Here is a 70,210-nt window from a genome sequence, read left to right as displayed (position 1 = left end):
CCCAGATCTCCCTCTAAAGAAGTCCTTTTGACAAAATCTCTCTCCTCCTCTCTAGCCACCTGACCCATTTACACCCTCAACATGGCATGTCGAAAACCTGTTTTCTGCCCAAGTTCCGGTTCATCATGACCCCTTATCTGTTCCCAGTCATGCCCCTCCTCCAGGTTCCCAAGCTTGTAAATGTCCCTTCGTCATATTCAGTTGCCCAAGTTGGAACCTGGGAACCTTCTCTGAACCTCTCTAACCCCAATCGGCCCCCTTGTTCTGGGGACTCACCCATCCTGGAGTGACCAACACACCCCGTTTGCCTGGGACTTTCCAGGTTTTAGCATTGACAATCCCACATCCCGGAGAATCCCTCAGTCCCAGGCAGACCAGGATGGCTGGTCACCCTCCTCCATCTCCCCTGCTCCAAATTGTTCCAGGCTGCCGACACCTCTTATTTGGACTACTGGTCTCCCTGCCCCTACTCAAGCCCTTCCAACCTGCTTTCCACACAGCAACCAGAGTTATTCTCCAAGGTACAAATAGGATCATGGCTCCCTCCTCTGACACCCGCCCAAATCCTCAATCACTTGGTCCTCACTCACCTCTCCTCCCTCCTCTCTCTCCTCTCCCTAGCTCTGTACCTTCTGCCCCAACCGTGGGGCCTGGAAATTTCCATCTCTAAGAAGAGACTCAGGTGATCGTTAAATCAGGCAAGTATGGGGCACTGCTCAAAGGATCGTTGCCTGAGTTCTTTTCTGCATCACCCTATTTCATTCTGGCATGGAAATTACATTATATCCATTCATTCAACAAATATGCATCAAATGCCTGTCTGTGCCAGGCATTGTGTTCCAAGCTGGGGGCACGGCAAAGAACAAGCCAGAAGCCCCCTGCCCTCTAAGAACTTAGAGTTCAACAGAAGATACAAACTTTAACCAGCAATTACAATTTACTGTCACCAGAGCTCCAATGGGGAAACAGTGCCCGTATCCGGCGCTGGGAGTCTGCTCCTTGTTGGGCAGCAGTTCTATGCCTGCACATGTGCTAACTCACTCAGTCCTTCCAGCAACCCTTTGAGGTGGGACTATTATTAAGCTCATTTTTCAGAGGAAGAAACAGAAGGTTAACCCACTCACTGAGGGTCACACAGCTCGGGAGGGCAGGGTCTGGATTTGAACCCGTGGCCCATGTGTGGGCAGCCAGGAGGCCGTGCTATCTAGCCTTGGGAGGAGAGGGCTGTGGGCGAGCAGAGCAAGGCCACCAATGTCATTAGGGGGTGTGGTCAGGGAAGCTCCCTGAAGGCTGACCTGAAGGAGGAGCAGGGCTCCACAGGAGACCAGAGGGAGATTGTTTCAGGCGAAGCGGACTCGTTTCTGAGCGCGCTAGCACAACAGAGGAATTCAGGACGCTCAGGGAGTACAGGGTCAGCAACAGTCCAGAGCACCAGGCAAGTAAGTGTGGGAGGGCCACCTGCGCAGCAGCTGATGAATCTGGCAGGGTGTCCACGCATTTGCAAATGGTACCTCCCCCAGAAGGGAGGCCAGCGGCCATGAGGCCGAGCCCCTGTGCTGGAAATTGGGGTGGCTCAGTTCAAATGCCCTGTGGCCACCCATTTGCCAGCTGTGTGACTCTGGGCAAGCTACTTAACCTCGCCAAGCCTCCTCAGTTTTCTCACCCGTAAATGGGGAGGATGCTAAGAATTTTTCGGTCTTAGGGTTGTTTGGAAAAATAAGATACTGTGCGTGAAGTTCTGAGCACTCGCTAAACTTTGGTTTTAGCTTCTGTGTGTATGCGGCTCTGAGCGCTCTCTGTCCAGTTTAAAGATGAAGAGATGGAGGACCAGAGATACAGAGTGACTTGTCGACGGTCTCTCAGCCAGTGGGGGCCCCTAGTGCAGGGATCTTCCCGGCACCCAAGTTGAGCCAGGGGAAGAGAGCCACGTGTAGTTGGGGGGTATGAAATCCCCGCCATCGCCGAGAAGACCCTCAGGCCTCCTAGCCTAGTATCTCTGTACCCTTCCTGCTCCTGCAGACACACCTGGGCCACGCGAAGGCTCCTTGCAGCTAGACTCTGATCGACCAGGGCAGCTAGGTGAGGCCTGCTGCCAGCCTGGAGGAGACAGCCTTGGTGGGAACAGGGCTCTGGCAAACTTTGAAGGCCTACGGCTAAGCCCCCAGCCTGGGGGCGTAATCACCCTGGGAGGAGGAGACAGCCTGGACCGTCCCTGAATTCCCTGTTTGTAAACAGTTCAGCCAGGAGGAACAGGGCACTGGGCCCCGTGCCTGGTGCTGGAAGATGGCTGCGGTCCAGCAGCTAAGCAGAGGGGAGGGGCTGGTGGGCGGGAGATGAAGGAGGGCTGGGACTTGTCAGCTGTGGACACAGGGGAGCAAGATGGAGGCTGTGGTTGTCTCTCCACCCCACCAGCACATGCTCCCTCCTTCCTGGCCTGCTACCGCTCACAGGGTTACCTGGGCCTGAGCATTGTGGCAGGGTGCCTGGCAGCTCTTGGAGTTAGGGAACATTTTCCAGCACCCCACTATGCTTTCTTTCTCGTCTCAGCCTCCCAGTCCCCTATCTGCCATACTCAGAGCCCAGGGTAAATTTCAAAAAAAGTCTTTTTTAAAAAAGCCACAGCTATGGTGATAGAGTAAGAAGAGGACCATCCTGAACTCAGCCAAATCTGGAATAAAATCATGTCCCAGCCACTTACTAGTTAGGTGGCCTCAGGGTGGCCACTTTACTTCTCTGGAGCCTCAGCTTTCCCATCTGTAAAGTGGGGATGACCTTAACTACCCCAGTGTTGCTGTAAGGATTACATATACTAAGTGAGGGCCTGCCACACAATAGGGGTCCAGGAAATGTCATGAGAAAAAGAATGCTATGGAAATAGGCACATGACAGACCCTCAATAAATATTTTCTGATTAAATAGGAGGTTGAATAAAAAAGAAATAAATGACCCCAACATCTGTGCCTTTGTCTTTCTAAAACACATGGGAATTAGAGGCATTGGCTGGGGTGAGAGAGGAGCAGGGTGAGACATGGCATAATTCTGGGGGAATGGAAGGCTGAGAACATTCTTAATGATGTCAGCTCCTGTGTGCAGAATACATTACGGTCTCAAGGGCTACTGGCTTGCTCTGACACTGAGGTTCGTCTAGGAAGGAGATTCAGAACTGAGTCCATGAAAACAGACTTTAGGTTCCAATCTTGCTTCTGCCACCGGCCGTTCAGGCAGGCTTGGATGAGGCCCATGTCTTCCCCGAGTCTCAGTTTTCTTGTCTGTAAAGCAAAGATCTGAATACCAATGCTCAGAGTTGCTAGGAGGATTAAATGAGGTGATCTATGTTGAGAGCTTGGTACTGGGCCTGGTGTACAGTAGGCTCAACAAACGGAAGCCATCATTATTATTACCTAAGCTCGTCACTGTATCAGTTAGCTATTGCCGTGTAATAACTACCCCCAAATTTAGGGGCCTAAAACAACCACTATTTAGTTAGCTCACGATTCTGTTTAGCACGTTAACAATTTAGGTGGGCTCAGCTGGGTGATTCTTTGGCTCTCCTCTTGCGTCTGTGGCTGACCAGAGGTGAGCTGGGCAGCTCTGCTTCCAAGGGGATGCTGGCTACCAGCTGGGGTTATGAGGTGACTGAGAGGATGCTTCTCATCCTCCAGCAGGCCAACCTGGGCTTCTTCACTGGGCAGTGGCAGGGTTTTGAGAGAGACAGAGTGGCAGTGTACAAAACTTCTTGAGGCTTGGGCTCAGATCTGGCCTGCTGTCCCTTCCCCAGCATCCCATTCACCATAGCAATTCTCAAGGCCAGTCAAGATTCGGGGGCAGGGCAGGGGGGGAGCTAGCTGCACGGTCATGGTGCAAAGGGCATTGACACAGGAAGGGGGAGAGCGTGACCATTTCTGGAAACAACTGACCACACAGTGCAGCCTATGAGGGGACCTCTGGGACAGGAACCAGGTCTCTTGATTCGCAGCGCAGTGACCCCACCTCAGCTACCTGCTCTGCCCTGTGACACCAGCAGCAAAGTCTGGTGCTTTCTCAGATGGCTCCACTGCTCCATGCCCCAGCCCCGGTCAGAGCCAGGTTGCCACCTTCAAATGCCTGCACCCTTAGGAGGTGGAGCCCAGGCTCTGCACAGGGCCAACCACATGCATCCCATTCATGGAGTCACGGGAACCTGATGACCTGCATCCCCCATGGAAACTCTACGGAGTCCCTGTCCCCTCAGTCCTCAGGGGAAGGAAATATACACAGCACACCTGGACATGCATGTGTCCTCTGTCCCTCCCCACAGGGCAGCCCCAGCTGTATGCTAAATAAACTCATTGAACTTATCTCTGACGAGGTGTTTTAGACCATCGTAAGCTACAGATAGCTCCTCCTGCCCACGTTGCCAGGACAGGAGGGCATGTCAGTTCCCCTTGGGGGTAGGTGGTACCTGGTTCTCATTTGCATTCACATTTTGATTGGTTCCTGTGCATCCTCTCGGGTCGGCCAGCCTCCTGGTAGAGTGGCAGCCCTGCAGTGCTCCAGGCAATGAGGACGTCAGGTCAGATGGGCAGTCTGGGGACAGGCTTCTTCTATCCTCTGTGCATTTACTGGCAGGCAGAGACAGTGTCTTGGTCATATGTCCCCAATAGGGGGCACATTTTCCAGTTTATGTTTGTATTTATGGCCTGTGCCCCACCCTAGACTGTAAGCTCCACCATGTCAGGGATGATGGCGAACCCCAATTCCTTCCACAGAGCCTAGCACATAGTGGGTGCCCAATAGTTATTGCACAGATGGATGGATGAAAAGTTGGATTTAATTGCATTGAGCCTTCTCACAGAAGGCTTACCTCCTCTACTCCTTTTCTGAACCAGGGGTCTTTATTCCCATTGGCCTTGAGGCCTAGTAGAAAGAGCCACGAACACAGAGCCACAGGCCTGGGGGCCAATCCCTGCTCCTCCGCTTACCGTGGACACGAGGTGGTCACGTGCAGTGGTACTGGTTGTCCACTGCCACCTCCAGGGGGAGCCATTTATTTAGACTACAATGTGAATGACTCCTCCTGGATTCGTGCAGTGGGGCAGGCCTGCAGCAAGCGACTTAGATTGTCCACGTCTCAGTTTCCACAACCGTAGGGCACGTCTACTGTGCTGGGGTGTGAAGGGTAAAGGTTGACACTAAGTACATGGCGGCTGCTGTGACGGTGATGTTGACTGGGAAGAAAGCAGGTGCCAGGGAGATGCGCCTGGCCCGCACACCTGCTGGCTGCCCGCCCTCTCTCCTCTTGCCTCCCCGCCTGCCCCCTGTCAAGTCATGCCTTGCCCTGCAGAGTTGGCCCAGCTCTTATTCCCAGCTCCGCCGCCGGCCGGGGTCCTGTTCACAGCATCCTTCTCACCCTCGCCCTCCCGACCTCCTCTCTGCGGCTCCCTGGGTGAGCCTGGCCCTGTCCTCTCATCCTAGCAGACCCCAGGACAGGGACACCTCCGGGCCCCCAAGACCCTGAGTCCCCCAGGGACCATCACCAAGAGGGTTGCTGTCCCTCTGGAGGCCCCAGAGTGGGCTCACCCAGGTGTGTGATGCAGGGCAGAGGCCAGACCGCTCCACTACTGTCAGCTGCCATCAGCCCCTTCCCGCCCCCGCTCCCCCCGAAACCCCGGAGGCTGCTGGGGCCTCTCCAGCTCCCACCTTGCATCCTTCCCTCGCGCCAGCCCCTCTGTACTTGCAGCTGTTCCTGCCGATGCCCCTACACCCCCAGCATCCTGCAGGAAGCCCACTCTTGTTCCCAAAGGGCGCTGCTTGAGGCATCCGAGGTAACGTTAGTGAGCGAGCAGGGAGCTTGGCTCTGGGCCTGACGTTCCCCCAGCCCAGAAGGCAGGTGCTGGGGAAGTGACTTCAGAGGGGGCAGCTGGGGTGGGGGGGCGCTCATAGCTCGCTGCCCTCTAGTGGCCCCTCCTACCCCCTGCACCTTCCCCAGAAGCTGGGAGGTTCCGCCCCACCGGGCAGGGGCCTGGACACAGATTCCTTCCTGCCGGCAGCAGCCTCTTGGACCAACCAGCAGTTCCTGGGCCGGAGGCTCCAACCTGCCCGTTCCAGTCCAAGGAGGCCCACCCCAAGGGGATGAGGAATCCCACTGAGGCCAAGGACAGTCATGGGAATAGGCGGCATGGGAAGTAGCTCATTATGTACCTTACATCATTTGATTCCCATGATAACCCTGGGAGTTAGGAATTATAGTCCCCATTTCACAGATGAGACTAAGAGAGGTGAAGTCACTGGGCCCATCACCCCCCACGACCAGGAGGTGTTTTGCTTTTATTTGGTTTCGGCTGGAAAGGGGGCTGCCAGGGGAATGGCTGACTCCTGTGAAGTGTGACTGGAGCGGAGGGGGCTGAGTGATGAGCCTTCCACCCCCTTTCCTGTTTGTTCCACTCGCTGTTCATTATTCTACTTCCTTCCACAGGATGCCAGAGGCCTTGGATGGGCCCCAGGGGTCCCAAGCAACACTCAGCAGGGACCGTGCTGTCAGCAGCTGGCGGTTGTGTGCATGCACATGTAGGTGTGTGCAGGTGAGTGTACAAGACTCCCTACATTCACCAGAACACAAGTGCCATGTAGGTGTCTTCACAGCCGTGTTCTCAAGAGCCTAGAACAGTGCCTGGCACATAGCAGGTGGCCATTAAGTATTCATGGCATGAATAAATGAATGAATGAATGAGCCTTAGCCCACAGGTTCCAAAGACCCCGGGGAGCAGCGGGATATTTTCCCTGAGGCAGTGTGGTAACTTAGGTCTCTGTCCCTCTGCAGGGGAAGGAGGTGGTGGCAGTCCTGGCCCACAAGAAGGGCTGGTGTCTGGCCGCTCCAGTGTCACAGTGACCCCCTTCACTGCTCCTTGGCCTGGGGGACTTGCCCACCTGGAAGACCCCAGGGCAGGGCCTGGAGGAGGCTCTGCCCTGAAACAGGCAGGATTGGGGTCGGCGGTGGGTTGCTCTGCCTGTCCTGGAATGTTCCAGGCTGGCAGACATTTGGTCTTTCCTGCTTACCACTGGCTGGCCACCCACAGCTTAGTCTGAGCAGAGAAGAGCTGGGAGTCTTCCCAGCCGGGAATGGACTGAGCTCAGGGGGTTTCAGGGCCCGTGTGTGTGTGTGTGTGTGTGTGTGTGTGCGTGTGCGTGCGCGCGCACGCACGCGCACACAGGGGTGACGTCCAGCAGTACTCACCCATACAGCCATGCCAGTTATTAAAACACTGAAATAGTTCTCTACTGGTGGATGACAATCCCCGGGGGCCAGCCCCTAGGTGGCCCTGCACCGCCCACCAATCCACACAGAAGGACCCTATTCCAGCTCAAGTCGGGCTTCCGTTCCCATTGGTCAGTGTCCCTGCCACACAGCTCCAGCCTCCTGGACACTTCCTGGGCACTGCCATTGGCTCCCCCAAAACCCAGAGAGCAAGCTGGCGCCCACCTAGGCCTCCTGCCTGGCCCCAGGGGCTCAGCAGCCAGGCACCGTGGAACCCTTGGCCAGTCCTCAGAATGGCATGTGCCCTGGCCTGGACCTTGGTGGGAGAGACAGCGGCCCGGGGGTGGCCCCGCCCCACAGAAGGCCTGGCAGCAGCTCAGCTGGCCCAGCCGCCAGGGAGGGAGTTCAGAGGCTGGAAGCCCTAGGCCGCTGTGGACACATGACCAGCTCTCGGGGCCAGCTGGGAATTAGAGAAGCCGGTCCACAGCACCTCCCTGTGGAATTTCACGGGCCTGGGGCAGAAGCGGGTGGAGAAACTCGGTCCTCCCAGGAGGTAGGAGTGAGTGGCCAGCAGGCTCAGGGCGATGGTGACCAGGTTTCACAACACAACCCTGGGGTCATGCCAGGAAATCTGGGGCAGAGGGAGGCTGTGGAGGCAGGAGGAGGTCCTTAGACTCCGCTCCATGCTGTTCCAGGCCTGGTTCTGGCACTTCCCAGCTGCCAGGCCAGCATGTGCCTCAGGAGGTGGGCATGCCAGAGGAAGCCGGCTGCGGGATTTAGCCCACCCCCTAATCACTTATGACATCTTCTCTGTCTTCTCTAAAATATTTTCAGGCACAGTTTTGAACCCACTCCTACTCTCTGTGGCACAGGGCCCGTGAGGAGAGGCCAGGTAGAACCTTCTATACTCCCCCATCCCTCCCCTTCACCCACTCGAGAGGGAGGTAGCCAAGGTCCCATTTAGGTCAGAGGTCAGCAGGTGGCCGGGACAGGAGTTACCTCAGGTCTCGCTTACCCCCCACCTTCTTGAGACTCCCCGCCTCAGCCCCAGAGCCCCAGGCATCGGGGCCTGACCCGCCCAGATGTCACGCTGTGTTCTCAGCCAGCTAACATCTGCTGTGGCTCTTTGGGGAAGGGGCTCTGGGCTTCCTGGACCAGCCTGGCTCCCCGATTCTTCCACCCAGGATGAGGAGGGTGGAGGAGAGTTGTGCATGGGGAAGAAAGGGGCCCGAGGTTTCCTTGTGCTCATCTGATTGCTAGCCCCACCCTGGTGTCGTCCCCAACTCCTGGGTCCTGATGGATCCTGAGAAAGCGCCCGGGCAGAGACCCCTGTCTGCAACACCCAACACCCTCACGCCTACTTTTCCAGGTGTCCCACTAGGGGCCCCATCCACAGGCGTCACTGAAGGGCAGGGAAGCGCTGTTGTCTGGCCACCTAGACTCTCCCGCCACTGCCTACAGGGACCCGGGCTCCTTAGCGCCCACCTCCTGCAGCCCCTCACTGTGCGTTTGCCATCAACAGGTTGGGCAAATCAAATAAACTTGTGTTTATTTCACCCAAGTCCATACTTCTTCATAAATCTATTTTTCTCTAAGTTTTTATATTTTATTAGATGTACTTCCTTTGTGGAATGAGGCAGATCATAAATAAAATAAGCTGGAACAGCTTCACTCAGAGCCCTCAGCCCTCTTGAGCTTGGTAAGAGCTCCAGGGAGAGTCCCTGACTGCGGTGAACAGCCCCTTGGAGTTTAAGGTTTTTTTCAGCCCAGGGCTGTGCCCGGCACCTCCCACAGGCCAGAAAGCGGGTTTGCCCTGGATTTTAGCCGCAGAAAGCCTCTTGCAAGAAGTTAATTGGGTTCAGATCAAGAATTAGACTGTTTCTAAGGTGTACCCCCTCCCTCCTTCCTGTATAGACAAGGGCTATCTTTCCCAGGTCCACCCTCCAGCCCATCTCTCTTTGGGGAGCATCTGTAGCTACATCTTTTCAGAGCCTGAGAAACTAAAGCAACTTGATTCAGGAATTGCCTTGGAGGGCTGCTAAAGATGCAGTTTCCTTCTCCCCAGCCCAGACCTGTTGAGCCCTGGAATCTGCACTTTCACCAACCCACCCGACTGAGAGACCCACAGGCCTGGAGCTGGTGAGGCACCTGGAGTGACCTGGCAACAACTCTGGGTTCCACCAGCTCCAAGGCTGGGGCAGCAGCGCCACCTGGTGGGTCCCGCTGAAACACCTCCACCACACTTCTCGCCCCGCTTCAGGGAGACAAGTCCCCCACCGGCCCCTTCCTCTGCCTCCAGGGCCCCGGAGAAGTCGGAGATGGCAGAACAAGTGCCACCCTAGACTGGCCGTTCTGCCAGCCTTCCTTACCCACCACACATCCCCCCTCCCCACCCCAGGGAACTTCCTCCGTCGTACGTCCTAAAGCCGCCGTGATGGCAGAGCATCTGAACACCTCCTCTGGGCTTCGTGATGCCGGGCAGGGGGTGTGCTGGGGCTCACCCCTGTGCACAAGTAAGAGCTTCCTTTAAAGTCTCATCTTGCATCTTTAAAAATCCCCTGAATTCTGCACATCTTACTCCATCACATTTCTTTAATATGAAAATGTTTCCTTCCTTTGTGAAAAACAGATGCTCTAGAAAGAGGCGGAGTTTATTCTGTGGCTTCACTGATCCACCCCCGCGGCCAGCCCAGGGGCACCTGTACCCTGGTCTCGGAGGCCGGAACCTAGGGGTACCATCTACACCTGTCTGAACACACAAATCAAACCCCAGCCACGCCGGCAGCCAGGCAAATGGACAAGAGCCAGGCGTCACACTTCTCATGGTCCCAGCTTGAACAGGGGACCAGAGATGCCCCAAAAGGGCCCCCGGCCCTGGAGACAGCAGTGAGGCACCCACAACTCTCTCCTGCAGACCCAGCCGCCACTCTGTTAACATTACCTCTCCCCTTTGGTCCTCCCCCAACCCAGGGAAGCAGCATCCCCACCATGGCAGGCTGGATCGTTACAAATCCTCTTTAATAATCAGTCATCTCTGTTTTACAGAACTGTACACAGGGCCCCTCCCCACTCCCCTACAAGGCACAGCCTTACCCACCCATTCCCCGGGGGACAGAGGACAGGAAAAAGCATCCTCTAGCTTCCCTGGACAGCTCAGGGTCCTGGAGAATGCAGGGCCAGCTCTGCGCCACGCCCGGAGGGTCCACCCCTCTGATTCCCTAAGCGGCCCAGGGCCAGTCCAGACCCTCTGGCCCAGGCAGCCCCGCTCCAGCCCAGCTCACCTAGGCACTGCTCGCACAGCACGGCCCAGACTGATCTGAGCTGCCTGGGCGGGGCTGGCTCAGGCTGGGGAAGGGGTGCCGCTCCTCATGTCAGCTAAAGCCCCCCTCTCCCGCTACCTCAACGAAACGGTGAAAAGCGAGGACAGAAGCATCGCAGTGGAAACAACGTTGACCCACGCAGTGGGCAGTCACCTGACAGCCCGGGGTGCCTTATCCACCCCACCCCCGAGTTTTTAATACACTTTCTCCCGTACAACGTACACAGCCCCCGAGGCAGGTAGAAGCCCAGCCCACCTGTGCAGGGAGCAAACTTTCTCGGAGTTGCTAAGACGACCCTGGCGGACAGTGAGTGGAGGAGCCACAGAAGAGCTGGGGCTTAAGGCTGGCGGCAGAGAAGCAAAGGAGAGGGGTCCAGGCCCCAGGACGCGCCCCACTTCCAGCCAGCACAGGACGGACAAGGGGTCTTGGCAGTGAGGTGGGAGGCAGGCCTGGAGGGGGAGCCAGGGAGACCCCTAGGAGCCCTGAGGTTGGGGGACAGGCAGGGAGGTGGGGACAGCGGCCGCTTCAGTACTTGGGGACCTTGCTGTAGTCTTCGGAATGGACGTGCCGGCACAAGAATATGGAGAGGAGCATCCCCAGGAGCTGTCGAGGGAGAGGGCGAGAGTCAGAGTCAGGCAGGGCTGCCCAGGTCCCCAGAGGCCCCAGAGCAGCATCCCGCTGCCCAGGTCAACACACGGGACTTGACCTGGATGAAGCTGATCCTCAACTAGAGCCTCGGGACCAGCCTGTGGTTCAGGCGGCAGAGGGGCCGGCGAGGGGCAGTGGTCAGGCCAGGCTAGCCGCAGGGCATCTAGAAGCTGATGCGCCTCAACCCGCCCCTCCCCGCACCGGGCGTCTGCAGAGCAGGGACGATCTGGGAGGGCAGCATGGGGAGGGTTGGAGGGGATGGGACCCAGACCTCGATGACAGCAATGCCCACACACACGCCAAGGATGATGCCCAGGTTCTCCTGCAGCCAGGCCTGCACCTTCTCCATGCAGCCCTACAAGTGGACAACACAGCCACGTCACCCCACGATGGGCCGCTTCACCCCATCACTCAGAATCACCAGGAGGGGCCACCCCCAGCCTGGAGGGCCGGCGGAGAGGGGTCTGGGTGTTCCGTGAATGGATACGTTGATGAAAACATAGATGCAGGTGCAAATGACAAGCAAATGAATCAAAGGCAGGTACAGCTCAGTGAAGAAAGGTCGATGGAGCAATAGCCCTGGCGAGCAGGGGGGACCGAGGGTCTGAACCCACTGCGCCCCGAGCCCAGCCCTACCCGAAGGCCATGCACGCACCTCCTTGTACACAGGCCAGTCATCGGGGTTGTTGCTGCTCTGGGTCCCATTGCCAACGGGGGCCTCGCAGAAGCCCGTCTGCGGCAAGAGGCTGCTGTCGTCCTCCTTGCTCTTGTTCTTGCAGGAACAGGGGTAGGTGATGTTGATGCGATTCATGAGCTCGGCGTTTTCTGTCCAGTTGTAGAAGCTGACCCAGCCGCAGCACTGCACCTGGGCAGAGAAGGGGACAGGCTGTTCGAGCCCATCGCCCACTCAGCTGGGGTCTCCCCAGACAGGGGCTCAGATCTGCCCCTTCTAGCTCCCCCCAACCCCGGTCTCAGCCAAACCACCAGGATTAGAGTTTAGGTTTCACTTTGGCATTTGTGAGCCACAAGGAATTTAAAGGGGCTCTCAGGATATACCATACACTATGAAAACAGTAGGAAACAAAATCAGCAAAACTATAAAGCAGAGCAGGAGGGATGGTCAAGTTGAAAGAAGATGGTCAAGGTATACGGGACGTGAGGAGGGCAGATGGCATACGGCTAAGAGTTTGGGGGCTGGAGCCAGGCTACCGGGTTCAAATCCCATTTCTGCCACCTACCAGCTACTCAACTCTGATCAAAGTGCTGACCTCAACTTCCCCATCTGCAAAATGGAGGGAACAAAGGTTCCTAACTCTGTCTGTTATAAGGACTAAATGAGACGAGGCAGGCAAGGCATCCAGCCCAGGTTGGAGAGCACAGTAATTGCCCAGGTAAGGCCAGTTCCACTTTTAGGCTCTGTGAACATGCTGGAGCTGAGGTTTGGCTCTGAGCCTCCTGGTTGCCAGAGTGAAAGGGGAGACACAGTACATCTGCCTTTTTAGAGGAGAAAATGCTCAGAAAGCCTTTCTGGGCTCCATGGGGCTCATGAAGAGGACCCTGAGAGGCTTCAGATCACACGTGGGCTTGAATTCCCGACAGGACTGGGACCTCAGGGACTAAGCCTGTGCCGGGAAATGCCCAGGAAGGCAGAGCAGAGTCGGGGGAGGGCCCTTTCAATTTCTGGCCCTGCCCTGTGCACAGGCAAGCCGCTGCACTTCTCTGAGCCCCGGTTTCCTCACCGGAGAATGGGGTGATGAGAGCCACTCTGCTAGGGCCCCCGGGAGGCTGAAGGGCTAGCATGGGAGACCTGTGTGCCACCTTGCCCAGCACGAGGTCACTTCCCCACCTGCTTCCTTCCTATCTCAGCTGGGAAGTCCCTGACCAGCAGCCCGGTGGCCAGCAGGGGGCGTGCCAGGCACGCTCAGGCGTTCTCCGGCTCCAGGCAGTTTCTAGTCTAGGATTTATTTTTTATGTTGCAGGTGCCTGGCTGCCTCCTCTCCAGCAAGAAAGGTTGGCACCTCAAACCTCTGAGGGGCACCCACAGGCCCTCCCACACCCAATCCAAATGAGGCAGCTCTCCTCGGTCCTTCGACTGCACCAGGCAGAGCCCCGCTCGCCAGGACCCCCCGCACTGACGCCCCCGGTGCCCCAGTGGTTGTGCCTGATGATTAAACATCACCACCCACATGCCACATGATAAGTGCCTCGGGCTTTATAAGCTCATCTCACGTGAGCGTGGGTCAACAGTCCCATTTTATACATGAGGAAACTGAGGCTCAGAGAAGGCCTGGCCAGGAAGTAGCTGAGTTTTGTATTTCAGCCCTGGGAGCCTGACTCACTGTCTGTTTTCTTACCACCATCCCAAGCAGCATCTGACAGACATCAAATCACCTAGAGGCCCTGCGTACTGCAGGAATCCCCAAGTCAGTCCACCACCTCCCATGACGGGGTGCTCATCACCTCCCCAGGGACCCGCCTCTGCCCCCAGGCTCCTTGAAGGGTGACACTTGTTCATCCTGGGACATCCCATTCCCTCTAATCTTAGCAAAGGGTCTCAGCCACTGCGGATCAAACCAAAGGTGGCACGAAAAAAGTCTTCCTGTGCGCCTGGAGCCCTCCAGATGACACAGGCCCCCTGTGTCACCAAAACTCTGTGAAGCACGCAGGCCAGAAAGTGTCACCCTCCCTTCTTCACAGCTCAGACGATGGACATGCCCATGTTGCCGGGACAGAGACCCATCTCTAGTCTCCACGCTCTCCTGGTGTCAGGCTTTCTGGTGCTGTCCTGTCCCCGCCCCTCACATCCCACAGGCCTCCCCAAAGGCAGCCGGCAGGCAGTGCCGGCAGGTCCTAAGTGATTGTTGTGTGCAGGGCCCTCTTGTGACAGAGCGGGAGGCTGCAGCCTGGAGAGGGCGGCTCCTGGCCAAGGGCACATAACATCTGCGACCACCAAAGGGGGGCAGCCAGGATCCCATCACTGAGGGCGCTTTGTGTGTGTGCTGATTGGTTCATCATCGAGGCAGGCTGGGAACCCAGTCAGTCAGTCAGTCAGTCAGTCAGTCGTCAGTTGTTTCATCCATCAGTCTGTCATTCATTCATTTAGATAAATCAGTCAGTCATTCTGTCAGCCGGTTTGTCAGTCATTCTGTCAGTCAGTCTGCTTGTTGGTCAGCCAGCCAATCAGTCATTCTGTTAGTCAGTCATTCTATCAACCAGTCAGTCTGTTATTTTGTCAGTCAGTCAGTCAGTCAGTCAGTCAGTCAGTCAGTCAGTCAGTCAGTCAGTCAGTCTCTCTCTTTCGCTTTAATTGAGGTGGAATACACACACACACCAAAGTGGACAAATTCAGCTTGATGAACTTTTCCACCCATATTTTGGCATAACCACCACCTGGATCAAGATTTGAATAGAACATCCCTTTCACCCCTGAAGGTTCCCACGGCTCCTCCCCAAAGGCAGCCTCCACTCAGACCTGCGTCAGCATCTCAGCTCTGGCACCCAGCTTCTTAACCTCCAGGGGGAGCTGCCAGCACGCCCCAGTCCGGCTTGAGAGCAGAGGGTCGAGGGCTACCCCTGCTTCTGGCCACGTGGGGAGTACTGTGAGCCCTGGAGCAGCCTCCAGGGTCCGGGGCCCCTGGGCGAGGAACTGCTGGGGGTGGCAGGAAGCGGCGCTGCTCAGGAGCCCTGCCCCCAACAGATACACACTGACACTCGAACCGCTAACATCTTCTGTCTGTCAGGCACACCCAGGCCCACAGACGACCAGCCACAGACACACAGACACACAGAGGCCAGTCTCCCACGTCCCCTCACCTGAGCTTGCACGTAGTCCCAGGCCTCCTGAAGGCTGTCCTCGTGACCATCCGTGTAGTTCTGGATGAGCTTGGTCACGATGCTGCCCATCTCCTGCTTCAGCTGCAGAGGGGAGAGTGAGGACCGAGGTCAGATTCCCTGAAACCCGCACCCCACCTCTGGTCACAAGCGCTTAAGCTGCCTCTCCCCCGCTCCCCCCAAACACTGGGGACACGCTCACAGCTCAAAAGCGTTTCGTCGCCCATTCCAACCAACTTCCACTTTCCTGGTACTTCCTGGGTACCTCCTCCCCCGGTCACCATGCTAAGCCCAGTGTGGTCAGGGTCAACCACTCCCACCTGACCGTCTCCTCAGCACTCAGCAGCACATGACCCTTTAGATGGGAATCTGTCCACGTCACCGCTAAAACCCATCCAGGGGCCCCTCACCACGCTCTGGAGAAACACCACCGCCTTCTCAACAGCCCACAGGGCCCTACACCATCTGGCCCTGCTCTTCCCAGACCTCGTTTCCTCTGCTCATCCTCCCTCTATTTCAGTTACACAGGTCTTGCTGTCTTTGTGCGAGGCATACTCCTGCCTCAGGGCCTTTGCACTTGCTGTCCCCTCCGCCTAGGATGCTCTTTCCCCAGATATGAATGTAGCTCACTCTTCCACTTTCTTTAGAGCTCTACTCAGATGGCACCTCCTCAGAAAGGCCTTCCTGGACCACCCAGAAAATGTCAGCCCTTCTCTATCTCCTCCAAGACCCTCCTTATCCTACAAGGGGAAGCATGATATATTTTTCTTCATAGTCTCGTCATTACCTGCTCCTCTGTTTCCAGGATTTATGGTCTCTCTCCCCCACTGGAACATCAGCTCTGTGGGGGCAGGGACGGGGTCTGACCCAGACTGGCCAGAGTAAGTGTGTGGCGAGCACGGATAAGGAACGCGTGCGTAACCCCGCCACCTGCCCCGCACCAGGGCCCCACAAAGTTCGCCTGTGCTGGGACTCCAGGGACCCCATGGAGGAAGAGAGAAGCACCTGCTTTCCACTAACCCCACAGAGAAAACAGTCATTTACAGTGAAGGCAGGCGAGGGGTGCAGGGATCAAAGGGCTTCGGCCCCCAAGGCCTCTTACTGGGGCTCTGAATAGAGGATCTCACCACGGCAGCTTTTCAGGAACAAGTCAGCTGTGCAAGGGAGGCAAACCTGAAACCAGCCTAAGAGCTGCGGACACGCTTCCCTCGGCCCAGAGGCTGGGCCCCACCTGCCGACTTTGCCCAGGGGCCTCCCCGGGTGCCCCAGCAGGGATAGGCTGGTCGTGGTCACCTGCTGTCCCTGCAGAACCCCGGGGCGAGGTGCCCGAGAGGGGTAGGGGCACCGAGGGGACAGCCCCGCACCTGGTCCTCTGCTGCTGAGAAAGAGGAATTGGGGAGATGGGACGGGTGCCTCCAGGCGGGGGCCTTCAGAGCCTGGCTCAGAAGCCCGTGAACAGGGCTTCCACCAGCTCCTCGCGAATGCAGCGCTCAGAGAACCCACATCCTCCAGACCGACCTTCGAGCTGCGGGCCTGGCTCCCCGCCCCCACTCCCTTCACCAACCCTGCGAGACCAACCCCACCCCCAGGCAGCCCCACCCTTTGGAACTGCTCTCTGCCCCTCTCCCTTTCCATAAAACTCTTAGCGAGGCATCAATACTTCTTTGATATCACTCACACGGAGCTCTACAATTTGCAAAGCTTGCCTGTCAGTAACTAATCACAACAGCAGTAGCAGCTAACTTTGATCAAATGCTTACTATTGCCAGCACCATGCTAAGGACTTTTAATGCAGTATTTCACTTGAATCCTCTGAGCAGACCTATGGTCTAGGTACTGACCTCGTTCCCTCATTATGGAGATGCCGAAAACGAGGCCCAGAGAGGTTAATTAACTTGCCCAAGGACTCACAGCCAACATGTGAAGAGCTGGGGTTTGGACCCAGGCTTGTCTGATTCCGGAACCCAAGTTTTTACCCATTAAGCTCTATCGGCATTTAAACCACATGGCCGTACCTTGCAGCAGGTCAGAGCAGTTTTAAGGAGGGCCCAGAGAAGCTCTGTGGTTTGCCCATGTCACACAGCGGGGGCTGTCTGCCTGCAGAATCTCAGTCTTTTTGCCCCGACTGTCTCTGCTCCACCTCCACTCCCCGGTGAGCAGATGATCCCTGAGGCGTGGAAAGGAGGGGGTCCCCAGAGGCATGTGCATAGACAGCCATCTCCCCACATCCTCCCACCCACCCTCCCCCACCGACCTGGGCTCTATTTATACCCGGCATGGTTGCCACAGCAGCACAGACTTCCCTGTTACAGGCCCCAGAAATGAGAAGGTCATGGAAGCTGGGTGGTTTCCACTGAGGCTGGGTGGTTTCCATGGAAACACCACATCCATCCTCCAGCCCAGAATGGGGCTGAGAGACACAACTGGGCCACGATGGGGACCATGGCTGCAGGGGCTGGTTCAGCTTGGAGCTGAAGCAAATGCCCAAGAGGCGGTGTCAGGAGCCCAGGGAAGTTACCCTGGCAACCAGGCCATTCCTGAAACAAGAAGGAGCAGGGAGGGAGAGTGAGAAGGCACTCACCATCTCACTTCAGCCCTGCGGCGGCCTCTCTGTGGTTTCTGCCTGCCCCACAGCTACTCTCCCTTCTTGAAACAGCAGCTCCCTTGCTTAGCAGTAAGCACCCCTCAATCCCTCCATGTGGCTGGGAAGCCCTGTCCCCTTGCTGCCATGGACAAAGACCCAGGCTGCCACTTAGTGCCTTCCACACCCTGACCACAGCAAGCGGTCCAGGGATGGGCATGTGACCCGAGGTCACACACATGGGCCCTCTATTTCTGCTAACCTGGTGGGATGAGGACCTGAGCTGTTGGTGGCCACCCCAAGAGCCGCTGGGGATAGCTGACCTGAGGAGGGAGCCAACGGAGGAGAGCAGGGCCGAGGATGGAGAGGGACAGTCTTGGTGGCAGCCTTTAGAAACCTGGATCCAGCTGAGCCTGCAGCCAGATCTGGCCAGATCTGGGTTACTTTCACATGTAATAAAGAGTCTTGCCCAGGAATGGCCGCATAATTCACAGCCCAGTGCAAAATGAAACTGCAGGACTCCTTATTTCAAAGTGATTACGAATTTCAAGACATCAAACCAAGCACGGGACCTTTCTAAGTGTGGGACACTGTGTGGCTGCTCAGGGTACACACCCAGGAAGCCAGTCCTGGTCCTGCCCAATACCATCCTCCCCACTTCCCAGAAGAGAAAACCAAGGCTCAGACAGTGAGAACAACTTCCCAAGATCAGACAGCCGGCAAGCAGACGAGATACGACCGTAACCTGCCATATGCAGCTCTGGAACCCTGAGATTCTAATCATAGCAAGCCACTCACCATCTCCACCTGGCCTGAGATCCTGCCATCCTCTGGCATGACTCTCTCCCCCCGCAACCCCATGCTGTGCTTTTATGTCACCTTGTAGTGTGACTTTTCTCAGAGAGGTAGAATTAGAAGACACCTTTGAGTCCAACATATCATCCAAATGTAAGAGTCCTCCCCATACTTTTCCAGGCTCTGCTTAAATGCTCCCTGTGATGGGGAACTCAGTACCACACAAAATAGCACATTGCAGGTTGGGGAGGCTCTTGATACAAGCAATTCATTTTAAGTTGAGCCTAAATGACTTCTACCCATTAGTTTTTATCCTCCCTCTCCCTCCCAAGTCCCAGCTGGGACCACAGAAAACAAATCAAATTGTTCTCTCCCAGGACAAACATCATTCAGATATTTGAGACTCAACCACGTCTCCCTTTACCCCCTCCTCCCCAAGGTAAGTCTCCAGGCTCCTTTGACGGCTCTTTGGGATGGTGTTCAGCCCTCTCTCCATGCTCTAATGTGTCAAATTGCCTCTTACAATGAGGTGGCCCCGTGCAATGTAAGGGACCCACACCTTCCTGTCCCCTCCCCGGTTTCCCACAGAAGGTGTTGCCAGTGCTTTGAGGCTTCATCCTGGGATCCTGGCAAGAAATGAGGACCCTTTGCCCTGGTGAATGTGGAGGGGGTGGCATGTTTACTTTTAGTGACCAGCCAAGTCTTTTCTGAGAGTCCGGCTGCAATCTACATAACCAGCTACCCCAGATTTCAGCAGGAGGACCAGGTCGTGTGCTCCCTGCCCCGCCCCCATAGGCTCCCTGAGGGTGGGGCCTGAGTCAGGTGTGGGAGCCAGGCACGCAGGTGCTTGAGAGTCTCTGCCCATTGTTCTCCACGTTCCTTTCCAGAAGGACAGCCTGGACTCCTTCTTCCCCCTTCCCAAAAGGGAAGAGAAAGATCACCATCGCCTCCCCCTGTCCTGGCTCCAGCTGCCTCCCTATGGCAGTAGAAACCCACGCTAGTGGATCAGGAAGTTTCCATCGCAGGGAAACAGACATCTCAGATGTCTCACAGAGCGGCGCTGTCCTCAAGGAACACGTTTTACCACCTGTGCGCTCAGTCCTATGCGCATGGCTATTTGGCTACTTTGGGCTTCTTAGGTGGGAGAGGGAAGGAGGAGGGAGGGAATCACAGTTCTCCTGGCTGGCCACCCTCTCTGGGGAGCACACAGCAGTCCGGCCCAGCCAAGGTCACCACCCCCAACCCCCGGCTCCCACCCAGACTCTGCGAGCCCCTTCCCTCCACGCTCTCAGCCCTCAGACCTTCTGCACAAGCCCCTGATATAACCTTTCAGAGCCTCAGCGGTCTCACACGTGCAGGTCAGCGGTGCAGCCTGCGTCACCAAACCCAGCTCCCAGCACATCCTGGGAAACAGTTACAAGTTCACCTCCTTCCTCACTGACCTCCCACCCTTCACTGCCTGGAGAGAACAAGTCAGAATCTCAGAGTGTCAGAGCTGGGAATGGCCCAAGAGGTCACCTGAGGCTCAGAGAGGCTGGGTAACATGTCCAAGGTCACACAGCAAATAGCGGCAGAGCTCCCCCCGCCCCCCAACCAAGAACACAGGGCCCTGAATCCCAGACCTGTCCTTTTCCCACTAAACGGGGGCTAGATAATGATCAGATGAGGAAACAGCCAGAGGAATCTTAACTCCACACCTAAATCCTGGTTCCCACAGCCCTTGCTAATACGAACATTAATACTGGTGACAACAGGAACAGCTGCCGTTTACTGGGCCCTTACTAGGCATTAGCGAAGTTAGTAATGGTGACAGTAATAATAAACTCTTGCAACGATGCCAGCAAACATCTGCTCTGCACCAGGCGGACACCATGCCCTTCCCATCTGTCAATGCTCTCCATCCTTGCCACCACGCTATCAGGTGGCCTTTGGGGCCGGTGGGCTCTGGCACTGAGAAACGTTCAGATTTTAGGAAGGGCTGGGAGCTGTGTGTCACACCCCCACAATCTCTCCCATTCATATTTCCCAAGGGGCACATAAAGGGGGTAAACCATGGCCATCAACAAGCTCATTTCCATTCAGGTTCCATTTTGCCACCAAATGAGTTGCAAATGGTATTTTTGTTTTTCAAACTGTTTTTTGGACTTCGGAATCGCAGATAAGTGAGAGCAGACCTGTAGGATTACTGCCATTTGACAAAGGAGGAAACTGAGGCACAGAGAGGCTGAGTAACTTGCCGAGGGTGTCAGAGCAGGGCTCCAGCATGGGCAGTTTGGTTCTGGGGTCCAGGCGCTGGGCCACCACTCTATATTTTCTACAAGCCTTGCAGTCTGGGTTCCCTGCAACGCTGGCAGGGGTGGGGGCCAGCCAGGCCTATTCTCCTCCATTGACAGACGCAGAACCCACGGCTTGGAAGGCCTGTGCTTTGCCCAAGGCACCCAGCCTCCCCTGTTGCTGCCCTGGGAACAGTGGCTGCTGGGAGGAAGGACAGATGGTCGCCCTGGAGACCACTTCAGGGAGAGCCCAGAGGCTCAGTCCCTCCCACCCGCCCAGGAGGCCTGGAGAGAGAAGGAAGATTGGACCCATCGCCTTCCAGAAAGCCTTTTTCCTTTAGGCTCACACAAGTCCCACCTCCCCAACTGGGCCTCATCTGCAGGAATAAACACCACCAGGGCATGTTTAGTCTTCCACTGGGATTTACAATGCGCGAGGAAAGAAAAAATAAATCATTCATTCCAACTCGGGCGATCGAGTGGCGCCAGAACTTCCCCAGCAAAGCCAGGAAATTTCCCCCTGCTTTCCAGAAAAGGAGGTGGGCCAAGGTGAGGCCAGCTGGGACTGGGGGCGGGAGGTGTGAGGTGTGGAGCCTGGGGGTTGCGGGGAAGCAGAGGAGGGGACGGTGAGGTACCACGACAGACACAGCCTGGACTGGAGTCAGGAGAGCTGATTCTCCAAACAAGCCCTGCTCTGGGGCCGGGGGGCGCCTCTAAGGCATGGCTCTCTGTCAGCAGCCAGGCAGATTATACCAGCTCGAGGGGAGGAGCATAGAGTAGAGGAAGGCGTGGGCCTTGGGTCGGAGGGATGGAGATGGAAACCTCTGCTCTGACGCATCTGAGCTGCGTGTGACCATGGCCCAAAGTCACTGTTTCTCTGGGCCTCAGTTTCTTAAACTTGAAAATGCTCTCAAAACTAAAACATGCATCAAGTGACTAGCTCAGCTCCTGGGACACGGTTGGTGCTCATAGATGGGCACCGTCTTTATTACTGTGAGATGGGGAAACACAGGGGTGAAAAGGTGGACTGCCTGACACCACTGCCATGTTGACCAGCTTCTGATTCACAGGAACCCGCTCACTGGGGCCCACTTCTTAACCACTCTCTTTGTAATGTACCACTGACTGGGTCCCAGAGAAGCCCCAGGTGCCACAGGGTGGAAATGAAGACCTAATCCCATAGTCCTTGCACTGGAAAAGTAGTTTCCCTTCCCTAAACACTGGCTTTCTGTCTGGCACCAAGCGAACTTCCTTTCACCTACTAAACTGCTATTTCCCCTTTTGCCTTGGCTGCCAGGAAGCTCAGTGTTCAAGTTAGCTCTCAGCTGCTGTGAGTATGTTGTCCCCTAGCTTCAGGAACAATGGCCTTCTTCTGTCTCAGTGTGCATCCTGATCTTTCTCAGACTGATTTTAGTTGCTCTATGCCTATGTTGGAAGCCAGCTCCAATTCTCCTGGGAAACAGGCTGGGTGGATTATAAATAAGTAAAGCAGATTCAGGTAGGAACCACTACAATGAAAATTTCACCAGCATGAACCCAGAAGCCAGGCTGCCAGGGTTCAAATCCTGGCTTTGCCACTTACTAGCTGTGTGACCTTTGGCCCAGTGACTTAACCTCTCTGTGCCTCAGCTTCCACATCTGAAAATGAGGGTATTCATACCCGTGACCTCAAAGGCTTGCTGTGAGGAACGAATAATTAAATGCAGTATACGCAAAGCATTTAGTGCCAGGCTTGTTCTAAATTCTTTTAAGTATTAGTTGTTGATGTTGCTGTAACGTTTTCTCAGCTTCCTTCCAAGAGAGATCTGTGGCAACTTGACCTTCAAGTGGTAAAATGTAGGAGATCACCTGGCCGCTGGTTCTGCCAGCCCAGTCAGTAGACAAGAACTGTAGCCCTGGAGGAAGGCAGGGTCCCAGCCTCAGCTGAGCCATGGGTGAACTCCGACTGGCCTCAGGGAGCCTGGGCTCTCACCTGGCCGGGCCACTGACCACTGTGTGCCCTCACCCCTCACCTGCAGGATGAGGAGGTGAGGCTCAGGGAAAGAAGGAACGTAAAGGGGCTAACACTGCGCCCAGTATCTGGTGTGTGCCGAATAGGGATTAGGGATGAAGGGTTATCGTCACTACTACTGATGCTGTCGTTGTTATTCATCTCTCCGGGCAGCTGCTTCTCTGCCCGTCAACATAACACTTACACGGCAGAGCTGCTGGGAGGACGAGACAATGTGCGTAAAGCTTCTAGAAAATACCATGTGCACGGAGTAGGTGCTCCACAATGATAACTGTGACAGCCACAGTCGACTGGCAGGCCCAATAGCCATCGCCAGCTCCCTTCTCTCTTACGTCTCTGTCTTTAGAGCCTGAAGGCTGGATACTCATTTTCTCAGCCTCCCTTGAAGCTAGGGGTGTCTTAATAACCCAGACTGGGGGAGACTGTTGGGAGGCTTGCTTTTCTGATAAAAGGGGTGGCCATGGCTGGCACTACCCCACTCCCTTTCTTCAGGCCACAGCAGCACAGATGTTGTACCTGGTGCTGTGGCAGCCATCTCGTGGCCATGAGGTGAGTGGCAAGATGAAGGAAAGCCGTCGCAATAAGTATGCTGTACAGACAGCCAGAACCAGGGCCTCTGAGCTTCCAAACCTGACTTCTGGTTAAGTCAACAACAAATGTCCTTAGAGTTGAAGCCCCAGTATGTCTGATTTTTTACTCCTCAACGCTGAGTGTCTTCCCTCTGATACGGGAATAATGTTTTCATTGACGGCCTCCTCCCTGAGCCTCATCTGTAGATGAGGTGCCAAGAACTGTGCTAAGTGTTTTGCTGAGATAAAGATCATCTCACTGAATCATCACAGAAACCCCGAGAGTTAAATTTACTAATGTCCCCAGTTTACAGAAGATGAAACAGGCACAGAGAGGAAAGCAGCTTGCCCACGGCCACACAGCTAGAAAGTGGTGGGATCGAGCCAAGATTTGGGCCCAGCAGCGACTCCACCGACCTGTACTGTCCTCTCCTCTAATATTCTGCCATGTGACCACAGGGAGCTGGAGGCCTGGGAGGCTGACCTGGCACCTATGGGTTTCCGGTTCTTTTTTTTTTTCGGCTGCAACGCATGGCTTGCGGGGTCCTAGTTCCCTGACCAGGGATTGAACCTGCACCCTTGGCCGTGAAAGTGTGGAGTCCTAACCACTGCACCGCCAGGAAATTCCCCACCTATGGGTTTCTCTGTGACAACTAAGAGGCCTCTTGTCCAGCCCCCATCCCCAGGCCAACCCTGCCCCCAACCCCGCGTGGCTGGTCCAGCCCAGGTCAGGGGGTGGGGACGAGGGGGTGCTTACCTTGCCCATGTTGAAGTAGAATAAGACCCCAGCAGTCACCTGGGCGATGAGGATCAGGAGGAGGAAGGCAAAGTACTGGGAACACAGAGCAGGCACAGAGTCACCTGGGGGCTCCCACCAAGTCCTACGCGCCTCAGACGCCCTCACCCAGGCTGGGCCAGGGCAGTACTCAGGCCCCTCTGGGCGGGATGAGGCGGGCTGGGCGGGCGGTGGTGGAGGACCATACTCACCATCCCCAGCAGGCAGCGGACCTCATTGACAGCACCAATGCAGCCCAGGAAGCCCATGAGCATGGTGAAGCCCCCCACGCCGATGAAGACATAGGCCCCCGCCTTGAGCGAGGTGGACGAGGTCTCTGCGGGTGGACAAGGGCATCTGATTCAGCCTGCCTACCTCGCCCTTATTAAGTACAAAACCGGGGCAGGGCTGCTACCAAATCCCTGCCTTGGGGTCAGGGCACCGGGGTCAGCCATCCAGCCGGAAGCCTACTCCTTCACCAGCTTTGGAAGCCGCCTCCCCTAGATGTGCGCCCCACCCCCATCTATCCTATCCCCACCTCCCACCCGTCCCCGCTTTAGTTTTTCTCCTTAGCACTTACCAGGATTGAAAAGACTCTCGTTCTACTGGCCTATCTTGCTCATTGTCTGCTGCCTCCACAAGCCTGTGAGCTGCACGAAGGCAGGGACTCTGGTCCCTGCTGAAGCCCCTGCCCCCAGAACTGTGTCTGGCACAGCAAAGTGCTGTATGAATAACTGTTGAATTAACGAACCACAGTCTGGCAGGCTCCGCTGAGGCCACAGACGCTGAGGGCCTGCCTTCCTCCTTGTCCGTGAACAAATGCCGGCCTCCCTTGCCCACTCCCTATGCCTCAGGGGCTTCACATGTGCCGTCTCCCCTCTGCCAGAACTCTACCCGGTAGGGACCAGCACGGCCATCTCACAGATGAGAAAACTGAGGCTGAGAGAGGCACACCAGCATGGGCCAGAGCTGGGATTTGGAGATAGGCAAACCCCCAGCGCCATACTCTTTGCACTGAAGCACCGGGCACGTGCACTGACACAGGCGTGACACTCATTCATGTGTTCAGCCCCCAAAGATTTACCAGGGGCCCACCGTATGCCAGGCGCTGTGCCGCCTGCTGGGGGTACAGCCGTCAGCCTGCCGAGGGCCCCACGCCATGAAGCTGGTGGGGTGAGGAGTGGATCTTCTGGTTGTGTGAAGGGTCGGGAAGCTACTGAAGCCGGCTGAGGTCAAGGACATGGGCAGGGAGGGGCCGGGGTGGTTGGGGAAGGCTGGTCTGAGCAGGTGACATGATCGCTCAGGTGAAAATGAAGAAGTCAGCCGAGTGAAGATCTGAGGAAAAGCATTCCAGGCAGTGGGAACAGCAGGTGCAAAGGCCTGAGGAAGGAGTAAGCGCGGCGTGTTTGAAAAATAAAAAGAAGGTGAGAAAGAATGGATCAGTGTGAGTGAGAGAGGAGTCTGATAGGCGACACGCCTGAGGCGGAGAGACAGGAGCCTAAAGGCAATGACAGAGCCCCCAGGTAGGTGGAGGTCAGAAGTTTCGTCGGGGCACTTGACCAGCATTTCCCGAGAATCCCAATCGATCACACAGGGAGAAGCTCATGTCCTTCTCCAGCTCCCCGGTGTGGGATGTGTGGGGTCCCCTCTACCCTGAGGCTGTGACACGCTAGGAGGACTAGGGTGGACACGCCCCCCGGCAGGCAGGGCACTGCGGGCTCTCTCCCCTGACAGCCCAGGCACTCCCGGGAGGCTGGCGCGGCACTCTCAGGGTGTGGGGTGTTTCCAGAAAGGTGCAGAACATCCCGGAGAGCCTCAGCAGATCAGGAGGACGTCTCAGGGATGCAGACTCCCGGGTCTGTCAGAGCCAGGCAGACTTTCCAGGAGACGGTCTGGAATCTGCATGTTGAATGTGCTTCCCCGATGACTCGGGCACAGCCAGGGCTGCCACAGTTGCCCGTCAATAGGCTGACTGACCACCATTCCCCGGGGGCACCTCAGAGGGGCTGAGATCCCCACCTCGACCACGGAGGGGGCGTTAGGGCCCTTAAGGAATAACGACAAAGTTGGAGTGTGGGTGGGTAGGAGAGTGTGACCCAGCTCCACCCACTTCCTGGGCACAGACAGAATGTTCTGGAGCTCAGGAAAAGCCCAGGCCAGACCACTCCACTCTCAGGCACCAGGGCAGGGAGGCCCCCGCTCAGGTCCTCACAGGAGCTCCCAGGAGCCGGACAGAGGCCCCGAGGGGGTGAGTGAGGGGGCTTCCTTTTTACTCCAGGCCCTCACCGCCGTGGCTCTCAGCCATCAACAACAGCAGGGGAAGGCCATCAAAATTTGCTTTTCTTAAACTTCCTGGGTTTGGGTTCCAACAAGCCCTCCCAGCAAATACTCCCCCCATCAAAAAGCAAGTGGCACTGCCTGGAAATGCACTGTGTGCCAGCCCTGAAAAAGGCCCTTTATCCAAACCATCCTGCTGAATTTCTGCCGTGGCCCAATGAGGGTGGATCTGCACCCTGATCTGTCTGTAAGGGCCCAGAGGCCCAGAGCAGGCAAGGGGCCGCAGATGGGGCCCTAGGGGCAAGGCTGGAGGCTGAGACCCCCACTCGGGTCCTTCTCTTGGGAGGCCAGCCAAGCTGCGGTGTGGCGTCTCTCTTTTCTCAGAAAATTTCATCAATACCAGTCCCTGGCCTCCTGGGTCTCAGGCTGGCCCTGATCTGAGCAACCTGACTTAGGAAGGAGTGGGGTAGCCCGCCCACTGTGTAGCAAGACCAGCATCTTCCTGGTTTTATCGGGCCTCGGAGGTACCAGCGAGGTGGGGAGGAAGTGGCCCAAACTGAAAGTGACTGAGGAGCACGAGAAGAGGGTGTCACTTCATGCCAGCTTTGCTGCTAACAGGCTCTGACCCCCGGCAAGCCATTTTCTGGGCCTCTATTTTTGGCTCCGTGAAATAAAACTAATTCCTACTTCTTAAAGATGTCCTAAGGTTCAGATGGTATTATAAACTAATTTAACAATCACTTATGTAGGGTTTACTAGTTACTAGAAACTGTTCTAAACTCTCTTCACATATTAACTCGCCTCATTTCTCACGATAGCCTTATGCCATACTGTCTATTACTGTCTGCATTTCACAGATGAGGAGACACAGAGGGTGGAGTAACTTGCCCAGGATCACACAGCCAGTAGAGAGCAGAGCCAGGATGGGAACCGTGGCTGCCCAGGTCCACGGTTTGTGCTCTTAACCACTGTGCTTGCTTCCGCTCGTTACGGTGTGAATGCGTGGCGTGCTGCAGAGCCCTGTGGTACAGGGGATGGGGGCTCAGGAGCCATGCCCCCTGGTTCACGTCCCAGCTCCCTCACCCTCTAGCTGCGTGTGTCCCCTTGGACAAGTTCCTCCCCTTCCCTTCCATTTCCTCCACTGTAAAATGGGGTTAGTAATGCCTAGCCCCACGGACTCACGGAGAGGATTCAGTTGGTAAGGGAAGAGCCGTGTCACGCAGGCCTGGCACACAATAGGCCCTGGGTTCCCAGTTCTGACCCTCACTTGCTGTGTGACTCTTAGCAAGTCTTTTTCCTCCCCTTCTCTGAGCCTCAGTTTACCCAAGGGTATAGTGACCGGGCTAGCAGATTGGGGTTTTGGAACTCTGGCTGCCCGGGGAACCCCTGGGAAGATTCTTAAAAACCTCAGTGCTGATCTGGAGTCAGATCCCTTAGGGTGGGGCGAGGCCTTGGTATTTGTAAAAGCACTCGGGTGCATCCAGGGGGCCTCTAAAGCTTGGCCAGCTTGAGATTCTCAGCCCCGAACAGGGAGGAGCAGCAGGAGGTCCCCGGAGCCCCAGTCGGGGTGCAGAGGGCAAAAATGCAGTGGGCGGGCTGGGCCTTGAGACTTTGCTCCGAGATGCAATGCCCGCTGGGTGTGGGCCACAGCCCAGGAAGCGGGAGCCTGGGCCGAGCAGGGCTAAGGAGGATGTGTCGCACGTGGGGAGGGCGTGGGGCTGGAAACCTAAACCTTAGCCCCAGAACGGGGAGCAGCCCGTGCCCACCACCCCCCCAACCCCCCCCACCCCCACCCCCGAGCAGGAGTCAGGACTGACAGCCCCAGACGGCAACGGAAGCGGCTGGAGGGTAGATCATCCTTGCTTCCCTTCCTGTGTGAGGGGAGGCCTAGCCCCCAGGGCCCCTCCATCACCCATCCTAGCCTGGTTCCGTTTCATTCAAATCAAGCAGCTGTCACCGGCCAGAGTCCAAACCTGCTGCCTCAGGCAGGGCAGCTGCTGGGAGGGGAAGTGAGCCAAGGTCGCACTTGCTGAGGGGAGTGGCATCTCTGTGCTCTGCTCTGCTTCCCTCCCTCCTCAGGACGTCCACTAGAGGCTAGCGCAGCAAGCCTGGCAGCCTTCCTGGAGGTGACTGTGAGTAGATCAGAAAGGCCTCTCATCATCATCATCGGGCTTCTTTGCCTCCAGCTTCAAGAGTGAGACAAGGGGCTTCCCCTACCATGTGCAGCATTTAGGACCAAAGCTCTGGGGGTTCGAGTCCCACACCTATCACTCAGAGGCTGGGTGAACTTGAGCGAGGGACATTACTTCTCTGAGCCTCATTCCATCATTTGTAAGGCAGGAAGTTCCTACTGCACAGGGCTGTTGTGAGATTAAGACAGTTTATCTACGCCAAATGCTTGGCCCCATGCCTGGCACATCATGACCACAAACGATAGACACTGGGCCCGGCACCTCCTCGTCAGCACACTTGCCTGACCCACCTGGTTGGTGCCAGGCACACAGTAGGCGCTTCACGCATACTTGACAATCTGCCATTCCTGGCCCTTTTTCTGAACTAGGAAGGGGAGGGGCTGTTGGCCATGTTTTGCTGAGCAGGCAAATGGAAGAACTGAGGATGTAGGAGGCTTTCTCAGGTCAGGGCAGAGGGAGGGGGCCAGGATGGAGAACAAGCCTCTCTCATCCCCCACCCAGTGTTCTCCAGACAACAGCAGCTTTGTTTGGGGAGGGAGAGAAAATTCCTTCTGGAAACCCCTGCAGAGAGGCCCAAGGCGGAGCGGTCAGCATGCAGGACCTGGGCGAGGCCCAAGGCGGAATGGTCAGCATGCAGGACCTAAGCAAGGCCCTGAGGGCAGCTGGAAAAGGGACCGGTGTTGAGGTTCAAGTACTCGTGGGAGCAGCCCTGCCTGCTGCCCCGGCCCCCTTTCAGAGGCAGCTGGGGCAGGCAGCGCAGAGGGGTCCTTACGCAGGACAGAGATGAAACTGCTCCTGTCGGCCAGGATCCACACCCCGAAGCCCAGGATCACCGCGCCCAGGACCTGGAAGGAGAAAGGGGCAGTTAGTGGGGGGCCGCTCCCAGCTGCCCCTGCAGCCTGGCCTGGGGGACACAGGGGAGCTGCCTCCATCCCTGTCCAGCCCAGGGATGTCAGGGTGGCCTCAGGCCCCGCACCTTAAGTCCAGCCAATTCCAGCAACCCAGACAGCAGGGCCACGAGTGGGGAGGCCCTCTTGCCTCCCGTCTCCCCTACCCTATGCCCACGTGTGGTCAACCTGAGCATACCGGCTCTGGGGGTGCAGCCTCCTGCCAGGGGTACCCTCCTACTTATCTCCTGGCCCTGCCCCAGCCTGGGGGCTGGGAGCTTCCCCAACAAGCCACGCTCAGGGTGGGGAAACCCTCGAGGGACATGACCGGCAGAGCCCAACCCGTCTTCCAGATCTCTCAGCTCCAAGGCCATCTTCCGCAGGAGGCTTCCTGACCCCCAGGCAGGCTAAGGGGCCTCTACTGTGTGGCAACCACCGTGGGACCCTTCTTTAATAGCCTTTCTTTAATAGCCTTTCCCTCTGGGTTTAACTCTGCCGCCAGTCTCTCTGGCTAGACTGTGAGCTCCCTGAGGGCAGGGCTGGGTTGCACGCAGCTCTGTGGGCCTGGGCGCACCAGGTGCTGAGGGCCCCGCGGATGAGTGAGTTCATGAACCAAACTGTGTAAAGGCAGGATTAGAAAAGCAAATGAATGGTGGTGGGGACGGGTGGGGTGGCTGGCATAGGCCCAGGTATTCCCTGCCTCTCCTCCCTCCACCAGGGGGCAGACCCACAACTGGAGCCCACCTCCCCCAGCCAGGATCAGCCCAGCAAGATCCCATTAAGCCAGCCAAGGCTGGGGAAGGGCCTGCAGTCTGGGCAAAAGTACAGATTCCCTTGAGGGGATGGAGGTGGGGAGGCTTGCATCACCCCATAAGTTTGGCCTTTCCCTGGGGCCTGGCCTGGGTCTACCCGGGGGATAACCCACCTTCAGGGTCCCAGCATGTCACCACCCACCTTTACTACCAGCCCTGGGTCCCTGCCTCAGCCATCATCCCGTAAGCTCAGGTGCAAGCGCAGCAGCTACTGATAAAGCCCTCAGCCTGGGATGAGCCGCTCGGTCCCAGGGGTTTATCAGCCTTGCTCTATAGATCTTAAAAACCAGAGCTGGGACGCTGGGTAAGGTGAATGGGGCACTTGCCTCACATGTGAAAATTCAGGGGACACCAAAAACACTCAGGAACCAAGATAAATGAGTTTATAGCAATCATTTTTAAGAAATGAAAATTAATGGGGAAAAAAAATCCATCATGATGAACAAAATATCAAGCTTTTATATAAAGACAGGCTTGGGGTTCCTGATTTTTCCTTTTGAAAAGGAGCGGGGCGCCGATGTGATGCAGTGCCGTGCTGTTTCTGATCCCAAAGTGAGTGCCTCACTCGCCTCACCCTGGCCCAGGTTCCTTAAAGACGACAGCAGCTGACGACCAGGAAGAGGAAGGCACGAGGACCTCCCCGCATTTGTCTCCAGCAACTCACTTGTCCCCTCCTCTCTCCTTGTCAGATGGGCCCTGTTATTGTCCTAACTTGACAGATGGGGAGACTGAGGTCCTAACCTCACCCGAGGTCACCCAATTCACTCATCAGGGGCTCCAAGTCAGGTCTGACTATACAGCTACGCCAGATGGTGGCACATCAGCTGCAGGGATACTTCGGGTCTGTCCCGGGCCTTAGCCTAGAAAGCCAGTCCCTGGGGAGAGGAAGTGCCCACCCGCAAGTGGGGGCACCTCAGACTACACAGCTTGCTGGGAGGAAGGTGGGCTTTACAGGACCTGGCAGTTAGGTTCCCAAAGACTCCTGAACCCCTGCTCACCCCAGCCTCACACCTCACAGCACAGCTGGCCCGTGGTCTGCCCCTGCCACCTCAGACCCACGTGGCAGAGCCCCTGTCTGCTCACCTCCTGCGCTCACGGGGCAGGGCTGCAGGGAGAACAGTCCTCCCAAATAGAGAGTTCAAGACAGGGCAGAAAATTCCCTCCGGGCAAATATAATCCCAAAGAGAGTAAAATCCCAGACTGCCCGGCCAAGCTCCTCGGCTCGCCTCCCGGAACCCAGGGAGCGAAGTACCTGGCGCTGCCATTTCAGCTCCCCTGCACGTCTGATGACTGTGGCCTGAGCACCAGGTACGGCTGGATCAGCGCCAGGCCAAGGGTCAGCCAGAAACGAGGCCAGGGCAGGGGGCCGACCAGACTGGGGGAGGAACCCCGAAACCCCCTTTCTCTGTGAACCACGACTGGGGCCGCAGGACACACCCCACATTAACACCCCCGCCCCCAGACCCACCAGAATCTCCCGACAGGAGCCAGGAGTCTCACAGCCAGCGTCCTACCCCCAGAACGGCCACGGCAGCCGTGGCCTCAGAGTCTCCTAGGATCTGAGAAAAGCTGACAACAGGGCAATTTTCTGGGGAGTTCGGGGTCCGGAGGGAGTGAAGGCGAGGATGTACATGTGTACCCAAGCGCATGCATGAGCACACACGGCAACCAGAGTGATTCTGCCAGACCACGAGTTCAATCATGTAACCGCCTCCCACTGTGCATGAAACAAAGACCCAGATCCTTCCTGGAAGGGCTACGTGGCCCAAGCCCCGGAGAGGCACGCTCTGGCCCACTCCCCCTGTGCTGGACTTCCGCTCCTGCCGCCGGGACCCCGCTCTCCCCAGCCTCACGCATAACTCCAGGCAGCTCTTGCTGACCACCCTGACAAGGTCAAGTGCCTTATTATCTGCTCTCTCTTAGGGGCCATATCCTTCATTCCCAGGACCTCCTACAACTGCAATTTTATCATGCATTTGAGTAAGCATTTGATCGAAGCCCATCACCCCCCAGAACATAAGCCCTGTGAGTGAAGAAGTCACAGCTCTTCTGCTGGTGAATGTCTAGCTGGCACCCAGGACGGGGTCTGAATACACAGGGGTGTCAAACACACATTTGGTGGATAAGTATTTGTGAATGAACACACACACACACACACACACACACACACACACACACACACACACACTCTGTCTCCTCTCACTCTCTCCTTTCCCTCTCACCCTCCTGTGATAAAAGCTTCCCCTCTCCCCCACTACATCCCCTCCACCACCATCCTGATGGGCCCCGTCCTGGGCCCCAGCAGCACACAGGGAGTGAACACCTGCCCCCCAGGGCCCTGGAGTGGCTGGGAGGAGGCCAAGAGAGACCAGTCCCCAGAGCTCGGGCCCAAGGGAAGCTCTTCTAGGCTCTGGCTCCATAGGGGAGACTGGGAGCGGAAGGGACACCTTGGCCCCAAACCATCAACCCCTCTCCCTTTCTCCATGAAGTCTCTACCTCCCTCCCTCCCACTGCATGGGAGGAGAGGGGGTGTCTGTGCCCTTGAACCCCAAGCCCCGCCACCTCCTAGGCTATAGCCCAGGCTCCTCCCTCCAGTCCCTAGAGCCCCAGGGACAGAACCACAGGGCTCCCACGCTCCCCACCCCACCCTGGCCAGCTGGCCCTTAAAGCTGGACTTCAGCCTGGGAGCCAAGTGCCTGCCAGGAAAGGCGTGCCTGTGTGGGCAGCCGCTTTTTTCCAGAAGCCTGGCCCAGCTGGGAGGGACCTGACCTCCAAGCTGGGAAACCCAGGTGCCCAGGCCCGGCTGCCGTCAGTGGAGGGCCAGAGCTGCAGTGGGGCCCCAGCGCCGTCCTTGAGCGGGGAGCTGGGGCCGGAGCCAAGGTGGACGACCAGTAGGGCAGGCAACAACAGGGCTGTCCACGTGCATGTGTGTGTGTGTGTGTGTGCACGTGGGTGTACTCGTGTGTGCCAGGAACATACTTGTAAGTATCTGTGTGTTGGGTTAAAGTTATGAGGGGGAGTTTAGAAAGAGTCTTTATTTTCCAAACTTTCTATAATCCTATGTAACTTGTAATGTAAAACTTTTTTTTTTTCTACGAGAAACTCATGTCTGTTGTAGAAAATTTGGAAACTGCAGAGAAGCAAAAAGAATAAAACCCAAATTCCCAGGAATCCCAACACTGACATTCGGAGGTATTTTCTTCTCCTCTCAAAAATATTCATGTATGTGTACATTTTTAAAAATAAAATTGAATCATAATAAATATCCTATTAAAAACTCTGATGTTTTTAACAGTATAGGGTGAACCAACACCATGAGAGGCCACAGTCCCCAGCAGCACTCCTTTGAAGGTCTCTCCAGGCCACTCTCCCCACAGCCCCACCCCCATCACACACACTCACACTCTCACACATGCACACTCATACACTCACACACACACTCGCTCACACCCCCACACCCATATGCACTCACACACACACACACACACACACTCACACATAACCTCACATATACTCACACACATATATCTCACACACACACACACACACACACACACTCATTCCATCATCCTGGCAACTCCAAGGCAGGAGTCTGCCTTGCCAAACCAGAGAGGAAAATTGGGGCCCCAGGAAAAGCAGCTCCAGATGTACACAGAGCTTATAGCTGGGCGGCCCCGGGGCTCATGACCGGGTGAGGCCTGCCAGGATGGGTCTGGGGAAGGGCCACTGTGTCCTCACCCTGGCCCAGAGCCCAGCCTCCGCTTGCCCACCCTCTGGGAGCTCGAGGGACACCCCCCACTGTGTGGGAGGGAGTGTGATGGGGGCAGTTGAGACCCAGACCTGTAACAGGCAAATTCTTCAGAGCCGGTGGAGGAGGATGGGGAGTCGGGATAGGACGAGAAAGATCCCAGAGGCTCCCCCTACAACTTCCTGATGAGGAGTCAGGGGAGGCCCCGGGGGTTCTCCTCTCCCCACGCCCACCTCCGGCCTTGATAGCCCGGGTGCTGCGGCCTCGGCGCTCCAGGAGGGGGGAAGGCTGGGGGAGCCATCCAGTGCTCTGCCATCCAGCCAGCTGGGAACGCTGGGACTCTCCTCACCGCTCCCACCTGCTTCCATGTCCAACAGTCTGGCCTCAGCCCCCTGACCCCAGCCACACCCCACCACCGTCCCCAGGCTGGAGGGTCTTGGACTGGGACGTGCCCGGGAGGAGCATCTCTTTTGGAGGCATCTGGGTAGCGCGGGTCATACTTACAAAGAAGAGCAAGTTGAAGAGGAAGAGGAAGTACTTGGTGACTTTGATACAGGCTGACCCCATCGTGCTGGTCCAGGAGCTCCCTGGGGAGAAGGCAGGTCGGTCAGCGCAGGGCGGGACCTGGCTGGGGGCTGGGGGGAGGAGAGGGAATCGATGCTGGTGGGTACCCCAGACCCACCGGCCCCAAATCATCCCAGCTCACCCTCCCAACAACCTCATGAGGTAGGTACTAAGGTCAGGTCCTGTTTCAGGGGACCTGATCTAAGCCCAGAGAGCTTAGATGACTGACCCAAAGCCATGCAGCAGGGTGTGGGTGGTAGGTGGCAGCTGGGGTCCGGGTCAGCCACTCCACCAGGGCTCAGCCTAGAGGAAAATTATGGAGGAGACCCTCAGGCTCCCTGAGGCCAGAAAACCCAGGAATGGCCACGGCCCTCAGGTCCCACGGGGCTAAGGGAGCCAGCACAGGCAGCTGGGGCCGAGACAGCTGGACTGGGGCAGCTGTGTGGGCAGAGCTGGGCTGGGGGGTGGGGAGAAGCAGGCCACTGAGTAGAGGGAACGGAGGGCCCAAGGCATGGGCTTTATCCCTTCTTCCTCCTGCAAGGGTAAACGGCAGTCCTAAGCCTTGTGACTCTCCCCTGTCCACACGGAGGTCCCCTCACCCTTCTCGTATCATTTTTGCCAAGTGGGAGCCCAGCTTCGACTTTACACCTCCAGTGACCGGGGTAGGGGAGTTAAGGGGGAGATTGGGGCACAGCATGAAGCAAAGCCTCCAACGAAGGAAAAGACTGCCTGGCAACGAGCACCCCGTCACAAGTGGCATGGAAGCAACATCTGACCAAAGACTTATGGGGGATTCAAGTGCTACGTGGGGAGATGAGACTGAACACTCATCCAGGCTCCAGGGTCCAAGGCCTGGGTCTGAGAAATGCGGGGACAGCAGTGACTCAGAACCAGGGAAGTCCGGCCTCAGCAACTCCACCTGGGGCTTCCCCCAGGCCCAGAGGGGGAGAAAACAAGGGCTTCCCCCCCGCCCCCCCGGGTCAGAAGATCCAGAGATCTGAGATCCTGAACCCAGGCCTGGCCCCAGGAAGGCCTGCTGGGGATGGTCCACAAGAAGGAGAGCTATTGTTTCCTCTCTCCCCTCCCAGCGCAGTGCCTGACAACCACAGGCTCTTCGTAAACTGGCGCGGAGCGAAACAGCAAGAGAGGAAAGAGTCTCTCACCAAAGGAGGCCTGTTTTTCTTTCCTATCAGGGACCTGCTTGAGTCTCTCAGCCCCAAGCAGCTCATAGATAAATCATCATTTCCCCAGAAGAACTCCACCACAGCATTTGAGCGGGGTGCCCCAGGAGCGGGACGCTGGCTGCATTCTTGTGAAATTGGAGAAGTGTTGAAACAGTCCTTTGGCAACTGATGTCCGCCAGCAGCGTTGCACAGGCAAGGGAGTGTCTCCACTCTGCGGCTCCCACATCCTCCGCTCAGGCTGGGTGTCCAGGGCAGCCTTGCCGGGTGGCGGGTGCTCAGAAGGGGGCAGTTCTTAGGCAACAGTGAACACCTGGCCTCCCCATCAACAGCATCTGCTCTGGACAGCCACTGGCACGTGTCATCCCTTTAATCCTCATGACCTGCCCAGAAGGTGAGGAAGGTCTTCCTGTCCTGGGGAGCATGGGATGGGGGGACAGCCTCAGAGAGAGATGAGGTAACTTGCCCGAGAAACATAGCTCGTTAGGCAGTGGTAACTCCCGAGGTCAAGATCTGTGAAGGGCTGCCTTCCGGGGGGTGGCCACGGCTGTATAAAGGGGTCTCCGGGGATGGCTGGGATTCCATTGTCCGAGTAGGTGGTGAGCACCAAGGTCACTGCTCAAAGGAGCTCTGGTTTGTGGGCAAGGAGGCAGAGGCTGCTGGGCTGGTATCTCCCGATTCTCCGGGCAACCCCGCTGGCCTCTTGTCAGTCACACAAATTGTACTAGGCGTAGGGCAAAGAAAGCCCTTCAGCATCCTACAAGCAAACTAAAGCTCAGAGGGGTGAAGGAGCTTGCCCAAGGTCACGGGTACATGGACCAGCAAGGACAGACCCAGTCCTCCTGGCCCCTTAGGCCGCCTCCTCCTCTCCAGAAGGCAGCTGGGTGGGTTCAGACACTAACACAGGAGCCAGGCAGCCCCATGACTGGCAGGTGGGTTGGCCAATCAGGGCAGGCCCAGAGACTACCTGGGAATCACCTGAGGGAAGAGAAGGGGCTGAGAATCAGAGCCTGGGGTGGGTGGCTCCAGGGCCTGTTGGCCAAGATCCAGGATACAAAGTGTTTCTGCCCCGCAAGTGTTGACATTCCCCGCTCACAGCAACAGGGAGTTGGAGATGAACGTGTTCTCCATACTGGGCAGAAGATGGGCGGTTCCACGAAGGGCTGGGAGTCAGCTCAGTCTGGGGACGTATGCAGGTTGCCCCATGATGGGGGCTGGCATCAACCTCAGGGAGCCCATAACCACCACCAAGCCCCGAGGAGACCCCAAAGTCAGATTCAGAGGGCCTGGGGTTACGCTCTAGCTCCACCCGCCCACCCTGAGAGGCCTCGACCTCAGTCTCCTCATCCACAACAATAAGAATAAGGGTTGGTGTAGGGCAGGGATTAGCCAGTTGGGGCCTGTGGATCAAATCCAACCCACCGCCTCTATTCTGTACGGCTTGCAAGCTAAGAACAGATTTTTCATTTTTAAATAGTTGGGAAAAAATAAAAAGACTATTTTGTAACACGGAAAATTAAATAAGTTAAGTTGTATTGGCACCCAACTGTATTGTCCACAGCTGCTGTCACAGGCAACGGCAGAGTGGGCCGGTTATGACAAGAGACCACTGCCCCGCAAAGCCTAAAACATTTACTGCCTGGCCCTTTATGAAAGAAGTTTGCCAGCCCCTGGGGCAGGGGATCAGATGGTACACACACAAGTGTCTGTAAAAGGTGGCGAGGATCAGGACTTCCATTAGCTCGGGATCTTGGGGGAGAATGAGCTGGGTGGCAGGAATCGAATAGTCGGGAAAGAGAAGACACAGGATCCCTAGACAAGTGTTCGAATCCTAGCTCCGCCGACGCACAGCCACAGAGCAAGGACTCACAGGGCCTCGTTTCCCAACTGAACCCTGTGTTATAAAGAAAAGTGAGATCAGCGCCTGGCACAGTCAGGGCTGGATGAGCTGGAGCTGGGTAAGCGTCTTTATCGGCACTTGTGGAAGGAGTGAAGGGTGAGCGTTTCACTTGCTCATGAAATTAAACAAAGAGAGGGTCTCCCAATATTGTGCTTTACAGAAATACTAGAAGGTCTGCCCATGCTTTCCTGTGAGGATGTCTGGACAGCCACAAAACAAGGGAATGACACGCAAGCACATCTTATTTGGAAAGTTCTGGAACAGTCACTGACAGCTCTGTGAGCAGTAGGAAGGAGGTGCTGACTTTATGTTATACTCTATAGCAGGTAAACTGACCATTTCTAAGCAACTCCAATTTAAATTGACCAAATATATAATTTTATGCCAAATCAGTTTATACAATGAAATTATTATACTACTAATATTTTACTAACTCCTGCTCATCCTTTAATACACACCTCAGACATCCACCTCCTCCAGGACACCTCCTACTCCAGCCACCCTTGTCACCACCATCAGGGCCACACGCTCCCCACCAACATACATGCTGGTTAGGAGCCCTCCCCCTCTGCTTCCTTCCAATGGCACTGGATACTAGAGCAGTTCCTGCGATGGGCTCTGGCATCCAACTGCCTGGGTTTGAAGATGTTCTATCACCTCCTAGCTGTGTGACCTTGGACAAGTGACTTAACCTCTCTGAACCTCAACTAACTCATCGGTGAGAAGAGGAAAATAAAACCTTTCTGGCAGATTTGCCCAGAGATTAGATTAGATAACGTGGGTAAAATGCCTGGCATGAAGTAGGTTTTCAATAAATGGAGGTTACTATTATAACTCATGATGCTGCACAGTAATTTTCTACTTACTTGCCCATCTCCCCCATGGACTGTGATAGCTTGAGGGGAAAGACTATGTATTATTTACGAGGTCAAAGTAGGCTCCCAACAAATTTGCTGAATGAAAGACTAGATGAATGGATGGAGGAAGGGAGGGAGGGAGAGAAGGAGGGATGAGTACATGGATGAAGGGATAGATGGGTGAGGGAGGGATGGGTGGATGGAGGGAGGGATGAGTGGACGGATGGTTGGGTGGATAGATGGAGAGGTGAAGGGGAGAGGAAGGAACTTCCACATAGAACACCAGGACTTTCAAGTGCTCAGTCACCCAAAGGGAGTCTGAGATCCACTGCCCCTAAATCAGCGGAGGCTCTCTTTTCAGCCTTCTGTCTTCACCCAAGGGGTGGGGTGGGGGGATGTGTAGGCTGAGCACTCTGAGCCACCTCTGCATGCCAGGACCCCCAAGCACGGCTCCCTCGCCTTCCCCGGAGCCCCTGGGGAAGAACCCCTTCTTTAAGAGAACCTCTTGTCTGTGTTGGGGCTCTGTGAGTTCACCCCTGCAGAGTAGGAGGTTGTTTTATCCTTCACTTGAGGTTGGGGGAGGAGCCCTCCAGCCTGACCCCAGAACCTGGGTGTCCCTAAATAGCCTTGGGGAAACCAAGTGGTGCAGTGGTGCAGCCCCTCTAGAGCCAGAGTCCAGAGGTTCGTGCTCGGCGCCTGCTCTGATGGGACATGCTGTTTGAGACCCAGCACAGGTGACTGTCCCCGGACTGTCCCCGGACCTCCCTGCCCCCCGCCCCGGACCTGCCTCCTCAATGGTCAAACAACAGGCTGGGACCAGAGCAGCAGCATTTTCCAGAGTAGTTCTTCAGAACAGAAGTCCTAGAAGACATGCCCTTAAGAACAAGAGTCTTTGCCGTCACCAAGTTCGTGGAGCGCCAATTCTCCCCGAGAGTCACTGTACATTAGGCACTTAGTGTCTCCAAGACACCTGGCAGTAAACACTGCTGACTTAAAACCATCTTTCACTCACCAGCCTAACATCACGTGGAATACATATTAGGCTCTTGAGGGTCCCCTTGGGGGCCAGGGCTCCTGGACTCTACGCGCTGCAGGATTCAGAGGAGGCGAGGAGATGCACGGCCCTTCGACCCACCAGCTGGGTCAGACCCAGCACCTAAGAGCCATGCTCGGGTCTCTTCCTCATTCCCCTCATCGCACACCCCAAATGCGTCTCCTCCAATCCACCACCTCTCCCGGCCCCATGCCTTACCTCCCCCCTGGGCCAGTGCAGCTCCCTGATTGGTCACAGGCTCCACTCCTGCCCTTGCCAAGCTGTTATGCACACTGCAGGGAGGGCTCTTTGAAAAATGCAAACTAGATCTTGTCACTCCCTTGCCTGCAACCCTCCAATGGTGATGTAGCTGACACTTTGCTATAAAATCCAGACTCTTATGTGGCCAGCGGGGCCCTGCCTGGTTGGCCCTGCCCCTCCTCGGTCCTCAGCACCTCCGTCCTCCCCATCCCACCTTCATCCCTAAGGCCTCTCTTTCTTGTTGTTCTGTACACCAGGCCCCTGCCCACCTGAGCGCCTTTGCCCTCACGGTTCCTCTGCCAGGAGCACTCTTCCCCCAAAGCCCCTGGCTGGCTCCTTCCCTTCCTGTAAGTAGACTGAGCTACTCCTCCCAGAGGCCCTACCCGAACGCCTGATCTATACAGCAGGCCTCAACTCTAGCTGCGCTTAGAACCAAAATATGCCCATGCACAGCCGCCTGTCCTTGCCTAGGCAAGTCATCAGACTCCTGGGTATGGGTGGCTTCCCTGACGACCCTAAGGAGGAGCAGCTTTGACACCTGGGCCTGTCACATGACCCTGCTCATTGCAGTCATCCTACTGGTCCCCTGGGGTATCCGGAGCCCCCATTAGAATATGGTTCCTTCAGGGGAGGGGCTGCGTCTGCCTCATTTGCCCCGTACCCCAGAGCCTAGGACAGTGCCTAGCACGTAGTAACCCCTGGATGTGTATTTGCAGGAAGAAGGAACAGGAAGGGGAGTCTGGGGAGGTCAGGAAAGGTTTCTTAGAGGAGGTAAGAAAAACCAACTTTGATCCTGCAACTGGAGTTTTCTGGGCCTTAAAACTGACATCATTGGCTTGTGGGGAGGGCTTGCTTCCTCCCAGGACTGGATTTTAATCTCCTCTGGGTCAGAAAAGCCTGATAGAAACCGTGAACCCTCTCTCTATAAAGATGCATGAAGACAGGCAGGCACATGCTTTCATCCGGTTTTAGGGGGTCACTAACCCTGGAAAGCCAGGACTTACTTTCCCCATCTCCCAGTTGCTTTAGAGCAGTGGCCCCCAGCCTTGGCCATACATTAGAATTATCCGGAGAGCTCTAAACTGTGCTGGTGCCTGCCCCACCAATCCCCTCCCCCAAGCCCCTGAGATCCTGATTTAATTGGCCTGGGGTGCAGCCTGGGCATTGGGGTTTTTTTTTAAGCTTCCCAGGGGATTCTCATGTATTGAGATCCAGCATGGCCTGGTCCCTCGGCTCTGAGTGGGAGGCAGGAAGGCCTGGGGTCCCTGGTGCAGCAGGTCCTGGCCGGGGAGAATCTCACATGAAGCTTCCTGTACCTCTGCTCCATCCTCCACTTCCTGAAGGCACATGCCTGGCATCATTCACCAGAGAGCAATATCCCACTGTGCAGAAGACTTTTGAGATCATTGCATTTCTCAGAGGGGCCAGAGAAAGCAGGAGACCACAGGTCACAGAGCAAAATCAGGGTTGCGCACACAGTGGAGGACCTGCAGATTCCTGGTCAAGGCTTTTCTCTTTCCATCTGCTGTCCTGCCCCAGCTCACCGGGCCTTCCACATAGAGATTTAAGGAGAACTGGACTCAGAGTCACACAGCAGCCCTTGGTTCCCACCCCTGGATCTGCTACACAGGGGCCACGTAACCTACAAAGCTGCCTCCTTATCAGTGAATGGGGAGACTAAACCCACCCACCCCTCACAGGTGTGAAGGTGAACTGTAATCAGGCTAGCACATAGTAGGGCTCGATCCATGCTGGCACCCTGGCCCCCTCCTCCCACTCTCTCTGCCTGAAGATGCCAAATCTGCCACATCTTACCAGCTGTGCGGCTTTGGGCAATCACTTCACCCCTCCGCCTCAACTTTCCCACCTGTAAAATGGACTTAATAATGGGCTATGGTGAGGCTTACATGAGTTAGTATCCATAAAATGCCTGGCACCTAGTAAGTGTCAAGTAAAAGCCACCAATTATGATGATGATGATTATTATCCGGAAGTTGCTGATTTCCTCACCAACAGTCTGAAGCCCTCTGGGGGCCTAGATCCAGCCTCCAGATACATGCCTAGCCTGGAGGCTTCTGTGCCAGAGAGTAACTACTGCTGCTCTCAGGCAAGGGGGGTGGGGTGAAACAGGGCAGGGCTGGGCCACCTAAGGAAGGAGGCCTCTGCCCTCCACAAGGGCAGGGCCTCTGTCCCTGAGCCTCTGGGCTGTGCCTCAGGGGCCTGCCTCAGACTTGGATGTCCAGCCAGTTTGGTGAGTCAGACAACTGATCCGTGGGAGCTCAGTCAGCTTGGATAGAAAGTGGAGTGAGAAAGCCTGGCCTGGCTGTCTACTCTGGAAACCTGCCTATCAGCAGACACTCCACCTGCAAGCTGGTTCTTGGCCACCCAGCTCTGCAGTTCTCTGGACTTTGTCCCGATTGCCCATGAAAAGAGACTGGTCACAGGTGGCTGTGTTTGTTTTCATGTGTGACAGGTGATGTGTTTCCTGAAACCCATGCTGACTCCAGGGGCTGGCTTTTTGACCTCCCTACTACCTTATTTTTCAATCTTGGGTCTTACCTTTTCCCCTTGTTGTTAAAACAGAAAAATAAAAATAAAAAGCTGTTACCCGGGACTTCCCTGGTGGCACAGTGGTTAAGAATCTGCCTGCCAATGCAGGGGACATGGGTTCGAGTCCTGGTCCGGGAAGATCCCACATGCCACGGAGCAACTAAGCCCGTGCGCCACAACTACTAAGCCTGCGTGCCACAACTACTGAAGCCTGTGCACCTAGGGCCCGTGCTCCGCAACAAGAGAAGCCACCGCGATGAGCAGCCCATGCACCACAACGAAGAGTAGCCCCTGCTCGCCGCAACTAGAGAAAGCCCGCGCGTGCAGCAATGAAAGACCCAACGCAGCCAAACATAAATTAAAAAAAAAAAAAAGCTCTTACCCTGGCAACCAGAAAATCAGGAGGCCATAAAGCATGATTAGGATCTCACATTTCCTTCAAGACTTAGGTTTGAATCCCAGCTCTGCTTCCTCTTGTGTGACCTTAAGCAAGGGAGTTACTGAACCTCTCTGAGGCCAACGTCTCATCTCTAACATGGGGATACTAGCAAGAACCCCTGTCTCGTAGGGTTGTTGGAGGACTGAGATGGGGCGAATAAAGAGCTCTGGGGGCACTGTCAGCTGCTCACAACAGAAGTGAGCAAACCCCACCACCACCAAGACCATGGCGTGGAAGAAACACATCCAGATCAGACCTCCCCAGGAATCCCAGGATTTTAGAGCCCAAGGCCTCCTGTTTGTCTTACAGATGCCGAACCCAAGGAGCAATGAAGGACAGCTCCGTCACATGATCCCATGTGCCGGTGTGACAGGCTCCTGTTCTCCTGAGGACCTTAACAGCCTGAAGCTGGGACTGACCCCTGACATTTGGGGGAAGGAGGCCAGGGGTAGCAGAGGAATGCAGGCCACCAGCCACCCTGGCCAGACTATGGCAGTAGAGTGACAGCACTTTTTCATTTGTATAATGCCATTCCCACGGTCTCTCATTTAATCTCTGTAACAACCCCCTGAGATATTACTACCCTATTTAGCAGATGAAGAAACTGAGACTCAGGTTCAGTGACTTGCCTAAGGTCACACAAGTAAGTGGCTAAGCCCTGATTGAACTTTAGGTCTGACCTGAGACGAGAGCTCCTTTCTCTTCACCTGCTGCCAAAATGAATGAGGTTAATGGTGGAGCCCGCCCGCCTCACCCTGCCACACCTCAGTCTGCTTGCCTGACACCCCATCTTACCCCAGCTCTGAGGCCTGACTCTTGGCTTCCGTCAGGAAGGAAAAGATCAGCCCCACCAATCTTGGCCACACTGTTCCTTCACTGGCTGCTGAGGCCAACAGATGGGGTCCTTCCTTGCTTTTCTCTGAAACCCAAGCAATGAGACCAGAGGGCTTTCAGCATGAAGAAGGGGCCACTCTGACAGAGGGTGCAGTTTTGGGGAGAGCAGACACTTTGAAACTTGCAGCTTCCCCACTTGGCCCAATGCAGCCAAAGATTCGAGTTGAGGTTGAGCCATAGTCTCTGACCTCTCCCTCTCCATGGCTCCCTTTCCTATTTTTTGCAGGCTGCTTGGTCCCCATGCAAACCCTGCTCCCTCCCAATCCCAGGTTCTAAGGCTTGCACACTCAGATTCACAGTGCTAGAAAGGCCTTTGACATCACCTACTTCAGTCTCCATTTATATGATGAAGAGACTGAGGCCCAGAGAGGACCACGAATCCCCACCCTTCTGGGGAGTGTATTTGTACAGGGCAAGGAGGGGACTGGTTAGAGCCGTCAGTACTTTCCAACATGTTTCACATCATGATACATGTAGAGAAGTACACATATTTGTTCAGCACCCTGATGTGGACAGACAACACTGAGCCTGGTCTGAGGTGACCCGCCCAGAGCTCTGTTCCCGGGGCTGAGGAGATAACCAGCCATTCGGGCACATCAGTTGGGAAGCCCTAAGTTAGAGGGATATTTAGGACTACATGAGAGGCTGCCCAGGAGCCCCACAGTCTAGGGGCCCTAACAAGAAGACCCAGATTCCCAGGTGGGCTCTCAGGGGTCAACTACCTTCTGAGGACCCCTCCCCAGCCCCGTGGTGGGAGGGAGAGTAATGAACCAGTTCATAGTATGCACTTTGAATTGAGAGAGACCTAAATTCTAATCCCATTTCACAGAGCTGTGTAACCTTTGGCAAGCTGCCTACCCCCGTGAGCCTCAGTGTCCTTATCTGTAAAATGGGGATATCAAGGCTTGTCCAGGAAGATGGTGGAATCAGCTTGCCGAACCCTAGAAAGCAAGCATGACAGAGGCAGGAGTCTCTGGGAAGAGGTCGTGTTAGGCAAAGAGTCCCTTCCTTACATGGCAGGAGGAGGGTATGCATAAAGACTCTCCCTTAAGATGTGGGACACACAAAGATTCCTACAAACTGACCCTGGAAAGTTATCGACACCCAAGGACTTGAAATAGACGTCAGGCAGAGGGAGGACTGATGAAATGAATGTTAACGAAAGCATCCCCACGTGAGCGGTGCTTCACAGATCTTATCTTATTTAACCCCACATCCCCCTGCCATGTGGAGAGCATGGCTTCATCATCTCTGTTTGTTTGTTTGTTTGTTTGTTTGCTTAACATCTTTATTGAAGTATAATTGCTTTATCATCTCTGTTTTACAAGCAGGGTGTCTGGGGCTCAGGAAGGTGGTGGCACTTGCTCCAGTCACATGGAGGACAGTGGCCGAGCTGAACTTTGTCCTCCAGACCCTCTGACTCTGGAGTCCAATGTCCTACCTGCTTTGTGATACTGCCAAGCCTTCTCACATGGGGTCACCCAGCATCAAAGCCCATAGAATCAGAGTACCCAGGAGTGGGGCCAGGTGTCTGCAGGTGTAACAAGCACACAGGGGTTGTGGAACTCTTACCCTACACCAGCCAGCTATGGCAGCGGTGGGTGCAGAGGGCCAGGCTGAACCACCAGGATGTGAGTGAACCCAGGCCTAACCCTCAGAGGCGACCTCAAGGGGGCAGCAAGCCTCCCCCCAGAACCGCTCATGGGTCAGAAGGCCTGAGGGGCTGCCCTCCCAGAGGGCTCCCAAGAGGCCATCTCTGCTCAGTTTCCGTCCTCAATCAATGCAGTTCTTTGACCCCCAACTCTGGCTGGGCCCGGAGCTGGACATAGGAAGTGGATGGATGAAACCCACCCCTGCCCTCAGGGAGTGCTCAGTCTGGAGAAGGCAGAGACAGGAAAGTAAGCAATTACACACCAGCATCATCATAAAGCAGCACGGTGATTCTAGCCCGCCTCCAGCTCTTCCTCGGTGGGACACGATAGGCTCTTTAGAACACAGCCCTCAGTACTGATAACAACAAAAGCTAATGTTTTTGCAGTTACTATCTGCCAGAGATTGTGCTAAGCGCTTCACATGGCTTACTTTATCCTTGCAATGACCCTATGAGGTAAGCACTGCTTTTAACCCCATTTCACAGTTGAAGAAACTGAGACTCAGGGTGAAGGGATTTGCCCATGGTTACCCAGACCACAGGGCTGGGAGCTGAACCCCAAAACCTGACCCAGAGCCCCTGAGCATTACTGTCATGCTGCACTGCCTGCAGAAATGAAGTTATAAACAATAGGTAATTAAAATAACCTCACCAAGGCCCAACCTACATTAACTGGGTTTCACAGCCCAGCCTCCGGACCCAGCCAACTGAAGACACTCTGGGGAAGCACTAGGCATCAGGGACCAGCTCACACACCCATCCCAGGGCCTGGACAGCTGGGCGCAGGTGGCTAACAAAGGGTTACCCTCTGGGTCAGGGCGGCGGAGATGGAGGCTGGGAGCTGGGTGTGGGGAGGCTGGGAGCTGGGTGTGGGCCCTCGGCAGGGTGGCAGGGTGATTAGGGAGAGGGAGGGGGGCTCTAATCAGGGACCTCACATGGCAGCAGTCACAGCACACACCCTCCAGACCCTGGGCTCAGGAAGGAAGAGATGGGGCCACTGAGATGCCACCTCCTCCAAGCAGCCTTCCCGGAGCATTCTCCTACACAGACGCTCATGGAGCACTATATGGCAGCCCCAATCATCTTGGCATGAGTAGTTAGGGTGGGCATTGGACGGATGTGGGTTCAAACCCTGGCTCTGTCTACCCATCACTGTCACTTAACTTTTCTGAGCCTCAGTTCCCTCATCTGTAAAATGGGCTAATACTTCCTACTTCCCAAGCTGTAGTTCTCAGCACCTTCCTAGGCTTAAGAGCTATTTTGGCTTTGGGGATATTTGATGAGAGAGAGACAGAGACAGAGAGGGAGGTGAGTGAGACACAGTAAAGGCAAAGTGCTGCACACACAGGTATACACAGGTACGTTTTCTCTCATGGGTCCTGGGGGGAAAACACAGAAAAGATGGAGAGTGAGGAGGGCAAGGGCAGGTCTGTAACTCCAAGAATTTGGAGGTGCAGGGTAGGGGGTAGAGGGGGGTCTTCCACCTGAGACCCAGCTAGAGGCCGCTCGGCCAGGGGAGGAGGGGGCAGTGCAGGGCCTCTGGGCCCTCCCCGCTCTGTCCTTCAGTCCCTCCGCCTCACCAGTCTCTTCCCCTCTGTATCTGTCCCTCTCTCTGTTGGTGGCTTCCTCCAGCCTTCCCTCTGCCCGTCTCTCCCTGTTTCTGAGACCAGCTCTCAGGTCTCTCCCTCTCACGTCCTGAGGGCCTCAGACCATCCAGAGCGTCCAGGGCACTCACTCCAGACACAGGGCCCGGACTCCAGCACAGCCAGCCCTCCCCGTGGCGGGCACCTGGCTCCAGGAAGGGGTGGCCCGGGGGCCCCACTTCCACAGTCAGCTGCAGGGGTCCAGGCCCTCCGGGGCTGGGAGGAAGGGCTGCACCTCCCACATGACAGGTAGAGCCCAAGCCCCCAGTTCCCAGGCAGGGCGGCGGCCATTTAACCCACCCAGACACCTGGCAGTTGGGGCAGGAAAGCGGGTCACAGAGGAGACCAGCACAGCCTGTCAGGGATCCCCGTCCAGGGCTCCCTGGGCCTCTTGGGTCCTCAGGGATTGCTAGGGAGCAGGGCTGGGACGGCTCCAGCTCCCCTAGACTGGGCTCAGCCAGGGTGGCCTTGGGCCTCAACACCTGCTACACCCTCCAGAGATGCTCTGGCTTCAGAGGCATGGGAGACTGATGGGGGCATTGGTTGTGGGGCAGGTAAAAAGAGAGGCAGGGGAGAGTGAGAGATGCAGAGGCAGAGATGAGGGAAGAGAGGCAGAGAATGGCAGGCAGAGATGAGGGGAGAGAGACAGAGAATGGCAGGCAGAGATGAGGGGAGAGAGGCAGAGAATGGCAGGCAGAGATGAGGGGAGAGAGGCAGAGAATGGCAGGCAGAGATGAGGGGAGAGAGGCAGAGAATGGCAGGCAGAGGACAGACAGATCCCAGGTGGAGGGAGCCTCCCGTGCAGCCAGGGCTCCAGCCCACAGACCTCAGGCCCTCTCTCTGGTCTCCACGGGAAGCCCCCGGGGGGGGGGGGGGCTGAAGCAAAAGCTCACCTGGCGTGCAGGCCTTGCTGGCCCAGGCAGGACCCCACCCTGGGAGCCAGCCCAGCTCCGCCCCGCAGCCCGCCCGGGGTGCTCACCACCCTCCCGCCCCCAGTCTTCAACAATGGCCCATCCCCTCCCCAGACCATTCTTCTTAGCCTTGGCCTCCCCCAGATGCTGGGAGTGCCAAGCGGTGCCCGGACAAACACACCCACCCACACACACACACACACACACACACACGCACACACACACCCCTCTGGAGACTCCTGAGCAGGCTGGGTCTTTATCACCAGAAAGGTGCTGGAGCCACTCCCAGGCCCTAAGGGAGCTGAGGCAGGGCGAGGGACTTGACCTCGGCCCGCAGCGCCTAAGCCACAAGGAGCACCCAGGTCCCAAACAGCCCCATGGAATCCCCCCAACTCAAGCCCTGGGGAGGAAAGAGCAAAGCCCAGCCAGGTCCTCACTAACTCATTCCTCTCCCGTAAACCTCAGCTTCCCCCCCTCAGCAATGGGGATAGTCCCTACGCCAGCCCCAGAAGCAGGGATACTGCCCCCACCACCCTGGAGACCTAGGACTCCGCCACCCTCGCCTTCTCTCAGCCCACTTCCCACTCCCAACTCCAGGGGCATGCCTACAGCAAAATTCAGCCAAGAATACAAGCACCCACTGAGGGCTGGGGTACGGGGCTGGGTAGAGAGGTCGTGAGTCCCCACTGTGGGCTTTGAAAAGTCCTTTCCCCTCTCTGGGATGACAACAATTCACTCCTACCTTATAGGGAGGAGACAGGCTTGAGGAATCAGAATGCTCTAGCACAATAAAGGGAAGTACGGTGATTATTATCACTGTGAGAAGGTTCCAGGCCACAGAGAGTTGGGAGAAGGAGTGTGTGCAGACAGACAGACAGAAATGGAAAGGAAAGGGGCTTGGTGCTACCGGAAGGGGTCTGTGTCCCCAGTGAGCCCCAGGGGCCAGGGGTGGGGTTCCGAGAGTTCTCAGCGCAGGGACCTTGAGTCAGGCAGGGCTTCAGGCCTGGGCCGGCTCCCTGCGCTGCACAGGAAGAAACGAGCCCAGACGGATGGTGACCCCGCACGCCAGGCCCAGAGCCAAGAGCACAGCAGCCTGGTGAGCCTCCAGGTGGCCAGAGGGAAAGGGGGCTGTCTGTGTCGCAGCAGGAAAGCGGACATGGAAATGAACTGACTGGCCGGACTCCAGGCTCCTGGGAGGGAGCACGCAGCACTTCAGGTCACCTGGATTCCCACCCCTACTCCTCCAGCTCTCCCAGGAAGCCCTGTGTGACCCTGAGAACACAGGTCAGAGGCGTATGCCCCCTCCACAGACCTGGAAACTGAGGCCCAGGAGGTACTGTGCCCAGGGTCACAACGTGAGGCTGGCAGAGCCTGTTTGGAGCTAATTCTGTCCCTCTGCCCAATCCTTCCCCTGTTATCTGCCTAGAATACCTCCCAGCTAGAGAAGATAGAGTTCAGGCCTGACACCAATGCCCAACCAGACACCCATCCCAGGGGGTTGGGTGGGTGGAGGAGGAATGAAACCCAAGCTGATTGCAGGCAAGGGGAGGGATCTGCACTTCCCGAGCACCTCAAACCCACAAGACGTCAGCGGTAGGTGTTTTGCATATTGCATCTCGAGCCAGCCTCACAGTGGCCGGTGAGGAAGCTAGCTGTCTTATTTTGATAAAGAAGCCAGTGGTCAGAGAAGACAAGTGGCTTGCTCGGGGTGGGGGAAAAGTATGAGTCACAGGTCTGAGGCTGACCCTGAGGGACTCAGCTGTCCCCAGCCCATGCAGACTCAGCGCCCTGAGCCCCGCCAGCCTGACAGACCCCCCCCCAGGGCTTGGGCCCAAAGGAACCACAGTCCCTGCTCTCATGGCCACCCTGGTGAGTTATCTAACCCTGTTAGCCAGTTTACCCGTTGGACAGAACCCAAGACAGTTGAGTTGGCTCGGCCACAGGGAAGAAGGCGGCTAGAACTGGGTCTGGAGGGACAAGGAAGACGCAGATCAGGAGATAAGGGAAGAGCTGAGGGCATTCAGGCAGAACCACAGGGCAGGGGCACCGAGGCCTGAGAGTCTGGAAAATTCTGTATCATGTATCGGGAGGGCAGGCACAGTCCTCAGAGCAACGAGGAGCTGAGGTGGGAGGGGGACCTTGGCCAGAACCCCCTTCCTACCAGGGACCTCAGATGTCCGGGTCTGGGCAGGAACCGGTAACAGGGGCAGCCTGGACCACCCTATCTTCCTTCCCCACGGTTTCTGGCCCAGAGTGAGGATCTCCAGCCAGCCTTTCCTGGAGTCCTGGGCCCCTGGCACCCAAGAGCCACCACCCCAACTAAGAGCCCTGGGATCCCCAATCCTGAGCTGAGAATAGAAAGGAGCCCAGAGTTCTCCCTCCTTACTTAGGATGCAGCTTGGGGTGATGGACCAGGCTCAGGATGGGGAGCAAAGACAGCACAGGTTCAAGTCCTGGCTCTATCCCCTCCTTAGCTGTAGGATCCTGGGCATCTCACTCACAGCCTCTGTCGTGATCTGTAAAATGGGCTCAGTAATAACACCCTCCCTGCCTATTTCATAAGGTGCTGGGAGGCTTGCAGGAGTAAGTACGTGAGAAAATGTCCACTGCTAAAAGCTATAAAGCATAAGGTATCGTTATGAGGTGAATGACGCATGATTTGAACTGGGTCTCCTGGTGGCTGGGCCAGGGTCCTCCCACTGCAAGACCCTGAGTCCCAGGGGGGCCCTGCCTCTCGGGCTGACGCTCTTTGCATGGATGGTGGTGGAGCACAGGCTGAGTCTCCCACGTCCCAGCTCCTTCCGTCCAGGATCCGCTGCCATGCCAGACCAGGGGGCCCAGCCTTGGAGATTGGAACTGAAAGCCCAGCTCTGCCTCCTTCAGCTGTGACGTTGGGCAAGTCATTTCAGCCCTGGGAGCCTCAGTTCCCTCATCTGTAAATGGGGGCTGATGATAACCTCTGCTGGGGGGAGGGTGCTGCTGGCAGGATGACCTGACGTCACGGCTGCGAAGTGCCCAGAGCCGGGCCTGGCACACATCAGGTGCTCAACAGGTGAGGGTTCTCTCCCTTCCCTCTGCTGTGCCCACCACACAGCGCCCAGGCTCAACCAGAGAAAGTTTCTAGCCTCCCGGAAAAGTGGCCCAGAACAATAACTGGGAACATATACTGGCTGGAGAACACTGGATCTCGGAAGATCACGTTGCTGAATGGTTAGTGGGGGTAAAAAGTAGAGCAAGACCCTGGCTCAGAGATGATGGGGAACCTGCCTTCCCAGCCCCCTCACTTGGAGTCCCCCAGGGCAGGCACAGGGTTCAGGGAAGGCACCTCTGCTCCTGCAGCACACCTGCATGAGGTAAGCCTAGAGAGTGTGTGTGTGTGTGTGTGTTGGGGTGGGGGGGTGGGGAGTGAGATTCAGGAGGAGCAGGGAGAGGTGACAAGGCCAGGGGTCCTGTATTAGCGCTCCTACCGGCTTTCAGAGCATCCTTGGATCTATGAGATCGCCTGTCAGAGCCTCAGTTTTCCTTTCTGTAAAATGGGGATGGTGGTAATCATCTTATCCTCTTGCACATGCCTATATAACAGTGCGTACTGGAGAAGGGGTGATGAAGTGGGGGTAGGGGGAAGGTGAGTTCAGATCTCACACGAGCCTTTATTAAACAAGGCAAGGTTCCTACTGGCAGCAGCCCCAGGAGCTGAAATTCACTACACAGCCTCCCCTGCCCCAATCCACTACTCCACTGGTTCTCAAAGTGCGGTCCCACACCCAGAGCAGCGGCATCTCCTGGGAACATGTTAGCAACACACATTCCCTGGCTGCACCACAGACCAATGGAACCAGAAACTCTGGGGGTATGATCTGTGCTTTAACAAACCCTCCAGGAGACTCTGATGTATATCAGGGTTTGAGAACCACTGCACCAGCCCATGACCCCCCAGCCCTACTCCAGAGAAACCTCCTCCTACCGACCCATCTCACTTTCCCTGGCTCCCAGAAGGCTGCTGGGGAGGAAGGAGTCACCATGGAGAGAGGTCATTAAAGAGTAAAGATCCCATAATTAGTTAATGACACCGCAGGCTCCCGGAGAGGAGGAGGGTCCAAAGTCAGACTACAATGGAGGAGGAAAAGCTCCTCCATATCTGTTCTTCTCTTTCTGTCTGACTCCTGTGCACCCACACACGCCCCAAGAGCCTGCCCCCTTCCCTCCATGAGCTTGCTAACCAGCACCGAGGGACAGACAGTGCCTCTTGCCCCAGGAGAGCTGGAGCTACATGTGCGGGTACACGCTTGGGGAAAGGGCTTTTCCCCAAGAATCTGGTCCTTGGACCTTGAGTTTAAAAACCATCTGACGAGACAGCCACTTCGAAGAATTCAGTCTGTGAAGATCATTAAAGTTGAGAACAAAACAGACGTATGGACCAGGTGGTCACTATAGCAATGTGGGTACTAATGAAAAATTCTAAACAGCCTAAGTGTGCAACAGCAGGGGAATGCTTAACTGGGTCACGGCAGATCCACGTGGTATGATACTAGGGAGCCGGGAAACACGCTGTGGAAGAATATTGAATAACGTGGAAAAATCCTCCCTCTACAATGTTAACCTAAAAGTGGCAGCACAGGAAGTGGTTCATAGGGTATGATCCCAATCTTGTGTGTGTGTGTGTGTGTGTGTGTGTGTGTGTGTGTGTGTGAACACCAAACTGTTCACAGGACATCTCTGAGTGGTTATTTCCTCCTTTGCATCTGTTCTTCACCCTCCAACTTTTCCCACAAAACTATTTCTTCAATGGGCCTTTTTTTAAAGGGCCCATTCATTCAGGTAGAGGTGAAGGCTTTTTAAAAAAGTTGACAGAAATGGATTGGGATTGACATACACACACTACAATATATAAAATAGATAACTAGTAGGAACCTACTGTATTGCACAGGGAACAGTGCTCAATACTCTGTAATGACCAAAATGGGGAAAGAATCTAAAAAAGAGTGGATATATGTATAACTGATTCACTTTGCTGTACATCAGAAACTAACACAACATTGTAAATCAACTATGCTCCAATAAAAATTAGTAAAATAAACAACAACAAAAAGTTGACAGAAATGTCTCTTTGCTACATCAGAATCACTGGCCTGAGGGTGGGGCAGGGCGCTACAAGGGAGGTCTGGTTACCCTCCCCCACACCCAGAGAGCCATCATACTCTACATGGTCCCCAAGTGGTCCCCAACGCATGATCAGGACCAACAAGTAGAAGGGAGAGTGGGTTTGTTCAAATTCTACACAATATTTTTAAAGAGTCAGATATGTCCAGACATGAAAGGTAGTGAGCTCTCCAAGCCTTGAGGTGTGCGAGCAAAGGCTGAATGTCGTCCATGGGATCGGACCGAGTAGGTAGGCTGACTCAATGAACTATAATGCTGCCCACAAGACTACGATCTTGTGCATCTAGTCACAAGCCCCCAACTTTGCCCTCATACTAAGCCAAAAGCACCCAGGTCGAGGCTGGGCTCAGACAGTCTTACAGAGGACCAGGCCCATAGAGGTCTAAGGTCCTCCTGACCCCCAGATCTCCAAACAGCTCTGGAAAGCTCCTTCACTCCGGATCGGGGACCTCGGCCTTTGGGGAGGAGGACTCTGTCATTTCCTCAAAGGGGTGGAAGGCACAGCCTTGATTCATCACTATCACCCTCATCATCCTCTGGCTTGTATGGAAGCAGTATTACGTGCTGGGCCCACCACTAAGCATTTTACCCAGAGCCGTTATCTCATTTAATCCTCATCGAAATTGGTGAGAGAGGGGATCAGAGGGGCATTTGAGAGCCCCTGAATGACACAGCCTCCTGCCGCAGTTACTCCTCTGCTGTGAGTTCAGAGAGGTCAGAGGGTCAGGGAGGTGACTTGCCTACGTGACCGTCAGTGACCCAGGGCCTAGCTAGCCACCCACTCATTTGCAGTGGGATCTCAGACAAATCAATCATCCCCTACCCCCACTGAGTTTCTATTTCCTTTATAAATGAGGACGTCTCATCATGTCCCATTGCAACAACATTCTAATATTCCATATCCTAAGACAGTGGGTGGGAGAGTAATCTTCCAACTTCAGTAGTAGAATTACTCATTGCTATCATTATTGTTAGCAACGTCAAATTAACATTGAGTGTTTGCCTACCACGCATCATTGGAAGCGCCCTGTAGTTACGAGGAGGAACACATATTCCTCTCTCTGCTTGTTTCCCTGAGGAGGGACCTCTACGGGGAGAACACCTCAGGCCTCGCTCCACCCACTTCTTCACTTCAGGCCAGGACCCCAGCAGTGGGTTATCTGATTGGTTCATCTGGGAGACGTACTGGGCACGCCCAGCGGCTGCCCGCAGGCAGTGTTCATTCTGGGCTGCTCCTCCGCATAATACCAGCCCCTGCAGGGAGGCTGGCCCCTGTTCAGAGTTGCCTGTGACCGGACCGTAACTCTGCCAGTTCCAGGGCAGATGGTTAGCCAGCCCTCTGGGGACCGGATCTAAAGCCACGTTCTCGGGGCTTCCTTTGGAGCTCCATCTTTGTCAACTGTTCTTTTCACTTGGTTCCAAATTCAGAAGAAGAGGGCTTCCCTCGCAACTTAAACAAGTGTGAAGCTCCTTTAACCTTCACAGCACCCCTCTGAATTATGTATTATTATTATCCCCATTTTACACGTGAAGAAAGTAAGCCCGTCGGCGTCAAGGATTGTTGAAAAGCTTTCTAAACACCAGGCAGCACTTGGGGTGTGTCCCCCACGATGGAAGCTGGATTATGCTCCCGTTCAGAATCTGACTCTTGCCTCCCTCCAAAGACACTCCCTCAGACTTGTGAGGCTTGACAAATTGACACATTCACTTCAAACCAACACCCCACCCCCTTTTGAAATAAATATGATTTATTAACAACAATAACTTCAATATGATCCCAAGTTCATATAATGCATTTTTGTTTAAATATATATAGTACGTTTTTTGATAGCTTTATTGTAAAAGTGTGTACTTTCTTCCTTTCTTGAGCATAAAAATAATATGGGCTTACTGCAGAAGATTCAGAAAGTGGGGAGAAGTAAAAAAAGTCTGTAATCTGATCTAGATAATCCCATTATGTGTTTCTTTAAATGTTTCACCTACTTTTTAGCCTTGTTGAGTGCAATTGCGGGGGGCTGCCCTGTCGTTCTGTGTCTGCAGTACCCCTGTGACAGTGTGGGAACCTGCCCACCTACTGTGGCTGTCTCAGGGCAGGAGAACAGGCTGGGCACCCAGAAGTCCTTTCCCTGTATAAAACCCTGCAACTCCGCACTGTGATATCACATGTGCCTGTCTTACAAAAGCCAAGCGCAGCAAATGCAGGATAATAGAGTTTTGCAGCCCAAAAAGGGCTGCAACTTGCCCAAGGTCACATGGCAAGTAAAGGATGAGCTGGGCTCAGAACCCAGGTCTCCAAATTCCCAGACTCAAGCCATTCAACAAAGACTACCCCCAAAGACTTAAATCCTGCTTCCTATTAATAATAGCAACACTATCCAAAACATCTGGTACATATAAAGCACTCACTATGTGCCAGGCACGTCTCACAAATGCTTCACGTACATTAATTTGTATCATTTTCAAACGACCCTATGAAATAAGTATTATAACCAACTCCAGTTTAGATGCTGAAACTGATGTACAGAGGGGTTAAGACACTTGCCTAAGGCCTCACCCAGCAGGTAAAGAGCAGAGGCAGAAATGATCATCCTTGGGGTCTGATTCCAGAATCCACGACATTGCCTATGGTGCGTCCTCCACTCTCCTGGGCCAGGGCCAGCTGGACCCCAGGCAGGCTTCTGGAGCATTTCTGCCTGAGGAGTAAGCCAACTGGCCTAGGGGGTCACCCCCCTGGAGCAGCTCACTCTGCAACTTCACAGCGGAGCCAGGAGCCGAACCCAGGCTTCCTAAGGCCCAGCTTGCAGCACTTCGTCCACTTTTCTGCATGGGTCCTATGAGCCTAGGTCCAGAATCTTCAGGAACTCCCACCCCAGATCACCTCTTGACGCAGCAGGGGAAGTCAGGGGTGGGGCCCAAAGAAAGGCAGAAGCTCCCACTTCCAGGAAAGAAGCCAGAGGGGAGAGTGGCGGGGCCTCCCAGAGCTGCCCACCTGGTGGTCTCCAGGGATAATGTCAGGGGTGGGCCTCCTGGAGGGCATCTTCCCACCCCCCAGCCCTGCGCCCACGCCTCACGGGACAGGAGCACCTTCCACAAATAACTGCTGACTTGAACGTGCCTTTTCTGGCTGAGTCAGGGTTCACTAAGGGCCAGAGTGCTCCCACAAGGCTGGGGCTGGAGGAAGTTGGGCTCTTCCCCTCTCAGGAGGGGAACGGCTGGGCCTCATGAGGGAAGCTGGATCCCGGGCTGAAGAAATCCCAGGCCAGCCACACCATTCCCACCTCCCCGGACCCCGGCTGCAGGCACGGGATGGGCAGGCCTGAAGGGCAAGGCAGGGGCATCCAGACCCTGCTTCCCGGCTCCGCCTTTGCCAAAAGGAGCCACCGAGGATCTGGCTCTGAACTGGGTCCTACTGGGCCACCCTGAGGAGAATCACTTATTCATTCAACCATCATTTCCTGAGTGCCCGCTGTAGGCCAGGCCTTGGACCAGGAGTCAGGACACAGAGCTGGATGGGGCAGTCCCTGGCTGGGAGGATTCACAGAGATACTCCATATGCCACCAAACAGCAGCAAAGAGGCAAGTACTCAGTGTAGGCAAGCGCAGAGGAAAGAGGGGAAGGGAAAGGAGGGGTTTTGGAGAAAGTCTGCCATTGACGTTCAGACCTACTTCCCCTCAGGAAGCTCAGTCACGGCGGGGAGACCCAGCCACCCCCAGGAAGAGCACCACGCAGGTGGAAATGACTGGTGTCTTGGAGCACGTACACACACGCTGGAGAGGCACAGAGGGCCCATACGGAAGGCTGGTGCTCTGGGGAATGTCTCTGGGGGCCTGAGAAGCAGCCTAGTATAAGCCTTGAAGACTGGCCAGATGCAGAAAATAAGGACAGCAGCAGCTCTCATTCATGGAGGATACACCATATGTAGGTAGAAAATTGCTAAGCGCTCCACATGCACTTTTTTGTTTTATCCTCACGTCACCCTATGAAGTAGTTACCATTATTATCCCCAATTTACAGATTCAGAAACTGAGGCCCAGAAAGGGTCAAATAGCTAGGAATGGCCAGGGCCAAGTTTTTGCTCCAAGTCCAACTCTTCACCACCATGCTGTACCATCTCCCTAATCTGTGGACAGGCAGAAGGTAGACAAGGGTGCTTCAGGTGAGGGGTAGGCAAGGTTAGGAGGTGGAATTGTCCAGTTCCACTCTGTACCGAGACCCTGTGTTGTATGTGTGTGTGTGTGTGTGTGTGTGTGTGTGTGTGTGTGGTGTGTGTGTGCACTCACATGTGCCCTACTTTACAAACAACAGAGTCCAGGTTACAGAACCCCCTGAGAGCCAAGTAAAGAATAGGCCATTAGCAGAGGAGGGAAGGAAAGCCCAGAGAGGAGAAGGAACTCATGAAAGGTCACACAGTCTGTAAACAGAAGAGCTGGAACTAACTCTAAGAACCAGAAGACAGGCCTCTTCCCTCCCCTCAGCTGCTTCTCCATGTCAGCACAGAGTGAATCAGCTGCTGACAGGAAAACCACGGTGTAGGGGGAACCCCAGGGGTGAGTCAGGAACCAGACAGCCCCCAGACACCAGCGGGACCGTCACAGAGGCCCTGGGCCTGTGGCTGGCCTCCTCACTGGCAGCATCAGGGGGCGAAGGGAAGAGGGAAGCAAGCGTAGCATGAAGCTCGGCCAATGTTTACCTCTAGGCTTCCCTCCTGGCTCCTCAGATCCAGGCTTAGAGGAGGGGAAGCCGGTGGGCAGGGCAGTTCCTGCTGAGATTAAACCGGACCCCCAACCCTGGCCCCGGCCTGTCACACACAGGGGCCCAGGCTCTTCCCTCCCGCCCGCCTCTCACAGAGCCAACTCCTGACTGTTTGATTCTTCCGTGAAATCATAACCGCCCCCTGAGTTTCCCGCGGGGTGGAGGAAGTGGGTTTAAAGATTTGGAGCAGGGGGTCAAGGCTGAGCCAAAACCAGGGGGTGCCAGCTGGCCCCAGATGCTCTAAATCAAAAGGAATGCTCAGGGCTTGGGGCTGCTCTGCCCTGGGCCAGGAGGGGCTGTCTGGTCCTCAGGGTGAACAGGGGCTGCGTCCCCAGGGTTGGAGGGTAAGAAAAGGGGGTGAGGAGCTTCCAGGAAGTGGTTCAAAAGTCTGAGGCCACAAGAGAGAGGGGACTGCCCCACATTGCAGAAACTTCAGAGGAGCCCTGGAGGAACCAAAAATCCACCCCCTGCCGCATGTGGGAAATTTGTGCCCCCTCTGGCTAACCTCTCACTCTGGCCTTCCCTGGGCTGGGACTAGGAGGGGAGAGCTGCAGGCACTTCTTTCCAGCCGCCCTGCTCTCCCGCCCCCCCAGCCCCTGCTGACTGGCTCAAGTTCCCTCCACTCAGCCCAGAGGCCTCCCCTTCATGGGCAAACACAGAGCCTTCTTGGGCGTCTCCCTCTCTATCACTCTGTAGCACTTGTCACCCTCCCCAGTGCCTTAACCCACCCAATCCAGTCACCTTCCTGAGCACCTGCTATGCACCAGGGTCTAGGCTCCATGGGGGATCGAAAGAAACAAAGGGCACCCACTGGGACACTTGCTCCCCCTCCCCTCCAACAGAGCCTTTCCTATGCCCCAGCTGCAGACATCCCCAAAGCCCCCCAGGCCCCTCCTTCCCCATCATCACAGCCATCGGTTCGTTATCCCTTGACCACTGGGTCTTGCACCCCAGCGCATCTGGCAAGACTGTCTTTCCAAAAGTGCCACCCTGACTATGTCACTCCCCTGCTCGAAAACCTTCAGCAGCCCTCACTTTCTACAAATCAAATCCAAACATCTCACCTTGGCATTCAAGGTCCTCCACAAGTTGATCCAACCTACCATTCCCCCTTCCCATCCCTGCACAGTCCCAGCTCTTCAGTCAGATTGACTGATCAATCTAGCAGTTTCCTAAAAATCCCCTGAACCCTCTGGTTCCCTTTCCCATCGGATCTGAACCCTGATCTTGGTGGTTGGAAAAGTACCGAAGCTGTGCTCACAGTGTCTGCTATATAGTATGTGGGCTACTTTCAAAAAAGGTTGAAAAAAAAAAAAAATCCCCTGAACACACTGACCTCCTTGCCTTCCCCTAGGCATCCTCCTCTTCCCAAAACACTATATTTGCTGTGGCTACTGAAACCTTTGCAATCCTTAAGGCCCACCCAAAACTCCACTTCCTCCATGAAGCTTTCCTGAAGATCCCTCTGACCCTTCACCTATCTCCTATCAGAGTCCCGTTGTCTAAGTTCCTCACCAGACGGTAAGCAACTAAGGATGGGGTCAGTGTGTCATCGTCCGTCATTCATCACGTGGGGTAGAGGAGTGGTAGGAGGACTTTCCAGTAGATGTTTACTAAGCACTGTTTGAAATGAGCATCTCCTCCTTGCCCCCCGCACAGACAACACCTACTGACCCCTCTCCCTCCCCACCAGACCAAACTCTAACCTTAAGCCATTCAAATGCTTGGAGAGGGGAGTCTGGGGCCCCAGGTTGATCCAAGCCCAACCAGGACTTGGGATCCCAGGCAGAAAGCCCTGTTCAAGTCTCACCACCTCCCTTTCTCCCGTGTCTCACCTCCCCTGAGCACCACCCTCCCATACATACACACGCTGTTTCCTCCACATAGCAGAGCCCTCAGTCAAACTCTGTCCCATAGTGCTTTCCAGCTGGTTCCACAGTGTAGGGCTCATCTCCCCAGGAGATGCAGGGAGCCAGCCACCTTCAGTGCCCAACCCTGATCAAACAGATAAAAGGTGCCCACACTGCCCCTCACCTCCACCCCGAGCCAAGCATGCAATGGAAGAGCTGGATTCTGGCCACCAGAGCAGTACAAACCCATGAGATCTCATCTGGCCTTGAGCTCTGGGTATGAGTTATCCTCTCCAGCAGAGGCATGGTGGGGATGGGGACCTCACTGTCAGCAACTCAGAATGAGGGTAGAACCCAGAGGCTAGCTCACCTCTGTATCACCTAGCTCCAGCTAATATATAGCAGGTGCTAAGTAAACATTTGGGGGTTTATTTAACTGGACACCTAACAACTGCAAGCAATATTACTGAAAACTCAGCTACTCTTTGGTCCAGATGACACATTCCCCAACCCCAAAATGGACAAAGTGATGCTGGTGGCAGGTGGCAAGTTTTGGCTCTCACAAGGTCAAGAGGAGCTGCAGCCAGCCCTCCAAAAACAGTCTCATTCCCAGGCAGGAAGCCAGTCTATCACCTGCCCATCCACATCAGAGCAGCTGTCATACAACGAGGCCTCACTGGGTGCCTGGTGCCTTGCTAAGCACTATATACACATTATTCTATTAAGTCCTCACTACTACCATTGAGTACCATCACTACCCCCATTTAACAGATGAGGAAACTGAAGCTTGAAGGGGGAGTGGAATCCAAAGTTGGTCCCAAGTCCTCGACCACTGAACTAGGCTGCCCAACTATGGCCCTGGCACAGAGCACCTACCGCCACCAGGGACAGAAACGTCCAGCCCAAGGAAGGAACCCTGGGCATGCAGCAAGAGCCCCGGCTCTGGGCTTGACTCTGGCCCAATGTTTGCGGGGTTTTCCCTTGTCTTCCCCACTCACCCGGATAAGAACTTGTCCCCTAGTTTCCGCCAGGGGCCTCCCAAGCCAGCTCACTTGGAAAAGCCCTGGGAGGGGGATAAATGCCCTGCTGAGTTTCCCACCCCAAGTCTTAACTGGGCTCTCAGAGTTGGGGGGAAGGGGAGGCTGAAACCTCCCTGACTTGGGCATCCATCCCACGCCCCCGGCTCTACCCCCGGTTCCCAGGCCTGTGGGTTCAAGTCCCACGCGAGGAACTAGTGTGACCTTTAAAGCAATTCGCTTCACCCTCGCAGAGAGTTTGCTTTGCTCAGTGTCACTCTGCAGGGAGACAAACTGTAGTCTGGGCGACGCAATCCGAACACCTGTTGAGTCCGCTCTCACCTGCCAGCCTCACCTTCCGGGGTTTCAGTGAGAAAGGGCAATAAGAACACGGAGTCCACCTAGTTCAGCCTCTTCCTTTTACTGGAACCCGAGAGGTCCAGGGCAGGGTGGGGGGACGCGCCCGGGGTCACACAGCCAGAGCACGGCGGAGCCGGAGACCTGGGGGTCAGGACTTGGGAATTTAAGCTCCTTCTCACCCACCAGCTGCCTTCGTGGCCCGACCTGTCACTTGTTGCGAGAAAGCTGCCCAAGCGGGCTCTGGAAGTGGGGACGAAAACTAACTTTGCTCGTGGTTGCCGGCAGGCCTCCCCCCACCCCCTTCTCACCTGCTGGCTCTGCTTTTTGCTCGGCGCTGCAAGCCTGGCGTCTCCCGCTCGCGCCCCACTCAGCGTCCGACTGCGCAGCCCTGGATTCAGTAGCTCGATCGTCCCCCTCCCGGCAGTCGTCGGGGAAGGCAACGGCCTCGGCCAGGCCCCGCCCCCGGAGGCCCCGCCCCCAAGACACGCCCCCTCGGCCTCTTGACTTGGGCCCGCCAGCCCCGCCCCCAGACCCTGCAGGAATGTTGACTGGCTTCCAGGCGGATCGGGCTCTGTCCGCTACGGCCTCCCCGCTCTAACCGGCCAGCCCCGCCCCGGGTCCTGCGGGGGATGGAGCTACGCCCCTCGCCCCGCCCCGCTACGGCCCAGCTTCAACCTGTGGATGGGGCCCTCCCTGGGCCTGCCTCCTCGGCCGGGTCCTCTGCGCCCCTCCAGGCCCCGGGCCCTGCCCGGATAAATCCTTGTCTGGGTGGGCATGAGCCTCAGCCCTGCCGGGTGGGAAACCTCACTCTCAGCGCTTCCTAACGGTCCCGCCCCTCCTCGGCCTTCCTCAGCCTTCCCACGCTCCTCCCGCGCCGCTGGCCACCTCCCTAGGCCCTCCCACCACCCCCGCCTCCGACTCCCTCTCCTCCGGCCTTATCCCCGCCCCCGGCCCTCCTAGCATGAGGCCTCTCCCCAGGAACGCCCCTTCCTCGCTTCACCGCCTCCCTAATCTTGCCCTGCCCTACCCTGGCAACCCTACCCGAGGCAGGCAGGCCTCCGGATACACCCACGCTGGCATTCCGGGGCGGGTGTATCCGGGTGCAACCGGGGAACGGCGTGGGAGCGGTTTGCGTTCCAAGTCCGGGCCTCTACCAGGAGGTGGCTTGGGCCGAGGCACTTTTTGAAAATACTAACAGCTACCACTGATTGAACTTTCTCCAGGGACCAGGCTGTGTGCCAAGCTCTGGCTTGGAAAAGCACTTTAAAAGTACTGGCCGTTGAATTTGCACAACTCTATCCAGATGTTGCGCCCATTTTACCAATGGGCAACCTGAGGCTTAGAGAAGGGAAGTCACGGCCTCTGAGTCTCACAAGGGTGGTGAGCAGGACCCAGTCCCAGGCCGTGAATCACAAGGCTTGATGCTGCACCAGCTTGCCTGGACTGGCCCCTGGAGGAGTAGCCCGGACCAGCCGTCTGCCGAGGCAGTGCTAGCAGGCTGCCAGAGGTAAGGGAGGAGGCGTGGGTTGATGAGCTGGGGGGCAGGAGGGGCTGCTGGTCCATCCCTGAGAAGCTGGCTTTCTCCCTTGAGAAGAAGTGGCTCAGAATTAAGATGGGCCGCAAAAGATCTCCGGATGGCTGTGGTACCCCCACCTGCATCCCAGCCCTCCATACACCCAGAGCCCAGGGACCAGCCTCAGGTCCCTGCGTTATGGCCAGAGCCATTGAGCTGTGCAGCTGACAAAGCTCTTTCATTCCCATTATCTCACTGGCATTTCACAAGGACATCATTGTGGGGAAAGTATGATTATGCCGGTTTTGCATGGGTGGAGTAGGGTGGGGAGCTGGATCCCCGCCCAGCAAGGTGGTTCCCAAAGCACGGTCCTTGGACCAGCAGCATCTGGAAACTTGTTAGGAATGTGTGTTTGGGGGCCCCATCCCAGGTCTACTGAGTAAGAAACTCTGGGGGATGAGCCTAGCAGTTTGCTTTAACAAGGCTTCATGGTGATTCTGAATCACACTTCAGTTTGAGAACCACTGTTCAGCATAAAGGTGAAGAAGTCAGGGTGCTCTGAGAATCACACAGACCAGGTAGCCTCCTGGGAGCCTTGTGACCCAAGGCAAGGCAAGGAAGGTACTTAACCTCTCTAGACTGAGCCCTTCAAAGGGATATCATGATAATAAAAATAATACCAATCTTGAGGGGGGCTGTTGAGGATTAAATGTGGTAGCGCTCGTGAAGTGTTTGTCCGCTCTTGGACACCGTGCATGCTCAATAAATAAATGTTTTCTTTCCAGTAAAAAGTCCCTTTCATAGAATCTCCACATCAAGCCGGAGGAGTGGGGCTGGGGAGTTCTTTAAGCCCAGAAGTGTCCCATACTGTTGTCCTTGCCACAGAAGGACACCATCTTTCCTGCAAGGGGCCAAGAGCCTAAAAAGCTCTGGACGGCGTTGATGCTACTGTTCCAGGGACCATACTTCGGGAACCACAGTGCTATTCTGTCTTGGCCTGGACTCCAGCTCCCCACCCTAGCCAGTCCATGCAAAATGGGCATAAAATACCTTCCTCTCCTACCTTGCTCCGGATCCCCTCCCCTCAAGCTGGGGGTGTTGGTGATGGTGATTGGCAGGTGGCAAAACAGCTGGATTCCATCAGCACCCCCCCCCCCTTCCCCCAGGCAGGCATTAGATCACATGAGTCCCATCTGCCACCCCTTCCTGTCTCTGTCACTCCAGATTAGAGATGGAGGCAGCTGGGGCAACATGCAGGGCAGTCTGCAGGCAGCTTCTGGAATCTCTGCCAGACTCTCCCACCATCCTCTGCAGCCCATAGAAGAGGGTCTCCTATAGGAGTTACAGCCTGGGGCACTGGTCCTGTTCCACAGAGCTACTCTGACACGTTGATAGCGAAAACTGAGGCCCACGTATATATCTAAACATTTAACAGACTGTAAAATAAAATATGTCTATTCTCCTGCCTTGAGAAATATTCTTTATAATGACTGAGAAGGCCATGTTGAAATTTAGAATTCTTGTACTCTTTGTAATTCTATGCAGGGACATGGTGGGTGTAGGGGTGAGTCAGCCGTGACCCCAGTCTTCAGCACACCCACCCTAATTCTCTTCCTAGCACCATCTGTGTCCTGTGTCACAAGCAGCCTAGGACTCAGGCCTGTGAACACCCCAGCCCACATGCCCAAACTCTGTCCACACTCCTTGCCTATAGCTACCACTCAAGTCACCCCTCTAGGGGTGCACACGGGGGCATGTTGTACCCTCAGACGGATGGACCTGGAGAAGTTGCTTGTGTAAGCCCTAAAACTGGGCTTGGGCCATTTAGGCAGAGATTTCTAGGTTTTTAGATACCTGAAGCATGATGGAGGAGGAAGGGGGGGTGCAGGCTTTGGGTGGACACAGGTGGCTTTCCTGCCAGGTCCGTGGGTGGCACTGCCATTCAGCTTTGTCTTCCCAGCACCCAGCATAATGCTGGGCACACAATGGGAGCTTAAGGGACAGTCAATGAATAGATGTGTGTCTCAGTTATTTACTGAAATGTCAAATTGGGTTGGTTTTTCAGCATTTCCTCTCTTCCAGCGGGAGTCAGCCTTCACCGTGACTTACCTCGGTCATTTTTCCAGGCAGAGAGCACAGCCACCTCTAGTGAGAGATTACTTCCATCTTTTGGGAAATTCTCCAGTCCATTCCAGAGGTGAAACCAGGAGTTTTGGAGGCAGGAAAAGGGGCAAGAAGAACCACTCTTAAGGAGTTCCCTGGTGGCCTAGTGGTTAGGATTACAGGCTTTCACTGTTGTGGCCTGGGTTCAGTCGCTGGTCGGGGAACTGAGATCCCTCAAGCCACATGGCATGGCCAAAAAATATCAAATGGCCAACTTGGAGGTAGGGGAGATGGTGGTTATAAGACCTCAAAAGGGTATGGCCATGGGGTTCCCAGCCTCCCAAAGATTCTCCACCCCAAAGGTGGCAAAGCAGGAGATCTGAAGGTCTTTGTGGGCAAGAACATGGGTGTCAGGGTCTCATCGGTGCCTGGGCCTAGGAAAAGCCCCAAGACTCTTGTACAGCTCTGGGAGGAAAGAGGAGGAGAGGGATGGGGGAGAGTGGTGCATCTCTTTCCTATTGTTATGTAACAAACCACCCAGTCATTTATTTAGCCCATAAATCTGTCATTTGGGGTATGTTCAGTGGGGAAGGCTTATCTCTGCTCTAGGCAATATCAGCTGATTCAGCTGGAGGTTGAGAATGCATTTGCAAGATGGTGCACTCACTCAGCTGGCTAGCAAGTTGGTGCTGGCTGTCAGCTGGGAGCTCAGCTAGAGCTGGCGCCCAAGGCCTCAGTTCCTCTCCATGAGGCCTCTCGGCAGGCTGCTGGGGACTCTTCACAGCAAGATGGCTGGGTTTCAGGAGCTAACAGAGAACAAGATAGAAGCATATGGCGTTTTATGACCTAGCCTCAGAAATCATGTAGTATCACTTCCTTTGTATTCTATGAGCGGAGGCAATTACAAAAGCACACCTGGTTCAAGGGGAGGGGACATAGTCTCCTTCTCTGGATGAGGGGTGGCAATGTTCTAGAAGCGCTTGCAGGGCAGAAGATACTGTTGCAGATATTCTAGTTGGTGGGAAACTCAATCAGGAAAACACAGTCTGTCCCAAGTGGGACCTCAGAATGACTGGAGTAGATATTCCACTGGTGGGAACTGAGAGTCTGAATTCAGCTGATTTAAAGAAAAAGGTGCCCAATATTTTCTTACACAACCATTTGTGCACAAATGAATCAGAAGTCTGGCAGCAGACACTTAGTCCTGAGTGTTTAGGTTATTTAGGATCATCCTTCAGAGAGTCCGCAGAACAGATTTGGCACCTCCCTCCCTTCGACCTGCATGGTTTCCTTAAAATTATAAACTTAAATAGCACCCCTGGATCCTCATAACAACGACCCTAGGAGGTACATACTATTACGATGCCCATTTCCAAGATGTGGGAATGGAGGCATTGAGAAGGTAAGTAACCAGCTCAAGGTCATACAACTAGTAAGTGACAGAGGAAAGAGAAGTGATAGTTTATAGCCAACTTAGTTTTCGGTTGCAGAAATTGACCCTAACAGGAAAAGCCCAAGATGCATAGGACCTAGGTACCCAGATTCTGACCACCAACACTAAGCCATGTGGTCTGTTCCTAAAGGCTCACACTGCCATCAAAGAGCACCCCGCAGGGCCTCGAAAAGACCCTGCTTCCTGCTTGAGAAGCAGAAAGAATGCTGGTCCCCAGAGAGCTGGGTTCTCTCCACGCTTGACATAAATCTGCTCCATACTCCGTCTTCTTGCCGGGAAGTGGTTAATAGCAATTTATCAAGCCTGAGTCTATTGCTAAGCACAGTAACTCCTGCATTTGAATGGGTTCAACAGGGCCAGGGCCTTTCTTCTCCAAAGAACTGGATGAGGATCTAAACTCTGAGCCCCTTATAGCTGGGTTGTAGCTGGGACAGGCTCCAAGTTCCCACCAAAGAGACTGAGCCGTTGATTTTTTTCCATCTCAGCCATTTAACAAAGATCATTTAGACCCCTGCCCACCCTGCCCCCCGCTACATCCGAAGGTCCAGGGGTTAATCCCACGCAGCCCTGGCCTCAACGGGGCTTTCAGCACAGTGGGGAAGCTGACCCAGAAACCAGTGCAGTGGTGCCCCACAGTGTTACAATACCAAGAGCAACGGCAAAAATAACAACAGAGCCTCCATCTTTAAAGCAAACACTTACCATGCTCCAGACAATTTAAAAATGACTTTGGGTATATTTAACTAATTTGATAACAAGCATTTGTGTAGTGCTTTACATATTATGAAGCTTTTTGTTTTTTTTTAACAACTGTGGCACTTGGGTAACTTTGAAACTATTGAATGATGTCTCCCCATCCACAATTCCCTGTTATGCCTGTTGTTTTCCCCTTTCAGGCATCAGGTCAACCCCACGGCAGGAGTTGGGTGCCCCAAGCAGTCATGAGCCCCCATGCCAATGTATGTTAGTTTACTTATTTATAATCGAGATGTATGCACTAATTTGCTACCATTTGGCATATTCCGAGCCATACACAAAAACAAAATTTGAAAAGACAAGATGAAAAGTTATTTAAAATATTCAAGATATACAAAAATAAAAATCAACCAATATAAAGCAATCCTATCATTTTCTCCTTGAACCCCAGTAGATCCTGTTAGAGACCATTTCTTCTGACCTCTGTGCCCACAGGGAAGAGTTGTTGGAGCAGAAAAGCAGAAAACAGAAAAGGCTCCTCTGGACAACCCTGTTTTGGTGTCTCCAGATACCCCTAAGTCCCTGAGATGGATGGGGAGCTGCTACCAAAAGGGGACTGGAAATGGCAGCTCTCACTCCTGCCATTGGGTGGAGCTGCGCAAAACCAGCGTGAGATCCTCCCCTGAAACAGGCACGGGCTAAAAAGAACACTCCTGTGGCCCAAGGAGCCAATGGTGTACACAGTCTCCTCATTGTAAGGTTGAGAACGCCAAGGCTCAGAGAGTTGAGTTGAAAAAGTTTTGCATTTGTCACGGGTATTTCAACATTGGGGGATTTCATAACATTTAGACATACAGCTTCTGATGAAAAAACAGAAAAACCCAAACACCCTGACGTGCATCCTGACAGGGCAAGAGCTGGTGGACCTGAGTGTGGTGTCCCTTTCATTTGTAACATACACCCTCCAGCTGGCCCCAGTCCCCACCCCTCCCCATTGCCCACCCGACCTGCTTTCCTCAGTTTTGTGACCTGCCTAGTCCCCATGGGCAACTGAGGTTGCAGTCCTGGGCTCAACAGGTGCTGGTTGAACTGGCGTTTGTACTGAAAGCTCTCTGAGTGGCAGCACTGCCACACAGACCTCTGCAGGAAAACACCGCAGTCTTTTCTTCCCTTCTCTCCATGACCCTCCCTAAGAAAACTACGGCGTTAGGACAGTCCTCCTCTCTGAGAGATGGTTTATGTTCAAGTCCCTGCCCTGATAACTTTCTAGCCATGTGACCTTAAGCTTGCATCTTCACCTGTCTGGGTCTGTTTCCTCACCTGTTAAGCTGCAGGCAATGCACATACAACATTTGCTACATTAGGGTTATAAGACAGACTGGTTAGTTGTCTCCAAGTCATTTCTTTCCCTAACAGAAATGTAGAGATTAAAACAAACACACACCAAAACAAACACAAAAACAAAAAATTTCCACATGCTTCCCTCCGAAATGAGCATTTAGCGCCCTCTGGTGTCCATACCACCCAGTGCAGCCAATCAAGAGAAACCTGGAGAGACACCAGGAGAGGAAAGCCTGGAGGGACAGGGGAGGGACAGGGGAGGGTCCCCACCTCCCACCCCGGGCCTCAGGTCAATTCAGGCTCCCAGGAGCAGAGTGTAGGCCCCGCATGAGAGCCAGGCGAGGGCAGACATAGAATTAGGTCTCCTTAACAGGTTCCAACTGCAGATTCGCCACCCAGCCCAGACAAGGAACTTGGTGTGGGATTTACCAGCCAATGCTAGTTGGCCTGCAGTCCCCCTGGGTATCTGGAGGCCTCGAAGACCGATAACTCTTGTTTAATAATGGTAATGAAATAATATTAACTCTAGTAAGCATTGTAAGCATACGAAATAGAGTCTAGTTGTTCATGCAGAAAAATTTACTAAAAGGTACTTGCAAAGCCCCCTGAATTGTTGCGTGGGGGATTGGGGTTGGCTGGAGAGTCAGGCTCGAGCTCAGTGTCCAGAAATAAGACCTCAGGCTACGCTGCAGCACCAGCCTGATAAGACAACTATCACTGTCACATCCTCCATCCGATGCCCCTCTACCCCAGGAAGTCAACTTTGCAAACCCCTGGGATCCCACCACCAGGAGGTTACGTCCATCATGACAGCAAAACACGGAAGCTCCTCACAAAGCCTACTGCCTCTGAGTCCAAGCCCTGCAGCCAAGTGTCAGACCCCAGGCACCGAGGCCACTGGCCTGCAGGCTGGCTGCCAGCGAGGTTGGGAGTTAGCGTTCCGATGCCTGCTCTGGGAGGTTGAACTTGTAATGTGGGAATTTCCTCAAACATAGAAAGACTATTCCAAAGACGCAGGGCAGCTATGAATATGACAGATGTCCACCGCAACTCCTGCTGATGGAGGGTGTACCACATGCCGGGCACTGGGCATTATCTCATCTAATCCTCACTCTGACCCTCAGAGGCAGAAAAATTACCATCCCCATTTTGTGGAGAAGACAACTAAGGCTTGGTGAGTTTACATAATTTGAATAAGATCTCGTGGCCGGTGAGTGGCAAAGCCAGGAGCAAGTCAGGACTGCCTGACTCTAGACCCTAAAAGATATGCTATATTGTTTTCCTAAAGTGTCTCTTTTTTCCTAAAGTGACTCCTGTCCCATTTACTGAGAACGAGCCAGGGAGTCTAGAATGAGGGCCTAGAAGGGAATTCAAAGGTCGTTTAACCTAACTACTTCTCTAGTGCTACTCCTTAGCCCTGTATCAGTCAGCTTTTGTGAGGTTATGCTGCAGTAACAAAGAACCCTGAAAATCTTGTCGACTTAGTAACAACCAAGTTTTAGTTCTCATTGATGTTAAGTGATTGCTGAAGATTGCCATGTGTCAGATGAGGCTCTGCTCCTTGTGTCTTTGTCATTCCTACATTCAAGATGAAAATTTGGCCCCTATTTGGGACACGCTGCTCTCATGGGAGAAGGAAAAAGAGCAATGGCCAAGCCACATGATGGCTCGCAAAGCATCTGCTCAGATGTGGCATCTGTCCCTTCTGCCCACATTCCATTGGTTAAAGCTCCACATCAGTGGGCAGAGACGTATCCTCCCTCAGGGAGGTGCCTCTAGTCATGTGACAATGTGCGGGGCTGTCTAATCTTCTTATAGGGATGGGGAGTGGATAATTGGGAACAAAAGTACACTCTACCACTAGCTCTCCTAGCACTCATAGCTGCATTCTAGGTAGCAGAGTTACCATATGAACCAGTTGCAAAGCAACCGAATGCAAAAAATCGTGCTTAACGCTAACTCACATTTAATGATCATTCATTCCTTCATCCCATAAATGTTTGTTGAGTGTCTAGTGTGTACTGGGCAATATTCTAGCACTGAGAGGACAGCAGCAAACAGAACAGTCAAGGCCCTGCCTCTTGGAGCTTCTTACCTTCCAGTGAAGGACAGAAAATAATATATAATA

The 70,210-nt window shown here is 55.1% G+C and overlaps 1 protein-coding gene across 3 annotated transcripts; it reads right to left on the bottom strand.

Moving 5' to 3' along the window:
* Positions 1 to 10,251: 10,251 nt before the first annotated feature.
* On the bottom strand, positions 10,252 to 61,823 carry CD82 (CD82 molecule). Of its 3 annotated transcripts, none has more exons than XM_068555921.1 (9): positions 61,652 to 61,823; positions 34,458 to 34,540; positions 29,279 to 29,351; positions 24,250 to 24,374; positions 24,020 to 24,094; positions 15,016 to 15,117; positions 11,858 to 12,067; positions 11,474 to 11,557; positions 10,252 to 11,157 (listed from the first exon to the last, which is right to left on the bottom strand). In XM_068555921.1, exons 2-9 carry the CDS (start codon positions 34,518 to 34,520, stop codon positions 11,080 to 11,082), a joined length of 810 nt encoding a protein of 269 aa, XP_068412022.1. In that variant the 5' UTR covers positions 34,521 to 34,540; positions 61,652 to 61,823; the 3' UTR covers positions 10,252 to 11,079. The 3 variants fall into 3 exon arrangements, with proteins under 3 accessions (XP_068412022.1, XP_068412021.1, XP_068412020.1); XM_068555920.1 differs by lacking the exon at positions 61,652 to 61,823 and adding an exon at positions 61,285 to 61,399 and having other exon boundaries at positions 34,458 to 34,588; XM_068555919.1 differs by lacking the exon at positions 61,652 to 61,823 and adding an exon at positions 61,285 to 61,399.
* Between the last annotated feature and the right edge of the window lie 8,387 nt (positions 61,824 to 70,210).

Source organism: Eschrichtius robustus, chromosome 11, assembly GCF_028021215.1.
Source record: "Eschrichtius robustus isolate mEscRob2 chromosome 11, mEscRob2.pri, whole genome shotgun sequence".
In the NCBI taxonomy this organism is placed as follows: domain Eukaryota; kingdom Metazoa; phylum Chordata; class Mammalia; order Artiodactyla; family Eschrichtiidae; genus Eschrichtius; species Eschrichtius robustus.
Note: the sequence above shows the minus strand (reverse complement) of the source record. Positions and strands in the feature narration are given on the sequence as shown.

Bases quoted from the DNA above. Each gene is read 5' to 3' on its own strand.
- CD82 (XM_068555921.1), bottom strand. From the start codon at position 34,520: ATGGGGTCAGCCTGTATCAAAGTCACCAAGTACTTCCTCTTCCTCTTC. The intron at 29,352-34,457 runs GTAAGTATGACC...TTCTCCTTCCAG, and splicing joins TCTTCAACTTGCTCTTCTTT to GTCCTGGGCGCGGTGATCCT. The intron at 24,375-29,278 runs GTAAGGACCCCT...GTCCACCCGCAG, and splicing joins CAGTTTCATCTCTGTCCTGC to AGACCTCGTCCACCTCGCTC.